The following is a 58292-nucleotide window of genomic DNA, read 5'->3' as shown; positions in this document are numbered from 1 at the left end:
TATAGCTTTGGTTCTCATCAAGTCTTACTACAGTAAGGAAGTGCATGTTTATTTCTTCTTTTAATAAGAAAGCACTTTCTAACACAATTCACCATTTTTTGTACCCCCAAAAGCATTTGTCAGTCATTACTACTGTATTGTATGTATATTTCATGTTTTTCATTTTGTAAGGTGACCTTGAGAGTAAGAGATGCCCACTTTATAATGCATGACCATAGCACACATACACAGGGTGAAATCAGGAATTTTAGAAGTGCATATTGGCACACATGCACAAGTGACAGCACTACAAGAAAGCAATTTTCAGTAAGTAAACACTCTTTTTTTAGGGTAACCACGGTGAATTCAGGGTGAAGGTCACAGTTTTCAAGATTTGAGGTTGGAGCAGCAAATGAAGAATTTCAATAGCACATTTTAAGAATGGATTCGTAGAGGAAGACACTGTTTGAAGGATGTAATTTCAAAGAAATGAAAATTCCTTCATCGTTTCTTAAAAGTCATGATTCCTCCATCACTGTTTTATTGGATTGTTTAAAAAGTTTACATACATGTACATATACATTGGCGAAGATACTAAATTTGCAAACCCTTTGTGAACAAAAAGTGCTACAAGGGTATGCTATAGGTTCAACTAGAATATTTCTTTTTTAAGTCGTATTCACAAATAGAGAATTTATGTTTTAGTTGAAGTACAAATAAGGTGTAAAATTGTGGATTTGAGGAACGTTTCACTTGCAGTTTGGAACCCAGCCAAGCATCACTAATGTGCAAGTCAAAGGACAGCAACATAGGGTGTGAGACCCTTTCTGTAAGAAGTCTTTATTTAGTCTCACCAATATGGAATGACAACATCTTTCCTAGTCCTAGGACTAACATGGAATATTAAAACTTAGCCATCAGGGCTTCTGTTTGTACAAATCATTAAAACGAAACAACTTTGGAAATGTAAAATAAATATAAATACCAAAAAATGTACAAATTATTTTTTTCTCTCAGTTGTATTCCCTTTTTGCTGTTATACAATGTGATGTTTTTCACTAGTGCTGATAAGAATGTTTGAATCCCCTGTACCCTCATGTCTTTATTAGCCCTTCTAAAAAGTCTTTCTCGACCATTTCCTCGATGTTTTGTCGAGCTCGGCTCCAAAACACCTTCTGGCTTTCCAGTTTGTGGCCGTCCTTTTGGCCAGGAAGGGAGCCAACGACATGGTTGTAGGCGTAAGCAGGGCCTGAGCGGCTGCTGGCCTTACTGGTAAATACCTGACTGAGCAGGTTGAAGAAAGGAAGTAGCTGTTCCATGCTCCGGATTACATAGAGGGTTAGCATCAGGTGGCCAGGCTCCCAGGAAAGGACCCGAGTCAAGCAATCATCGTCTTGATTTTTCTGTCAGAATCAGTTACATCGATTTTTGTAACAAACTATGTATATGGCTTTCATTTTTTTGGAGTTAAGGTAATATGATACAATAGAAATATATTTCTGCTTCAATTAAACTTTGGACATTTACTGGGAAACAATGAAACTCCCTTTGGTCATTTGCATAACACTCATTCAACAAGTTTTTGTAAAAATAGGAGGATGTAGTACCTTAGCTCGTTTCCTCAGCAGTTTAGCTAGTCGAACCACATACGGTTTAAACTCCCGCTGATGAGTTCCTTGTCGTCTCACCTCCATTCCAGAATCATCTGAAGCTTCAGGGATAAAGGCCCAACGGTACCTGGGAAAAATAAAGACAGCAACATAATGAAACTATAATATTAGAAGCAGGGGACTGATGTTTTAAAGCATTGGTTGTCAAAAATCGTTAACTTGGACATATTTTTTCTAATGGTCGCGCTATCATGTATGAATATGACAACAAGATGGAAAAAAATTGATTATCTTATGATTTGAGCTACTCTTTCGAGGAAACTGAAAATCAATAGTTTGTCGTCCTTAGTTACTTTTTCATCCCAGCTGACTTCTAGAAGAAGGCAGTGCTTTAGCTGTGATACAGGATTCATTAAACTGTGGTTAGATTTCAATGTGGTTGACAAAAAGCAAGACCCCCTTAGATGCCTTAACTACCTGCTTGAAACTGGACACCCAAAATCCCCAAAAATGGAAGCAATTTGTGATTGTTTTCCCCAAATTCTAAAGTCGGGAAAACCTATTATCGAAAAAGGCTGGGAAAGTACTGACATTTGGAACTGAGGCAAGCTTTCAGGTGGCAGGGACAAGGCCAAGTCCAGGAGCTTGCAAGCTGACAGATACAAGTTGAGCCAGCGTTGGCTATTGTAGGATGTTGAAAACCCATTCCCTCCAGAATACGTGGTTTCTAATCCAGCCACAGATGGCCCAGATGTCCTGAGGATGGTCAAAAAGTGTTAGTTATCAGCTGTTATGACATCACAGTGAAATCTCAGCTCAAACACATCATTTTAGGACAGAATGAAGATAAAAAATTCCATTTGCACTGACCATCTATACCAGCCAGATAGAATAGTGAGTTGATCCTGTGGATGAAGTAGTTTTACTGAAGCGGGACTAGATTTATTTTTCGAACAGTTGTCATTATTTTTATGCATGAGAATGGTCAAAAAGGCACTGCAAAATCGGTTCCATGGGAATTCGTTATGAAAAGGTTTGGTTTTGGAATTGGTCGCGCTGTGACACCAAACCTTATTAAGAAACTACCCACACTTTGTTATTCTTCCATGCCCACTAATAGGAGCGCTAAGCATTTTCAGCAGTGAGAAAACAAACCTGTCTGTAGGTTGTCACTTGGTTCTAATTTTTTTTCTGCATTAAGCATGTAGTTTAGAAAACATAAAGCATGATATAAATCTATACAACTGCTTATTCTGTGGTTTAGTACAATATTTTTGTGGCATGACCAGTTCATGTCTTTTCACATGTTTCCATGACCTCTAACATCCTGAAGCTGTTCGATGACCCACTGGACGAGAGGCACTTTACTAAGGGTTGCTAGATGGCAAAAGTTGGCCTGCTTGCCTGATCCTTGTTAAATTTGTCCTGTCTCTTTCTCATCTGTGTCGCCTCTGGACACAGGCAAGACCACAATCACCTTTATGATGTACTATGTGTGTGTGAAAGCTTTATTAGAGTAGAAAAAGCAATTTGTAATCCGCAATTGCTCACAAAAGCTTGCCTCCTAATTGAAACACACCACTTTGTGTACAGTTGTACGGAACCCCACTAAAGCAGGTGTGTCAAATAAGTGAATAAGCAAAGTTTAAATTTAAATATTGAATTTTGTGATTGGTTCTAAAAGCTGGATATTAATGAGAATTAAACTTTTGCAGAAACTCAAAAGCACCAACTATATAGCTTAAAAATGATATTCTGGGCAGCTCTAATGCAGATTGTTATTTATACAAATCTAATAAAATGGCATCCAAGCTTAAAAAAAAAATAAAAAGAAAAACAAAGGAAATCTGAATTCAGCGACACTAAGAAAAAAATCCTTTGATTATGAAGTCTCTCAAAAAGAATTAATTCAGGTCCGGATATATTCGGCCTTTAGAATACATACATTGACGGACAGTGACAAGTAGCAACTAAAGTACCGTGATATGTCCTCATCCGCTGTCAGCTCTTGCTCCATCAACAAAAACACCTGAACCTAAAATGAAAGGTATTTGGGTCATGAAAAGGACCAGCGACAAATATATTGATCAAAAATGTTTGGGGTAGTTATGAAAGCTCACCAGTTCAGTGATCATTGTGGGCCATAATGAAGTAAGGTGTTGAGGTGACATGCGCAACAACAGCACCCTGAAGAACAGGAACACCTGAGCATGGAGGATGGGCACCTGAGGCAGACGTAGGCTCTCCACTAGACGTTCTAAGTGACCACAGAAAGATATGCATACAAACAAAATAAAAAAATAACAGGCTGGCACAATTAATAGTTGCCTCACTAGAAATCTTCTTTACCTTGTATGTCCGGGAGATATTTTTGGTACTGGTCTACTTCGCTGCTGTAAATGGTAAAGGCCAGGCGTTTGAGTAACATGGCCCTCTGTTCCAGCTCAGCATCTCTGTTTGTGAACAGACTGAGGGAACTGCTCTGTGCGACAGCCACGCGGGCTGGAAAGGATGTAGATTGATACATGTCAATATATACAATTTTTATTATAACCTAAATTGGGAAATATCGTTGTAATTCATTTAACTAACACAAAAAATGCCTTGCTAATACCTGTTATTACTCTGTTAAGAATTTGTAAGAAACATACAACAAGTACATTTATTATGTAAATAAAGCTACGCTAAAAGGAAAAGTGGATACATACAAGCTGACATTTTACAAAGAGTGACTCTGAGACATAACCTAATGTACAAAACCAATCTGATCCTTGTGTGTGGTATTTAGGTAAAGGTTAAGTTTGTCACAGATGTGTTTTTGAAGTGTATACTGTCACATTATAAAAGAAAGCATACTCATAAGGTCTCTGAATGTGGTCTTGTCGTGTGTCATCAAATGGTCAATAATTGCCCTCCAACTGAAAAACACACAAAAACAAATGTTCACAAATATAAAATACACAAGCAATTCAGAATCGGACTACTTCACTTGTGTCTGTTGCAATTCTACTTAAGTGATAGCTTTCCGGGGAAAAAACAACAACAGAAAAGTGCCCATTTTAATTATTTCTTAATTACATAAAGACATTTAAGACATTTTTTAATTGATGTTTGTGATGATGAATAGTCTGAATCTAAACATGATGGAGCAAAAAAAGAAATGCTTTTACTCACTGGCTGACACAGGATGAGTCCATCTGAAAGAAGGTATGATCCATAAAGAGGTCAAAGGCCTCCTTCTTCCAAGCCCGACGTGTGTACTGGTACCCACTTAGACTGCTCAAAAGCTGGATGCATGCCCGGTAGCTTGGAGCATTGTGAGCGCTGACAAGGGTATCCCAAAAAAAAAAAAAAAACACTTAAATTCATTGGAAAGGGTCACATTATCAACATGTCTTATTCAGTAAAACATAGATTATTCATTATGTGCAAAACCCTCATATGTATATCTGGAATATACTGTATTGTATTGTAACATTATAGGTTATTTTTACTCATTGAATGAACCTAGTGGTTAATGTGGTAAGTAAAAACATCGAACAGACAAGTATCCTTCATTCAAAATATGAATGCACACACCAACATACTTAAACTCACCTGTGGTTGCGCAAGTAAGGAACTACGTAATGCATTATATTAACCAGCAATGGTATGACGCGCTCCTTTTCATCACTGTAGAACACCATGTCCAGCAAGTGAGCCAGGACCTGCAAAATTACCAATGCATTTCTATCAGTCTAAAACTGCACAATTACATCAGCCTAGTTGTGTTGTAAACTCTGCAGAACCGAGCCAGTCTACCTAAGGATGATTTGATCTACACATTCAGCTGATTTAAATCACGTTCTAAAAAGGTAACATTGCAGTGGCAGCCGCCAGTGTTAAAAAAATTGCACTGCAGCATTATCTTGACACAGTGGAGTATAGAGAGTGAGTTCATTTTTGCATAAACAGGAGCAGGAATAAAAACCTGTGATAAGAAACTGAACTTGATGCATTTGCTCTTTTCTATTGCTGGATGGATGGTTTGTCAGACTCACTTCAGAGCACCTAACAGGTTAGACTTATAGCCGTCTTAGCAACAATTACTGATGTGTCCCACATTTCCTGTGCCAACAGCGGAGGGCTTTTGTTTCTTAGAATAAATGGGTAATATAAATTGAGTGAAAGCTATTTATCAGCTTAGAGTAATTCAGTAGTTTAGTAAATCTAACTGACTTTTACAAGTGCAAATGTATTGTATTAAAATAGTCTACTTATGTTATGCTATTGATGGACTGATTGTAAACAAACCTTTATTCAGTTTGGGGTCATGTCCAGAAAGAGACTGCTACATTTCTCCTACAATTAATGTGCAATTATAGATTTATACCTAGATTTATGCACAGTGTAATGTGCAAACAGTTTGCCTAAAAATAATATTCAATATAAAAGTTTAAGGAAAACTAATCTTTTCATGAGGATTTATAGATTTTAATGTTGGTCTACAATAAGTTATTTTTTAAGGGTAACTTCGATAAGTTTTGAAAACCACTTGCGCAAACATACTACAAAATAATAAGTGATGCTGGGCAGATATTACTCTTATACAAACGAGATCAAATTAAATGAGGGGACCATTACAAAATATTGCTGGTAAACAGTAAATATACCAAATATGAATGATAAAACTAAAACCTTTCGTGATTAGCTATGAACCACCAGCCTAAAAATCAACAGTTGTGTAGGTGGGGGTGGGGCAGAATCACATACACACGGATGTTTTACCTCTGCCAGCAGTGTGAGGGCATGGACACTGTAGACAGATGGGGTGAAACTGGAGGCCTCCATAACTGTTAGCATTAAATCTACAAAAATAAAACAGCACACACACAAAGTCAAATATGAAAATAAATATGTGAGAGTTATCGTTATAATTAATGATAGACTTTTTATTTTTATCGTGATGGGGAGCATAAAAAGTGTTTTAAGTGTACCTTCTTGTAAGAAAAGTATAATATGTTGTATTTACTTGATACAATAATACTAATAGTTCACATTCATCTTTTTTAAACTATAGGTTGACATGTATATCGTTTCTGGTTGTGACTAATGACATCAAGCCTATTTTGTTGGAGCCTAAGTCCATTCTACTACTGAAATAAAATGCTCAAGACATACATTGATCATTCATTAGTGGTGTGCCTTAAAATCTGAAAAATAGGGCACATTTCAAAGTTGTTTTAACTGCGATGAGCAGTAAAGAAAACTAGAATTTTACAAGAAAAATGGCTGATCGCTTAGTGTGACACTCTCATAATTGCTAGAAACATACCTTCAACATCTGCTTCAGAGTTAGCTTCATCTACAACTATCTGAGGAGAGGCCTTCACCTCCAGGTTCCTACGCAGCCATGTAGTTTGCTCCAAAGAAGAGCCTGCTATTGTCCCAATGGCTTCCACCACTTTATGTGTTACATCCTGTGAACATCATTGAAAATAATTTAAATTAAATAAAAAAGTAAACAAAACAACAACAACAACAAAAGAACACCAACACGAAAAAATACTCATTGTTGGAGGAACCAAAACAATTACCTGGAGCTCTCGCTGGTCCTTTTTATTTTCCAGATTGGGATTCTTCAAAATGAATTCATTCAGAACACTAAAAAATAGAGGATTAATGGGAATATGTAAAACATAAAACAGTTAACCAAAGTAACAGCTAACATATCTGATAAAGTTTCTTATAAAATTAACAAATTTGTCATAACCAGACGGCTTGACAATAATAGAAAAATAGGATATTGTACAAGTACTGGGGTAAAAAAAAAAGTGTCCTATTTTTCTATTACTGTCAAGCCTTCCCAAAAGATGTAAATTTTCTCAAAATCAGATAGTGCACCCTACAATTTCATGCAGCTCATCTATGGATAAGTATTGGTCTTATATGTGGAAATAGTTTCAAAATAGGTGATCTATTGAAAGTGTGCCTTATTCCTATGCACGTTTTAGTGCAGAAAATACGATAATGATGATTAAAACTGGAGTGAAGAATGTGAAACCAACCCAAGTATTAAAAACTGTCCTGGTGCAGGCAAGCCTAACTGCACAGAGTCCTTTAGCAGAGCTAACAGAGAAGGCCAGCTATCCACTAAAGTAGATACAGGAATCCTGTGGGGAAAAGGAAAGAATGTAGTTAAGTTGTGCAGTTTTTATAGGCAGAAAATGTTGATGTTTTTATATAGATATATAGATATATATATATATACAAAGAACTCACCTCTGTACATATGCATAGAAGAACTGCAGCATGCAAACTTCCAAAGAAAGATGTTTCTACAAAGACGACAGAAACATATTGAATGGCAATGTATGAACTGAATAGTAAATGTGATAATTAACATGAAACATTTTATAAAAACGTTGCCTATAAATAACTGATTGATTAAAAGTACAGGGTGATAGAGAAGTGTCATTTTAAAATACTGATATTAAATTACTCATATTTAACATAGACATGCATATATAAGTACAATTTGTGTTATAATATTTCTCTAACTATTTTAGGTATGTTCCAACATGTATGGAAATGAAATCATGTTTTTTTCTTTTCAGATCATGAATAAAGCTCTAGCCCATATCAAATTTGTCATAAAACCCACTGGTATACTTCATTTGTTGTCAGAACTACACTTCAGAAGTAAATTAAAAATACTTAAAAATTAGGAGTTGCTTTTCAATCACCAAGCAGAATTCAATATAGTTGGGATGAAAAATGTATGAAGATATTAAAAACAAGTTCATAACAAAGTTGTACAAAATAAACCTTGTTCTTTGCAATGGCTGGTGGCTGCTTCAGAACTTCTTTGACTGTGTGCATGACGGTTTCAGTCCGCATGGCACTCACTGAACGAACCAGCTCAACCAGCAGCAGTTGTTCATCACTAGCTATAGGAATCACCTAAGAATCATTCACAAAAACAAAAAACAAAGGTCGTGTAACTGTCACATATATACAGAGTACTTTTCTTTTGTTAGATGTTAGAGATATTTTTTAAACATTTTATCATTCATGACTCAAAACTCAATTTGTAGGATGTGCAAAATGAAATGGGACTCAGTCTTGACTTCTGACTGGAGGCCAAAGACCTGAGACTTACTGGTGACTCATAAAATGAAGACTTCACCCACCCCTAAAAATGTGTGAAAAGGGAAAGGCAGGCATCACCCCACCTTATTTCTGACAGGAGTCTTGATCTGTTTTCTTTCATTCCAAACATAGGCAATGGCTGCCATGAAATGAGCACCATGGTTCATGGAAATTGGGCCAAGCAGCTCCAGAATTTGCTGACGAATTTTCTGAAGGTGATATAGAAGTGAGAAATTTCTGACAATCATATCAGAAATATTTGCACTAGGATACAGGATTTTATACACAAGATCAAATGTTGCCGTATCGTGTCATTGTAAATTTGGCAGTATATGCCAAGTAAGATACAAAAGGTTTGATTAACTTGACTAAAGTAGCAAGCAGAGATAATAATTTAAAAAATAAAAATAAGAATTTTTTTTTAAAGAGCATTTAATATCAGAATGGTTGCTTATAACAGCTTTAACTAATTATGTGTTTGATCACCTCTAACTTGTATTGTTGGAATACTGTAGGGCCGAAAATTGTATGTCGTTAGCTTACAAATACAGTAAGGCTATGCCAAAATACATTGTACTTTTATGTACCTTAGTGGAGCCCAGATTGATGTTGGAGGTGGAAGCGGCAGAAGCAGCAGCTGGCTTTTCAGAGCTGTCAGCATGGTGGAGGACACTCCACAATAGTGTGACGGAAGACATGATGGTGTGAAGAATGGACAGGATACCTGATCGAGCCTCAGCCAAGTGCTTCTGGTCAACACTGACTTGTAGCTGAAGGTGATTAGTAAGAGACTCAGCAATATTATTCATACTTAACAAAAAAAAATCTAAATCTAGCATACAGTATATTGATATTCATAAGATAGTGAAATTAGAAAGACACTAAAAATAATATTTTGCATAAATTTGGCAAAAACAATGTTGTTGGTGGGAGGGTCTGTGCTGTACTTTTAATATGTGGTCTACAGTACCCTCACCTGGTGATACTGGGAAGTAGGATCAAGCAGGCAGTAGTGTATAATTGCAGTAATCCCTTCTAGTACTGTCAGGAACAAGTCCGGAGGAATACAAAGAGCCATCCACTGGGGTCTGCAAAGGAGAACAATTACAATTGAAGCCATTGAAGTAAAAAATATAAATACCGCACTTTCCAGATTATAAACTGCACTTTTTCCATAGTTTGGCTGGGCCTGCGACAAATACACATGCAACTTATGTTTTTTTTATTTTTCATTATCACCGACAGCCAGTTATGTTTTTTAAGGCTATAGATATCTGAAAAGCTGTTATGTTACAGAAGCCCATTTAAACTGTTGGTCTCCATTTGACTATTGTTACTTTAACATGTCCTTGTTTTCTGAAAAAAAATTAAAGTTTAAAAAATGTCCTCCCAAAAATGCAACTTATACTCCGGTATGACATATATCTTTCCTCTTCATTATGTATACTTTGCCTTGTGCGATATATATACTCAAGTGCGATAAATAATGGTACAGAGTGCTACCTGGTGTTGAAAACTTAACTTCACATGTGAAAATCTAAGTCAATTTTGACTGCAAAATGTATGATTGTCAAAATAAATGCTTTATAACTAATGAACTATTTTTATATGCTGTGAAGATATTTGAGATTGTTTTGTGACTAAAATAATGTCAGAATTATAAATATCTGCAATATGCATTGAATAATTGTTTTTACCTGATGTCAGTAATCCCAGTCTCAAAGCGGTACTGGTGAAGAAGATTGTCCAAGTTCCTGCAAAGCTGCAGGGTGACTGAGGCAACCACCCTTCTTAGAATCCTCCTCATATATGGCAAGGTGGCTGTGATAAGTCCAATCCACTGAGGATGCATTTTACAAACGTGGTGTTGATGCAGAGCTCTGATCACGGCACACAAAAACATGCCCTGTGCAGTGATCGGCTGTCCATTAAGGTATTGTAGTGATGTCATTGGCTGCTGAGGGTTGACATGTTCCACCTCACCACCTAAGACCTCGAACCCAGTTCCTGCGCTGCTACCTGCTCCAATACTTCCTACAGGGACTGCATTAGGTTCTCCTCCTTCTTCCGGTGGCACCAAAACTCTGTGCTCGAGTACAACTAGGCTCTGAAGCAGTCTTAATAATTGGGACTGGACTGCACTACAACTGTCCATCTGATCTTCTGAAAAGTTGATAACACTGTCCTCTGACAGACCTTCCTCCACTGCGGACACGTTTATACCGGCTGATTGGTGGTCATGCCATTTCTGAGCACTGAATATAGAGGAAAGCAGGCAATGCAGAACTACCTTCTGAACCTTACACTTAGATAGGACATCATAGATGAAACTAGCAAATCCCTTTGCTGATCCCCCAGTGACTTTGACCAGTTCACTGAAAAGAAGAGTTAGGACCTCGATACTGGTCAGCTGCATGGCCCGGTTTCCAGCCAGGTCTTGAGGGGCTGCCTTTACATGAGCAGAGTAGAAGCTTCTTAAGAAATACAGACATAGTGATATAATAATTTCCAGGTACATGGCACTGCGGAAAGAGTGTGAGTGGGAGTCCTGCGGGATGGGGCAGTAAAAGTCTTTACCCATGACAGAAACCCTGTGACGAGCTAGGAGGTTTTGGAGCAAAGATAGCTGTGGGGTATAGGTGTTATTAATGCTAGTAGTTGATATAGCACTTACAAACCCTGAGGGCGAAGACCTTAGCATGGCAGCAATTGCTGAAAGTGCGTGCAGTGTTCTGGACGAGTCATACAATTGGAGATATAAAAGAACATGCTGATATAAAGGATGGATATTGAAGCGAGGTTGGGAGGAAGATGGCCTTCGTCCTGCGACACTAAGACTTCCAACATTCACATCTGAACATCCACTGGGTGAGCTAAAGTCACTTTCAATTTCTGAAACTTCACCTTCTCCACAGCTGTACCAGTTCTCAAGATCGAGGCTATCTCCAAAAAATATACTGGGGGGTGCCGTTCTTTCAGCCTGGCTTGCTGCCTTTCTCTGTCTTTCCTCCTCCTTCCTTTTGGACTTTTTAGTCTTGGGCTTAGCCCCCGTGGATTTGTCAGTCAGCTTCACCATGATTTTGCCTTTAAGAGTGAGCTGAGTGCTGCTATGACTACGCTTGCGTGCTTGAGTGTTATCCACCTGCAGGTGCTGATCTGAAATAGCCAAATCTAAGTTTTCAGGCAATGTGACAATGGAAGGTGAGGAACTATGACGAGTGATGCCTTCTTTGTGTTTCTCCTCGGCAACTACATCAGTTGAAGCGACGCCAAGGAACTCCAGTGTTCCTTCGGCCAACATCTCTGGCAGAGTCTGTTGGTTGGAGCAATGAAGAGGTCCACAGTCCAGTTGGGGGCCAGTAGACGTTTCTGAGGAAGTACTCTCCGTGTCTGAATGAGGCCAGTCATCGGACTGAGTTGGCGCGTCGAGAGACTCCTCGGCTACTAAACTCAGAACATTTTCTATAAGTTCATTCACAAGAGAGAGAACAGTCTCGTCTAACGAATCATCAGACATACTATCTGATGAAGCTTGCTGCTGTTCTGAACTGTTGAATGTGTTGTTAACAACCTCTGGCTCATCAAAGCTTTCATTTCCCACTGGAGATGAGTGAGGATCAGTTGATTGAGAAGAATGAGGATCTTCCTGCTGCTCATCAGACTGAAATCTACCAGTAAGTTGTAGATTCTCACTGCTCAGACTCAGTATAGACAGACTGTCACTAAGAGGGTTCACAGTAAGACAAAAAGGCTCCATGTCACCGACTTCAAGGGTTGTGAAATCTCCCTGTGTCATGTGGTCCCTTTGCATATGACTGATGTCTAATAACAGAAAGAAAAAATATGATAAAACATTAGACAAAACACGCAATTGAGGAAATAAATGGTTGATAATTGGTCTTACCGACATAATATTTCATATTCAAGATCTTGTCGAAAATCTAATAAACTTCAACAAATCTACTTACTTTCAGAGAAGCCAGAGTCTCTGGTGTCTATAGGTTCTGATGGTTCTTGCTCAACAAGGTCAGGAAAGGCATTGGTCCAGTGGCGCTGGGTTTTTACTTTTTGAATGGAAACTCTATGGGTCTTTGGGTGCAGTAGAAGAAGAAGGAGAGGCTCTAGTACCCGGGCAATGTCATGACGCTGAAGGACCTGATTAAGCCAAGCCCGGCCAACTGAACTAGTACACGGATCCCAATAACTTAGGCTGTCTAGCATGATAAAAAGAGACCTGTAGGGTTAAATAAATAAAGCCAAAAGACAAAGCTTAATAGAACATAAATAGCAAAGAATCTGCAAAGAAAAACTGCATTGTGACTAACCTGTCAAAGGTACGATTAAATGGAGACGATTTGGTCATGTTTAAGTCCTGTGTCAAATGCCACAGCACAGAAAATTTCACATGGGCTTCAAGCCGAACTCTCTGAAAGAAATTTAACTTCAGTATGGCTCTCATTGAGACACAGTGTTTAGTTGAGAATGACTTGCAGCACTCTGACCTTGTCACGGTGCATGAGCTGCTGACTGATCACATCTTCACATATGCTGGAAGAAGGTACAAGGTTGTGGAGCTGATAAAAGAGCTCTACACTACGTTGATGGTGTTGTGGCGTTCCTTCACTCAATTGATCCCACAGGATTAGAGCCACATTCTTGCCACAGGAAGAGTAAAGAGACATTACAACATTGTGGGGAAAGACAAATGGCAGCTCAAATTTGATTCCTACCTTGAAGAAATCTGTCTTGTTTGCGATGTACTTAAGAATTCCCTGAGTGAGTGGAGGCCTGATAACAACAGCCACTCGACCTTGGCTTGGACTCATGGGCTGGACGGCCTCCGAACCGCAACTGGATGCTACGCTTTCAGCTGTCACCATGGCCACAGACTGAGTGAGCCCCACAAGATCCATTAGCAAAGAAATGGCCACTCCTTGCAGACAAAAGTTGCTCGCCTGGCAGGAGGCATCCATTAGTGTCTGCAGCCACACTGGCAGACAGCCCTGCTCACCGTCTGGAAATATACAAAAAATATATACTATTTACTTAAGTTGTCATTACAAAATGACATTTCCTCACTAATCAAGTATATTTTTCTTTGTATGGCACACACACCAGCCCTATATTCCTGACTGTAAATCAAACTTTTTTTTTTACCTTGACAGATAACATAAGGTGAAACATGTTTTTTTCCCTACATTGACAGGTGCATTAGCGCAAAGGGATTTTTATTACTTCCAGAGTTGGCAGAGTTGTTCAAAACTGATAAACAAGATCAACCTTATACAGTCACACCTCTACTTAAGAATGCCTCTAAGTACGGCATTTTCAGGTTACGAATTTTTTATATACTAATGAGTGACTCAAGATGCGAAAAAGATCCAAGTTACGAAATCCTCCAAAAAGTAAATGTATTTCCTCCTCTGTTATTTTATTTTGAAAATATTGTCACGGCTATATTGACTCTTAACATTAGAAATCTCGCTAACCTCTACTGGACTCTCATTTCATAGCTCTCATTCTATCTCATCTAATGGCAGACAATAAAAGCATTCAATTAAATTCAATTGGCTGTCTCACAATAACCACTATCCATGTTTCAAGATTCTCTCTTACATATCGGTCCACCTCGGCTAAATGTTCCCCTTATTAATCTCTGCAATTCCCCGAATTAAGCAATTAAAAACTGTACAAATGCAATATGCCACATATCTTCACACACAGACACACACACACACGGGGCACACCTAAAAGTCTAAAATGTAATCCAAAGTGGATGGCTTTCGGCCGTGGTAGAACGGGCTGGTGCCGCCATCTGACGGATAAACATGGGTATTACGTCTCATAATGAAAGCTCCGGAGGAAACTATTTCAGCTGTGCAGGGCACATTATCATATGCTTCATTTATTTTATGATATTAATCAATGATTTCCTTATAATTTACTCTCATTTTTATGTTTCCTCTTATCTTTCATACAAAATTAGGACACTTTGTCTGTCCAATTTTAAAGGGTTTAGTTGGTAGGACCGTGGAACAAATTCAAAAACAGAATTTACATATGAACTACACCGTTACTTAAAACATTTTTGAGTCACAAAAAAGTTCTGAAAACAATTAATTTCCTAAGTAGATGTAGGACTGTATTGAATTTGGTTGTGGTTTGAAGTGATATCGAGAGTTCAGTGAACAAATCATGTGTTGTTAACACTTGCTGACGCTTACCATAGTTTTGCTCTTGTGCGGGTGATGCCTTCAGATTCCCCTCTGCAATGTATACTGGAAAACTTGAACACTCCAAGAACAGTTGGCAGGCAGCAGTAAAAGCAGCAACACACTCTTTCTGCAAAATCACAGAATCTGGGCATGATTCAGGCTGGTTCTCATGCCCATGTTGGGGGACCTCTAATACAAGACTGGATGATTGTACCAACAGGCCTCTGTCCATCTTGTTCTTTTCTACTTGATTTGAGATTATATACAAGGTAATAAGTCGAGAAAGGAATTGCTGAAAGTGTTCCAAGCAGCACTGCATGACTGGTTTGTCCACAGGTTTAGGTTGAGAAGGGCCAGAGGAACGAATGCCCGTTTTTTGTAGGTGATTGTGAAGTTGTCGTTCTGTTTCCGGACCATTCTCATTATATTGTACAAAGTCTGTGAAGCCACTTTCAGGTGAGCAGTTGGGTTGATTTTCTAAATTTTTGAACACCTGCCCACTTGCATGTGTTTCCAGAGGTGCAGAAAGTATCTAAGAAAAAACAAGAGAAGAGAAAACTTTTAATTTCTTTCTACCTTTCACACTGTTGCAATGTAGATAACAGTAATTGTAACACATTTCTATATAGTATGTATAAACCACAAATTGAAGATTTTTTTGCGTTAAACAACAAATCCATCCTATTGACGAAAACTTCATATACAGTAATCCCTCAAACATCGTGGTTAATGTACACTAGACATGGCCGCGATAATCGAAAAATCGCAAAGTAGCCTCACCTCTATTATAACTATCTCAAGAAGTTCAAGTTTAAAAGAAAATATATATATTTTTTTACTTCAGTGCTGAGTCCTAGTTGCAAGAGTGGCTTCCGCTTACGAGTTTCAGCGTGGATTCAGCGGTAGACACTCTTGCTACTAGGACTCAGCACTGAAGCAAAATAATAAATAAAACTTTTTTTAATAGTGAAGTAGTGAAGTCGCAATAAGTGAAGTCGCGATAATTGAGGGATTACTGAATAAAAATTTTCAAAGACATCAGTCCTCAGTGCTGCTGTGGGTCCAATTTTTTGCTACCACCTATTCAGCAAAAACAGTTTAACCAATGAGGATTCTGTGGGGAATGCTGCTGGTATGCAAAGCTTCCATTATGAGTCTTGCTCCAGACAGTCGAAATACTGACCCTTCAATTAATGGATGATTTATTCCAGTAACTGTGTTTCAGCTGCACAATGAAGGAATGTCTATTGCTGGATTGTTGGAGAATATGTATGTGTTTATGAAGAACTTTCGTCCACAGCAATTGATCTAACAAGAGGAATTCAGGTAGATGTAGACATACACCAGGAACAGTGGAACAAATTAGAAAATGTTTTTTAAATTTTTGGTCAATGAGTGGATTCAATCTGTAACTGGCTGGTGACCAGTTTAGGATGTACCATGCCTCTTGCCCCAAGTCAGTTGGGATAGGCTCCAGCACACCCACGGCACGAGTGAGGAAGAGAAAAACAGAGAATAGATGGATTGGTCCATGAAACTGTCGGGGGATTTTTCTCAATCTATTCAGTGGGGATATTTTGGAACCTGGACTCAGATGGTAAGGTACAGTATCCTATCATCCATATGCTCCTCTGGGTGGGGGAGGGATCAGTTATTTGTTCGATGTACTATGTAGCATGCTTTCCACTCTGTTGGAGATAACTACATGCTATCTTTTTTCTTTTCTACCTCCAAAGAGAGTAGAGGAGAGCTGGACGCAGCTGTTTTTTAACCATAATCTTTATTCCAAACCCTTTTGGGCCCAGCTCAGTCGGTGAAACCCAAACCATTGACTGTATCTTTACATCATGCCACAATGCACTCATTAGAACAAGAATTGTTAGGCATGAACCGGTAGTCAAACATGTGGTCATATATTTTACCTCATGGATGTAGTAGGTCGGGTGATTATATCAAAGCCCAAAACCAACTGATCTGAGGTTTAGTTTTTTTGGCATGGAACTAATTTCGGAGAAATCAGTGAAGAGTCTCAAACCAGACACAAAAAAATGAGATGGAAAATGCGCAATCATCGGTAAAACCAATGATTTATAAAATATAGAAAATTGAGAATGAGGGGTGCCCAAGTGTTTTTATACCAGTGCATATGGCATTATTTCCCATTTACTTATATTTCATGTGTTTAATATACTATACTGAACATAAAGATATCATTTAATAATTTAAAGTCAACTGTGTATTTGTGAGGACTGGATCTTAAAATAATTTATTATACATTAAACATACATATAAACTTGACCAAGTTTGGAATGAACTCAGTTATGTTGAAAATGGTTAAGCACTGGGACTATACTCACGTTATCATCTCTGTTGATATTTTTTGCCGAGTCTGAAGAATTTCCATGGGAGCTAGATATAATTTGAACTTGGGGACTTGTAGACAGAGCCAAAGGGGACACTAAAGGTGGCTGTACTTTGCTAAGGATCTTGGAACAGAGACGCAGGCAGTGAGTGAGCTCTCCAAGCATCAGTGTCGGCAGGTGAGTTGTGAGTGCGGCCACCATGCGCAGCAGGAGTTGAGGAAGATGCTCTGTTTGGATCTCGATGTACGTCTCCTAGAACAAAAGGTGACAGATGTGACAACGATGTATTTGCTATACAATCATACACAATATCTTATTATTTGAATATTAGTCATGTTTTAACTAGAACATATATCCCTTAAAAAGATCTATTTTCAAACAAGTTACTTTTTGCTTACACTACAAAATCTGCCAGTGGAACAAAAAACAACAGGCTGAAAGAACAAAAGAAAAACTTAAGTCACACTTTAGTATTAGCCACACATACAATATGACTTTACTTCTTTACGCCTAACTGATTGCCTTTTGTGCATGGAATTTAATGTTTTCATCAAACTGATTCATCCAACGAGAATCAACAGAAAAATATATTATTAATATGACTGTTATTGGCAGCCTAAAATACTTCAATATTTGTTATATGGCATTAAATTGAAATATAATGGACAAAAGGGAAAAATATAAATGTTGGAATATATAAAATTACTGTTTGTATCCATGTGTCATTTAAAAAAAAAATGTCAGCAAGACAAGAGCTTGAAATTGCATGCAATTATGATCGCTCTGACACACATTTTCACAAGATCCACACCAGGTTTTAGGAATACATTTGTGTTCTATAAAGCCGATATGAGTATTTATGATTCTTTTTTTTAACATTAATTTGGTCGGGTTAGAGTGGTCAGTCCATTACTGATAAAAGATCACGTAAAGCGTTTCAGAAACAAAGGCCTAATGGATGTTGGTGGGATGTTGCAGAAATGCTATCGTAGCCTCAGTGAAGCAATGTGAGGTGAAAAAGCAGGAAAGAGCAGTACTTTACCTGGCAGATTACCCTCATGCTTCTAGTGGGCTTCAGGGAGAAAGAGCAAATAGTTTGAACAGACAGGAGCAAGCGGAACACAGGCCATAGCACACAAATCACACATCTCTCTTGCCAGAGTCCAAAACATATGTACACACTCTTAAGAAAGGGTAAAAGAAACAAGGATTTCCAACAGTTGGTATTGGAAATATAGTACTTTCAAGGAGATTTTGTAAACTGAGCATTAGTTTACAAATATGCTATATAAAAGTGAGCATTAGTTTACAAATAGGCCATGTACAATGTAGGTTGGTTGGGGAGTAATCACACAAGTATGTTTGCACTTGTGTGTGTGTGTGTGTGTGTGTGTGGGGGGGGGGGGGGGGGGTTGAACACCTAAAAAATAAAAGTGGAGGCATAGACATTAAAACTGGCAGTAATATCCTGTGACAAAAAATATATTTATAATACCAAGCTAGGCAAACTGTATAAATGATGAGAATGAGCTAAATGGGTGAAAGAGAAAGTGAGGAATCGATCAAGAGCTTAAGGAGAGCAAGGAAAGAAAGGAATGTCAATGCACAAAAACGAGCAGGGCCATAAAAGAGTCAATACACAAAATTTCTCCTTTAAGGGAAATTTAACTTGAGTTAAAAATACAGAGAATGTAAATAATCAAATTTTAAAAGAGTAAAAATCTTCATAATTAAGTGTTGTAATAAAGGGCATAAACAAGGAAAGAAGAATTTAGAACAGATTATGTTATGATTTGCAAATATGGCAAGAATAAAATGAGAAAAATGAGTACTGTTGGAAAGATAAAGTAAACTTACCAAGGAAACAACATCCAGCAGGAAATCAACTAGCTGACAAAACTCCACCAACGAGAGGTCTGGGGTGTATGAACTCCCAGCATGTTTTGGATTATTTGTTGGCACATTCAGTGTTCTCCTACAAAAGAAGCCATGTTGATATCTCTCGATGGATTACTGTTAATGCGATTTTACAATTTCGATATATCTTAATATGGCACAAAACCTTGATTATTACGCCTTTTTTGCATTGGCCTGAATTATTTTTCAAAAGCCCGTCTATATTTCAAACAAATTTCAAATTTAAGCAAACTGATTAATTAAAAAAAATCAATTTAACATTTGAATACATTCAAACATTCATTTATTATATTAAAACAAAAATCTGCAGGTTGACCTCCTTTAACATGAAAATTACCGGTAATCATGCAATCCTCTACAAGTCTGTGAGACATGGATAAAAGATCTGGTAAATAATTTCTAGCAAAAATTTGATACCCTCACAGAAATATCATCATGCATGCATGATAAACCTACAAACCTGCAGCACTCTTCAAACCAACGAGCAATGTAGTCCCACATGTAGAATGGCTCAAAAGAGTTGAACAGGAGATTGGCCGTTTTAATCAGTTCTGCTGTCTTCTTGTTCTCCCGAAGTTTGCTAAAAAGGAATTAAGAAGGGCAACATTTAGATTATTTCATACCTGTCAACCTTGGCCAATTACCCATATTAAGTGGTTGACAAAAATATATATATACAAACAACACGGCACATATTTACTCACAAAGGCCACACTTAAAACTCTAATTGTTTGTATGCACAAAATTCAAGATGTCGCCATATATCGATTATTTCATGCTTAATATCGATTGTAATCATATGCATTTTCTTTGCACTACCCTTCTTTGCAGCTGCTTGCATTGGACCCCTTTCCCCCTTAATTCTGCACTGAATAACACAACAACAACAAAAACGGAAAAGTGCAATACTTCGCCCAATGCTCATAGATATCTTTACACGAAGGAGATGCGGCGAGAAAGACGCGTCTCGGCCACCTGGCTGTCTTGTATGCTCAAATCCCAAAATTTGTCTCGTATCTCGAGGCAGATATTTGCTCGGAATTTTACATGTATCTCAAATGTATTATATGTTGGGACACTCGTATGTAAGGTATTACTGTATACTGAAAAGGCAGACATGACTGATGTGCGTGCACACGTCATGATTGTGGCATGACAATATTAGCAATCGACAATGCTGTTTTCCTCTGCTACCAGTGACCAAGGCAATCTGGATTGGAGCTGAAATGGGTAAAACGAGATCAATTTTTTAAAAAACTAATTAAAAAAAAGTTTTTTTGCTGTACAAAAGTTGCTATATGGTGTACTCAATTTGAATTGATAAAAAAACATAAAACACGGGAAAAACGTATACGTTGACAGAGATGCAATTTAAATATGAGAAAGCAGGTCAAAATGTCAATTGCCTGATTTGACTAACCTGCTAAGGTGTGTTTGGTCCTTGCTGAAGGAACACTGGTTTTGGAGGTCCAACTCAGTTTTGCACTGTGTGTGAAGCGTTCGAAACACTTCGATGAGAATGTCCTCTAAGATTGCTGGCCCTTAGAACAGAACCAAACGAGACACTAAGAAAGCAGAATATTTTCACCACTAACTTTCTGATAGGGCATTAACGTATTACTACCAAGTTCTGGTTTATCAAGTAGACTGATAAGGATGCGAAATGGCTTGAGGTCATGCATTAGAATGCTTTCCTCCTCTCCGCCTCGCGCTTTGCCTTGCAATATTCCCACCATTGCCTGAAAACACAACGTAGCAAAAAGGAGACATATGACAAGTTTGACAGAAACCCCCGAGCTTTGTTTTCAAATTTGGCAGAACAAATTTCACATTCGTTCCACCCCTTCTTTCATTTTGTTTTTCTCCTGTATTTCACGCTCTGTCTGTCACATAAACTGAAGCCTGCAACAACAACAAAAAAGTCCCTGTAGTGCCACCATCGTCCCTGATGGATAAAGTTCTAATAGCTACCTCTGAACAGATGGCACAAATAAATGATTAAAAAAAATCACTTCTAAAACTACATTTGCCTTCAGGTTTCGATGTGCTCTCTGCGTTTTAACCCCGAGAGTGCTAAAAAAAGAGCACATGGCGGGACCGGGTTTAAGGACAGAGATTGAACTTCAAAGAATTGGCTGCCACTAAAGAAGCAAGATGAAGCATAACATACAAAATCCCCAAGAGGATGTGGAATGCTGGAGATGAGCTCTTTAAAGAGATGGAAGAATGTACCAAAAATAACTGATAAAAAAATAAACAACAAAAACAGATCATAAAGACAAATCTGGCAAAATGAATGGCATCCCTTATGACACACACAAAAAAACTCTTCAATTACACATTTTAATCAACACTCAAAATGCAAAAGTCCCACCTGAACAAGCATGTCTTTTGAGAAGGTGTTGAAATAGTGGCTAGCGTGCTCTTCTGGGTTGCTCTGTGTAGCGCTGCGGGGACCTGTTTTCACCCCATTATTGTCCAAACCTACAAAAAAGGACAAAAAGCCCATATGAAGTGAACACACATTTGTGTATGAGTGTGTTTCCAAAATGATCATCAAGGTCATTATGATGGTGAAAACTCCGGTCCAATCCAGATGTCAAGATGCGGGCTGCGGGCCAAAACTGACCCACATAGGGCAGATTTGATCACTTTTTTTTCTGTACACCCATAATAAAGTCAGAAAAGAACCCAACTTCATGAATGTTTTTTGGGACAAAGAAGTATATGTTCCAATCACTCTATCAGAGAAATATCAGTGTTGTAGAAATAACTGGAAACTCAAGAGACCACCACCAGTGTATGTAAACTTTTGACCAAAACTGTATATGGATGTGGTTGTCATTTTGGATTGGGTATAACTTGAAAATAAATTAAAAACTTTTTTTTTAAGTTCATAGTATGTACACTTACCCGCATTTGTATCCGAAGTGAGTTGCAAATGAAAAAAAACAAAAATATTACTTCACAACGACATTTATATCTCTTAAAATGGAAAAAATGAATGTATGTATGAATATAAGAAATTGCTTTTCCTGACACATGCCTGTAAAAACACTGTGTAAGTCAGTTTTATATACAAAAATGGTTTGTCTTATGTTAACAATGGTGTAATGGCTAATATCTTTGTGACTTGCGTACCAAGTAGCCATGCGTAGAGTCTACGGTTCAAAGACATGTCTCTCCTCAAAACCACATGCAAAGCAGCAGACAGGATCCGTATCATGTCAGGGCGAGTAGCCTGGGCAGAACAGGTCAAAGATTTGTGACAAAACATGTTGAGATAACAAATTTTAGTGGGGGAAATATTGTCTCATAAATCATTGCCAATATGGGGTATTACTGTCATAGAAAAAAAAAACATTTAATCTATAATGAAGTACCAATATAACCTCTATAATGAAGTACCAATATAACCTAATATACCACCAACTTTCCCTCATCTAACATGTGTTAGCGTTTATAGCTTTGCAAAAATGCATGGACAAAACCATGTTGAGAAATCCTATATTTTGTACAAGTGTTTATAAGAATAACATTTCTGTGAATATGCACGGTTCATAAATGTGTTTCCCAAGTTTCCATCCAGATGACATTGACTGCTCCACTTACCTGGCTCATGTGGAAAGGGAAGCAGAAAAGGATTAAATCCAAAGTGCTTCTCTGCACTAGCACACTTGAGTCCTGAACTGACGTACTGACAGCTTCCACCTGAGGCATGGGCATATTAAGGAGAGGCAAGATTTATTACTTATTATTGATTGACACAAATTTTCTCACTAACGCTGATATAAGTCAAACTGTTTTTTTTTCTACAAAAGGTTGTGTGGCACATCACTATATTGTTACAGTAATTAAAAAACGAACATTCTAGTACACAGAATGACGACATTCATGTCTATAATCAGTTAAAACTGATCACATGTTGACAACATGAGGACAAACAGAATGTTTACTACCACTCATTCGAACTGCTTCAAAATAAACATTAAACAGACAAACATTATTTTAAAAAATATTGTTACAAATAAGTGTCATGAGATGTTCCACAGAACTGAGTCCACACCATGAGTTCGATGTCACTGCCCATAACGTAGAGCTGATCCTCCATGGAGAGCTTGCGGTTGAGGTGCAGCAGAACAAAGGAGACCCCAGGAAGACGCACAGCGGGGCTAGTCAAAATACTACCCCATAAGGCACTGTAGAATGCCGACTGCTCCACTGCTGCTGCTACCTTTTCCAAAAGGTTGTTGGTTCTGTAGCAAAACATCAAGTGGTAATTACACAAGAAACTGTCATATGAACTATACCACCAAAAGGTAAAACTGTAATTCCTATGTAAATTAACACATTTATTAGGCATTAGCTGTGTCCCAATTTTTGCAAAGCACCCCCAACCGTGACCCCATATCTAAACAACTATCCTAAACCATATGTCTTTTCCAGGAAGATAGCTTTGGAAGTAGAAATGCTGAAAACCATGCTAATTCCCCTCAAAATTAGCAGTAAAATGTCTATAGTGGAGTAAAACATATTGCAAATGGATTCATTCTTTAGTATTCAGTTTAGTATAAATAATAACATTAAAATCAAAGGAAATTAAAATGTGATTTCAAAAGTTATTGCAATATTCATTCATGCACCCATTGCTTTCGCACCTGTCATAGAACTCTGATCCTTCCTCAAGGCCAGGAAGAACTCCAGTGAGGAGTCCCTGTAATCCAGGCTTTAGTGTCTTCCCCAGAGGCAAGTAGTAAGTCTCATAAAGGCCCAGCAACACAGGCTTTACGGACATGGCAGCATTAGAGAGTAAAGGGAAAAGCCCAGAACTGCCGTGTAGAAGAGGATGTTAGTCAGTATGCGTGTCCAGTGTAATTTCAACAAAAAATGTCAAACCTACAATTACCTATAAAGAAACAGGTCTTTGGCGAGCCTCTTGGGTCCAATGATCTTAAATATAATCTCGTAGGTCTCCAAGGCCTTACGATGGACTCCACTGGGCAGGGCAGGATGGAGGCATTGAGCCAGCCGTTTGCCTATTGTCAACTTCTTGGGAACCACTTGATATTTTGCATTGTTTTGCAATACCTGACAGGACAAGTAAATGTTTGTCAAGAAAAGACAACACAAGATTAAAGCCTTATTATCCTACCAGTCACTTTAAAAGTACTGTATTTTCCATACTATAAGACACACCTTAAATGAATGGCCTATCTTAAAATGTGTTTCAAATATAAGTTTTTAAAATAAGACACAATAGTTGTGAGTAGTAGTAGTAGAAGCATTGGGTTGTGTTATACATCTATTGGATGTAGTTGTGCTAAAAGGAATTGCATCAAATGATTAACCAATATTGATCATTTTATAAGGTACATCAGATTATAAAGGGCACTGCCTGCTTTTGAGAAAATTGTATTTTGGTTTTGCCTTATAGTGTAGATAATATTGTAACTGTAAGTCAATTTAAAGAAATATGTGACTATTGATGGCTTTTTGTTCTTCATGAAAGATCCTATACAGTGTTACCTCGACATACGAGCACCTCGAGATATGAGCAATTCGAGATACGAGTAAAATTTCGAGCAAATGATTATCTGGAGATACGAGACACATTTCGAGATACAAGAAAGCCAGGTGGCCAAGACATGAGAGGCTGTTTATGATTTTAGTGTTTCTTTGTTTTGATGTATCTCTTTCGTGTATAACAGATATCTACAAGCATTGGGCAGAGCGTTGCATTTTTTTCAGTGTTTATTTCAACGTTTGTTGGAGTTACGAGAATATCGACATTAGAACTCAGTCCCAGAACAAATTAAGCTCATATCTCAAGGTACCACTGTAGATGTTTGTGTTTTAAGCATCAGGCAAATATTGCAAAGTTAGAGCATTACCTTGTTGAGCTTGCCCAAAGCAGAGATGAGGTCTGCCCACTCACTTGAGTACTCAAAGTTCTTAAGGGCTTTATCCACCGCTGCCACATAGTTCCTGTACTTGGAGTCACTTAGCAGCTCCACTTCCTCTGTATTCATTCTCCTAGGTGGCTATTGTGCTAGTGTCAAACACTTGGCAGACCTATCCATCACACCTGCGCCCAAGCCATATAAGGAACAATAACACATCACATTATATTAAAGGGAGACCTGGGCGTTAAAACAACATTGCGAATATGAGATATAGAACAACACCGATACTACCCACTAAAAGACTCAAGTGAAGTCTCCCTTCCGTGTACTTGATCCGTATTTGTGAACGCACGTGTGGTTTATTATAACTGAATAAGGGGAATTACAATCATCAATAAGGGGAGCAATTGGCCAAGGTTGACAGGTATGGATTAGGCTGAAGGCAGGTCTAAACAAAATCAGAAGTGGAAGAGCTCATCTGCCGGGAAACATGAAAATAAATAACAGGTGAAACAACGAGTGACCACTAAATTAAACCAAATACTTGAAAAGGGGGTGGGGCGAGTGGCTAGCGCATCGGCCTCACAGCTCTGGGTTCCTGGGTTCAAATCTAGGTCATGTCCATCTGTGTGGTGTTTGCATGTTCTCCCCGGGCCTGCGTGGGTTTCCTCCCACATTCCAAAAACATGCACAATAGCCTGATTGAACTCTCTAAATTACTCCTACGTATGGGTGTGAGTGTGCATGATTGTCCGTCTCCTTGTGCCTCTGGCCGAAGTCAGCTGGGATTGGCTCCAGCACCCCCCGCGGCCCTACTGGGGATAAAGCGGTTCAGAAAATGAATGAATGGCCACCTTCCACTGTTGCAGTACTAAGTACTGCAACAGTGGAAGGTGTACTGAGTACTAAGTACTGAGTACTTAGTTAAAAATATTCCAAGAGCGACCTCTGCTGGCAAAAATGGGAAATACCACCGAGTTCAATTTCTAAGTACACATGACCATAGTAAATATGCCATAGTTCGTTTACCGGGAACACGTTCCATCATGTGCAGTCAAATAAGTGTAACATGTGTACTGAACAGTACACAGTATTTTAAGTAGGTATATATGTTCATGGGTGAACAAATGACAATTTCTGATCTTGACTACTATTGATAATATAATTGATAGCATATAAATAACCCATAATTCATGACATTGTTGTCATTAAAGCACATGTCAACGACAACCCAACAAGGATCAGGCAACTGTACAGCCGACACGCAGTTTGCAATGTGAAAAGGTTATAAAGGAAAACATGTATCGATTGTAGTAGTGCAGCATATCAGCGCCATCTGTTTTGACTCACTTCGTTTTATGAATGCACACAAAAAAACTAACACGTTCAAATTATGACATATTGCTTACCGTCATTGCTTTGTGGGCGAGAAGTGTCATTCAAACATGAACCCGGTTCGATGGGTAAAATGGGCTTACAACAAGCAATGTTTGCTAACAGGTTGCTAAAAGGATGGAGAGGAAGGGCCCGACACCTACTTCACAACATTTAGCTCTCTTGACAAGCAGACAATGGCTGAGATTCTACATATTTCGGCAGTGGCATATGCAAATCCTTAACAATGAGATCCTCATCATCTGATACCCAAAGGCGGAGGAATGACGGATCCCATGCGACACTGCTGGTTAGCAACACATCCAACCGGAGCATTCACATTCAGCCCCCTTTTCCGCATGTATACTTCTTTTCCGCCTAGGGTTGCCAAATTGTAAAGACAGTTTCCAGCCTAATCACAGTGTAAAATCGTCCAGTACAATTTAAACTTAAAGCATCCCAAAAAGACAATTTCCCGTTAAAGATAATACTTTTCTCGCATACATCTCAATCTAAATTTTGATATTATTACCATAAAATAAATGAATGCACATTGTTAAGAAATAATTGCTGTTTTGATGATACACATCATGGGAGATGGTAGTAGGTATATGAAATGGTTGACACCGTAGTGTCATTTTCCACTTTAATGAACAATATATTTTCTTAAATGATTTTTATTAAATATCTATGCTATAGGAGTGAGAAATTGTATAATATTTTGCGTCAAATCCAAATATTACTATCAAGTTTTAAGTAAATAAAAATCATTCCAAAAGCCCCGAAATCTGTTTTAGTGTTCAGTGTTAAAATAGCTCACTTGCGCGGGAACCCGCTCAATTTGGCAACATTGTCTCCGTCTCCTTGTGCAGTAAAGTGCATCATGTTTGGCTGAAACAATACGGAATAACAATAATCACTTGACAAAATAAAAGTTACCACTACCGTGAGTTTTTACATTTATTGAAATTAACGGTACTTTATCCCAATATATGGATAATTACCAAGATTAAATGTCTTAAAATTTAGAATTTATATATTTTTTGTTTAGATTTTAATTGTCGCCACAGCTCTCATTGCCTGACTTTGAAATTCATAAAGGGATGTTCTTGTTCAATACGGTAATGTATAACAGTGCTATGTCCGGTTACCATACAATTCTCTTATAGATGTTACCGTGGCAAATACTTTACAGAATATTTATTTGTCTCCAAGAGCTTTGTTTAAAAAAATCAAATAATAAAATTGCAACGTTTTTTAGCAAGTTGCACATAATATTTGTATCGTATCTGTAGTTTGAATGGAAGATTTGGAGATGCCAGCCAAGACACGCGGTGTTGGAGTGTTTCTCGAATTAAGGAAAAGGCTTCAAAGTGGACTTCTAATTGTCGGGTGAATATTGAGTTTGTAAACATCCATTCCCGTTGCTCTATTGTGTTGTTGTGGTATGTTAGAACAACCCTAGGGTAAATAAAATTAGACCGGTAAATGTTAACTTGAGATCGAGAATCAATTGACGTTTGTAGATACTCATGCTTGATTTGCAGAATTTAAGTTCAATTCAATTCAACTATTCTGTTCTTGAACCTTGATATTCATTCATTTATTTTCCGTTTGGATTTTGAAAATGACATAATATTGATTCTATACACAATGGTTTTGGATACTAGTTAAATAACTAATTTCAGATCATCTTAAATACAATTCTTACCATCCATACCGTTATAAAAGATGGATTTCTATGATTTGATATTCTGTTATGTCAAGTAGAAGCAAAATAGGGGGCGGGGTCCTTAGACCCCTCTGTAAAAAATATTATTATTTTAATACCTTAAAGTGGATAAAATTACATTCATAATATTCCAGACTTTTCTTCAAACACATTTACCTGCTTAAAATTACTGAAGGAATTATTTATGTGGGGTTGATTAGTTAAGAAATTTATAACCAAATGAATGAGATAATTAAGTGCATGTTTCTGGCTAAGCATTAATAACAAGGCTGGGGCGGGGAGGGGGGGTGTCACGGACAACATTCTGACTTTGACCATGGGGAGAACATGCAGTCTTCATATGAAAAACTGGCTCATCGACACGGACTTTCACCAACCAACAGTTGATTAAAGAAAACGCTGATGTGACATTTGTGATGTTACTTGCTTTTTCAAATCTATCAACGTCTTTTCTCTCTGTTATCTAGAAAAGATGTATCTGCAAATCCTACTGGGATTGTTGTGAATGGTAGAGATGCATCCCTTCACATCCAGACCCCTACAGGCAACGTGACCTTCGTTTTGCCTCCTGGAGTTTCCTATGTGGAGGAATCCTACGTTTTGGTACATGGAGGAGAATCCTGTGAAGAAGAGCTCCATTTTAGGTTGCGGCTGAATGTTAAACATATAGAAACTGAAGGTACACGAAACGGGAAAGCATCTAGGCTGTGATTTTATTTACTATCCACATTCACATGGTACATAGAACGATGCAGAAATGAGTATTTTCTATTGAATAGGACTTATAGATATGAAGAATGGAAGAATGGATTACCTGATTGATCGCTTTAAACAAATTATTTATGCAACACAATAATCGTTCGCGAGGAAGCAACCGTTCGACAAAAACGATCTTCGACTTAATATCCATTCGACATAACGTTCAGCGATATGTCTGTTCGACAAACTGTCTGGAATTTTCAAATTGTCCGGCGACGAATTGTCCGTTGACGAAATGTCCTGTCGACGAACTGTCTGGCGACGAATTGCCCGGCAACAAATTGTCCGTTGACGAAATGTCCGGTCGACGAAATGTCCGGTCGACGAACTGTCTGGCGACAAACTGTCTGGCGACGAATTGTCTGGCAACAAATTGTCCATTGACGAAATGTTCGGGTACCTTAAAAACTACTGTCAATTAACTTAAAGGACGTGTCAAAGAGGCGGCCCGGGGGCCAAATCTGGGCCGCCGCATCATTTTGTGTGGCCCGGGAAAGTAAATCATGTGTTGACTTTCTGTTTTAGGATCAAATTCAAATGAAGAGTATATATGTAAACTTTAAATTTTCTTCTTTTTTTCCCCCTTTTAAATCAAAAATTGTAATTTTTTTATCCATTTTTTTCTGTTTTTAGTTAAAAAATTATTTTGTAAAATCTAAAAATATATTTAAAAAAACTAAAATAAACATTGTTTTAGATCTATAAAAAATAAATATTCACGGCCTTTAATCCAGTTCATTTAATCCATTTATAAAAATAAATTAAAAAATATTATATTTAAAATGGTCCAGCCCACATGAAATCGAGTTGATGCTAAGGCGGCCCGCGAACCAACCCGAGTCTGACACCCTTGACTTAAAGGATTATTTCAAGTGCCGGGAAGTAAATTGGATTGTGGGCCCGGTCAAGGGGTGTGGTGGAGGAGTCATAGTTTGGTGACCCCTGATCTGCCATATTGTATACCAAAGTTCACATGTTGTGTAATCTAATTGAGAAACGGGACCAAATTTTCGGTTCCTAAGAAAACTGGCCCACCATGAAGAAACTGAAGTTTAGATTGTTATTCTGACAATAGTTTCTGTTGCTCGGTCATCACCTCTAGATCTTTGTAAACTCTCATACATAAGGCTCCCGTCAGGACCTCTTCTATTTGTCCCAATATATGCTCACTGTAGAAATTAAATTGATTTTGAGCTGCCTTTTTCTATTTATACAGTATTTTACTGGTTTCTTCCCTTTTCAGAAGGTTTCCCTAATTTCATATTCATTTGTCCCCCTTAGAGTCCCCAGACATCATAAGGACACTGCGGGCTCAGGAAACTTATTGCTTCTACTGTCAGAGCTGTATGACCAGGCTGCTCGAGGATAGGTAAGGAAAAGACACACAAGGAGCAGCTGGACTAGAAATTATTTTTGTTTTTCTCTATTGCTTCTCCTCCAGAAGCAGAGTAAGGTTTTATTGATGGTGGGATGCAGCTAAGGCTATTATAGCTGGCCATAGAAAAAGGAGATTGGTGGAGAATGGAGCTAAAGTTGTCAGTTGTTGTAAAGTCCCTCTGGTATAAAGCTCCCCCTTACCTATTTACAAAAAATGGTGCTCTGTCCTGAGGTGGTTGAGTGTTATTGCTATTATTGCTTTCAGCCTGTGGCAATTTTTTGGTCAGCAGTTTGATATGCTTAAATTGCAGTGCCTGCATTATGGAGACCTTCAGCCTCTGGGTATGTTTCTTAGCAGTGACCTATTAAAAGTTGCCTAGCACTCATATTTTCACTCTCAACAAGGGCCAATAGATTTTGAGTACAATGTACAGGAATCCTGGTAAGTTCTAACATGTAAGAATGAAATACTTTGTCTACATTAATTAATATATGGTCACTGCGCTTCAACTGTGCACAGTGTATTTAAATGCTCTATTATGTTGCTGGGTAAAATTAGCTTTTTTAATGCAGTTTCTACATGCAGCTGCTACGCTGCATCAATCAAGATCAAGCAGATTTTGAGTTTTTGGGTCTAATCCGGCTCTAAGATGAAATCTGGATGAATGTAAACCAAGGCGGCATAGTGGCTAGCGCGTCGGCTTCACAGTTCTGGCACCGGGGGTTTGATCTCAGTTAGATCCTCAATGTGTGGAGTGTGCATGTTTTCCCCGGGCTTGCGTAGGTTTTCTCTGGGCATTCCGTTTCCTCCCACATTCCAAAAACTTGCCGGTTGAACACTCTAAATTTCCCCTAGGGATGAGTGTGAGCGTGAATAATTGTCCTGCGATTGGCTGGCTACTAATTCAGGGTGTCACCTGCCGGTTGTCCGAAGTCAGCTAGGATAGCCTGCAGCAGCCCCCACGACCCTTGAGGATAAGCGGTTCGAAAAATGAATGAATGTAATATACGGACTAAAATGAGTTTGACACTCCTAATCAAAACATGAAACAGAATGTTCCCCCATCTTCCAAAAATAACATTGGGATTTACTTTAATTTATTGTTCTTCACCGCCAGGTCCTTCACACGGGTGCTTCCCCTCCCAAATTGCAACTGGAATGCCATTGTGGACGATTGGTGCTGCCATCCAGATCCCTTTGCCAACAAAAAGATGCTGCCCCGACCTAGGGATTGTTTACTGGGCGACACGTTCTTTCTCCTTACCAGGGATGGTAGCTGTGAGCAGACTCTTCTTCAAGAAGTGATTTCTGCTGATTCAGAAGATAGTAAAGATTCCAAAGTGAGTGAGAATCAGCTCAAAATATAACTGAGGTAGCAAGCATGCAAACTTGTTATACCAGCATAAATATAGGCGGCGTTATCAAAACATAATGCATGCTTAAGTTTTCGATTAAAAAATACCTGAATGGTTATGAAAACATCTCATGCTTGAAAGGGGGGGAAAGTAGATTTCTCTTAATTAGCACTAAAAACTTGGTGTAATTGGAAAATAATTTTGAATTCTGTCAGCATTGACTTTGAATTTAATTTTGTCTCACAAGCCAAATCATTGAGTGTGCACATTGCAGAATGTCTGCATCAATGCTGCCATATCTTTGTGCATATTGTCAATACAAAAGCTGTAGCCCAAAAAAATGACAGTGATTATTACAGTGTTTAAGCACTTTTAAGTTCGTCTAGTTTTAAATTAAATAAGTTTAAAAACACCATTAGTGCACCCCCGTCCTCACTCCAAAACGAAAGAGGCGAAAGGACAGAAAGATGCAATGAAACTGCACTGAAATTTTGTACCTTTTCATGTACAGAAAACCTGCCGCCGACTTCAACTAGTGTCTTGCTTGAGTTGCTCCTCGGTTCTGGGGGAGGCATTGACACCGGGTATGCTTCTTCTAACTAACCGCTCTTTAAAAAATCACAAGTAACTTGTTATTATTAGCTGTTATTTTTGTGTCTTTCAGAGACCCTGAGATTGTACATCACACAGGTGTTGGTGGAGCCTACCGTGGGGGACAGAATTCCAGAATCTTCAGCGACTAGGTAAGAGTTTTATCCATCTTGACTGTGAAATGCTTGGTAAAAGGTCCGTACAATATACAGTGGTACCTCTACATACGATCTTAATTCGTTCCGGGACTGAGCTCGTATGTCGAGCTTCTCGTAACTCCAGCGAATGTTTCACATTTGAAATGAACTAATAACAAATTAATTCGTTCCAACCCTCTGAAAACAGGATTTAAAAAAAAACAAGATATTGCACTTAAAACGCATTGCGCCATATAGTCGTGAAAATACAGTAATAGTATTTTTTAATGTTTACATATTTGAACTTTGGAAAACATATCTCAGTCAGCAAATCCCCAAACTTTAGTCGGCAGAGTGTTAGCAAGAGCCTTCACATTGAATTTTTTACATCACCATCCAATGAACATGGTTGTGGGCCATTTTTACACTTTCAATTATGTTAGCTTTGCTGCACACTCAATCAAGCACTTTTTCTTATCAGTTTTAGCAACCCAGTAGGTGGTGAGTGCAGTGTTAATTGTCATTGTGACAAAAATCATTATACCTATATAGGAATAAGTCACCAAAAGTGCTTAACAGACAAGAAGTTAACAATAAAATTAATTAATAAATAACCTTAATTCATTTACTCCAGGGAATATTCTTGTCCGAGATCCAAAAATTACACAAATTTTAATATAATTTGTTTTATTTTGAACAGATCCTTATTCCTGGAGAGGACTATAACTGCAAGGCTTGCAGCTCTTTCCAGCTCCATGAGTTCGTTCCACTTTTCTGTCCAAACACCAAGTGGAAAACCTTTCCTACTGGTAAGAAGAGATGAAATATTGCACTCAAATAAAAGTACAGTTGCTTGAGTACTATAACTTCATACATGAAAAATTTGACCTTAGGTAATTATTTTTTTGTTTATTTTTTTTTACCTCGTCCAATTTAAAAGTATTCATTAGAACTGTAGGTGGCAGTGTTTTCCTTGCAGGCAGAGCCTGTCTATTTTTTTCCTTTGTCTCATGCTGAGACAATTGGTTACCACCTTTAGTGAAACACTCACACCAATATAGCAGAGCAGGTTATGTTATTAAGCTCTGTGTGTCAACCAAGAATGAGGCAATTACTGTAACAATTTAAGAATAGTGTATGACATACTCACTCAAATAATTCTTGAGAATTTACCCATATCATGTATAAAAATCATGCGTTTGTTGTCTGTGGTGAGACAGCAGGCTTTCTTTTTCCCAGCATAATTTGCTTTTTCTACATTTTTGGTTCCTCTCAATCATCATAAAAACATGCTTGATTTGCACATTCAGGGCCAATTTCTTTCATTCACAATCATGAATTGTTTTTACATGCCTGGACTAGTCTCTTTTTATCTTACATATTCTCTCGTGAGGACTATCGAAATAAATGCAGAAACACCAAAGAGGTGTGATTCACTGACAGCTAAGGCTGGCTTCAAATCCTTTTCCCTGAAACGTGTGTCATTGAAAACCGTAGCATGCTAAAGCACACTAAATTTAAAATGCCTTACACCAGCAGATGTAGCGTCTACACATATACTAGTTTAGGTGTGAATTCTTTTAAAAATTAATAATAATTCATAAAAATTAAAAGTTGTAATTCTTGTGTTTGAAATAAAGCACATGGAAGCAATAAATCATGATTCTGTTTTTACGGGTATGTCGGCGCCTACTTTGCTAAGATAGGTCATCCCCAATTCTTTTACAGCACAGACCAACTGGTTTTGTTGTTAGTTTTAAATATTTTTAAACTATCATATAAGCAAATGATTAGTACCCTTTTGGCTGCTATAACATTTTTAAAGCACACTATGAAAATTCTTTGACATAAATCCAATAAAAATGAAGTATTTTATCAGAACACTTGACTCATGACAGTTTATGTTTGGAAGCCCATCATTAAAAAGGGATTTGTACACCTAAACTGCTGCAATAGCCAACTCCCAGTAAACCTAATTGAAGTCTTCTGTTTAGTCCATTGAGTTATATTTGATAGCTTTCTGTAAGCCGCTTCTGTGTGGCCATGCGGTTTGTAATTGAATCCAAATTTTTAGGATAATTGATTCGTACATGAATTTATTCATTTTAATTCAACTAGGTAAGGACATTGAATTCACCAGACAATGTGCTTCAGGCCATCTTTTAATGTTGTTCCATCTACAGTATGTGTATGTGGCATGAACATTACATGGCGAGTTTGTGGGTGTCAGTGTGTGTGTTTGTGTGTGTATGTGTGTCAACGTACAATTTCACGTCATCGAAAACATTTTTACTCATCTGCTCGCAATCTTGCTTTGTGACAGAGTGGCTAAAATGTGATTCATAATTTTCTTCATGAGTTTCACTTTCAAAATGTAAAGTTAATGTCAGACCTTTTTCTTTTGCAGCTCTGGCTGCTGAACAGGGATTCAATCATGGCTTCCGTCCCAGAGTGGTCTGATAGCACTGTCACCCCTCAGAGTCACTCAGTGAGGGCGGAAAAAGCCATGAAACTACTTTACATAAATTGTTCTCATATGGGCATCCAGCAGCAAGAGTAAGTAAAAACAACTTGGACATTTTTCCATCAGTTTTCACCCCTTCTTGCCTTTATCTTTCATCTTTTTTCTGCATCGCTTAATCAACGCTTCCACAACGCAAACTAAAAGATGAAAGACTTCTTTGACAGATTTTTTTACAGCATTAATGCGCAGCAAAATAAAAATGGGTTTTTGCAACAGAAAGAATTAAAAAAAATTGTGAACCAATGACAGAGTTGTTTTAAATCCCAGTTATCAATTGTGCCAGAAGCACTTTAGTATCCACTTCTCCCATACTTCATAAAGACAGTCCCAGTAGTCTATCATTAATACATAATTATTGTTATTGTGATTTACACTGACATGGTCACACTATGTAGTGTATCTTTCAATATTCTACCACATTTAACATGATTATAAAAATATAAAACGCTAGAATCTTGGCTTAGTGTCGGCATAAGGTGGAATACACCCTGGAAATTTTACTATGGAATCAGGGGATGCGTATATATGCACAAAACCATTTACAAAAACATCCACGTTCATGGTTTTCATTTACATGCACCAATTATTTTTGAATTTAGGAGAAAACTGTTGTTAGAAGTAGAATCAAGTATCAAATAAACTAAGCAAACACATGATGAAGGTTTGATCCTGAAAAAACATTTTGCATGTTGATGCAATTCAATTTTCTACGTCAGAAAGAACCCCATTAAGCACAAACCCTAAGATTTTTTAAATGGCAGAGAAGTGGCTCATACATGGCACCTTTTCTACAATACAGAGTGGCACATGTTTCTCTAAGGAGTGCATAAAGGAATTAGTAACATATTACTTTGTGCAGTGTTTGCATGTCTAGACATAATGTATTTTCCGTATGAGATGACCATCAAATATCGTGACTTTTCCCTAAGGTTACATATGCTCACTTTGTGGACCCTTGTTTTACAAAGGTGAAGGTGGATGCTCTGCATGTGGTTTTCTGTGTTCTTTATCTCTGCACCCCAATCGAAAACTCCTCAACCCTCATTATTTTCAAGGGACTAAGCACTCATTTTTTCCCTGGCATTTGAATGTAGTCAAGACAAAATGGAGATGTTATGTTGTATCCGAAGATTTAGCAAGCATAATCTAAGTCTTCCCTAGATTATTGCAAATTCACGTCTTCACGATTTTTTCTGCTATTAATTATTACTTTTTAAAAAAAAATATATCTTTCTAAATTCATACAAATGTAAAAATCCACGCTGAAACTCGCAAGTGGAAGCCACTCCCGTTATTTTAAGGGTAGGGCTTAGGGTAGTTTTTAACCGTGAGGCGTGACACACAAGCTGCTCATCAATCTCATTTTATATCTTCATATATTTTTGTCTGTCTAATACACATTTTGTAATTAAAATTAACAATAAAAACCCCACTGAAAATAATTCAAGAGCTATTTTGGCTCTCTATTTCTGCTGAACATGGCTCTACCAGTCACAATTAATCACTTTCACATTCTACATTCTTAGAGTCGCCAACAGTTGGGAGGTCAATGCCACAGGACACACTGTGGTGTTTCCAGTGAAGGTGTGTCAGGAGCTGTTACAAGTCATAGAAGAAAGCAGTGCTACTCTTCCAGCATCAATGCGTCACATGAAAGCCTATAAGGTGAGACATTACAGATGAGACTTTCTGAGCCCCTTCATCACAACAGCATATTCTTCATCTCTTCAAAAATATATCACAGAGACTGGCTAAGAAGTAAATGTTGAAAATCTCTCCTCTTGTGAAAGCTAACATGGAATTAACAGTATTAAGTAAAAACCAATTGCCTTAACTTCCACCAAAAGCTGCATGTGCCCATGTCTTAATATGGGATATTAGATTGAGGGAGGTTATCTAAAAACGTATGATTTATCAAAATTGTATTTGCGATGCAAATTAACATTACACACTGAGTGCCTCCTCTCTAGGCAGCTGTTGGAGCCACACCCAACAATTCCATTGATATTCACTCTCTAAGGCAGTCAGAACATAAAACATTGAATTTTAAAAATTGTAAATGACAAAGTGCTCTTAAAAATCCCAACTGTCTTTTTTTATGTTTAAGTCAGGAATTACAGCTAGCAGCACTAGTATCCACTTTGGATAGAGCTTTCATCGGCAACCGTACTAAACACGAAAAATCGGATGGGGGGCACTATTCCCCTAAAATCCCCAATATTTTTGAAGTCTAATCAAGCGGCTGACAGGTTTCGTCAGCACTAATAACAGCCGGGATGCCTAACAATACATGGTTTGACTTTAATGGTTCTTCTGTAGTGACATGAAAAGGTTTCTCTTCATATTGAAGAAGCTTGCCTCCTCACAAACTAAGCAAGTTGTTCGAAACTATAAATGCATCTTAAATGGCTAAATCAGTACACGGCAGGCCTCAAAGCGAAATGAAATGAAAATAAAACTGCATTGTTTTATTTTTTATAAGAAAAGATTAAGCTTGTTTGTCCAACCAAGTCCAAAAGTAAGCTGCTTTGTTATTTAAAAAAAATGAATAAAAAACACAAGGTTCAATTGGTGTCTTGTAGTGCAAAAATGACACGTTTTTTCCCCCACTAACACAATATTATCCCCCTTACAAACTTAACTTGTCTAAAGCCTCTGTTCAATTGAACCCTTTTTTTTTTACAATTTAATGCATCACAAGTCAAATGTCTTTTTTTTTCCCGTGGCTAAAATATATGATTTCTCTTCTAGCCAATGCCAAGCTACCTTTTCTGTGTGATTCTAAAAATATCCTCACTTGGCCTCTGTTGCATTGGGGAGGCAAAAAAATGGTTTTAACTTAGTTGACAACCATGCTCTTTGCTCATTTTCAGCATAATGAGAGGAGTAATTATCACTATCTTCTAGTTCTTGCGCAGGAAATTGAAGCTGTCACGTTGCGCTTCAATCTGTTGAATTATATGACGGCATACTACTACTGTTCCCCAGCAATAAAATTGTCATGTTTTTATCAAAATCAAAAAAAAATTGAGGAGAACAGAATTTTATGTTTAGCACAGGTACCCCTTCTCCCTTTCACATACTGTTAGAATATCATTTAAGCTTCTGAACGGCAGTTTTAATGCCTATGGTCGAATTTTAACTAAATTGGGTGAGACTGGTGAAATTGAGAACGTTACAAAGTAACACAAGGCAGACATCGGGCTGTCTGGTTCCTGGAAATGGTTGCAGCAGTACTCAGAAGTGTGATGAAATGATACACCCAAACACTTCCTGATTGTGGAAGTCTGTTGGGAAGTCGTTGGCTGAGGACAGGAAGGTAATGTGATCACACAGACATCTATTGTTACTAGAATTGGTTTAAGAGTACCTGAAATCTTGTTTGAAAGAGAAAGGAAAACAAAATAGCTCCCATAGTGTCATAGAGACCAGCATACAGTCATAAGATTTTTGAGAGAAATCCAAAGTTTGATCTATAATATGATACAACAAGAGGCCTTTGGGCTATTGTTATTTGGCCGCACTGTATATCCTTATATAAGTGAAGGGTAACGCCAAACTGTAGATTTAAAACTACAGCCCATGGACCAATTGTTTTCAGGTATACTTGTATTGACTTGCAGCAAATTATGAAAATACAATTGATTCTGGCTCCCAGAAAAAACTTAGATTCAGCTTGAAATCTATTGCACTTCTGTGTTTGTTCTTCTAACAGTGGCTCTCCAGATGCACATATGGAAATTAATATATAGTAATCCCTCGAATATTGAGGTTGGATTGGATAACTTTATTTTATTCTAACTTGTTTTTCTTCTTCCGTGCTGAGTCTTGGCAAGAGTAGCTTCATTTTAGGAGTTTCAGCGTAGATTTTCACATTTTTATGAACTTTAAAAATAAGTGTTTTGAATAATTAATAGCGGAAATAATCGGAAAGTAGGGATTCGTGATAAGTGAAGACGCTATAATCGAGGGATTACCGTGTGTGGAATTTCGGTATTTTTTTATGTTTGTAGCGTTGCATATAAAAATAATCCAATGTGATGAATCGAGCCTGATTATGAATTTTTTACCTTTGTTCTGTCGCTGTAACATTTTCTCTTTGGTCTGCACTGCAGTTTGTGTTGCAGTAGTCTCAATCTAGATATAATGCAATATCCACATATTTCTGGTTTATGTTGTTGCTTATAGCCCTAAACCCACTGCCAATGCCTGTTAAAGGCATCCATTTCAAATGGTAAAGTTGGCATTGAGTGCTTATGTTTCACTGTCATTGACTCTGATAGAAGTCCAAGCCAACTGGACTTGGGAGGGTGTGGCAGCATTCGTTTGATCGCTGCCATCACACCCAGTCAAAATGGATTGGACATGTATCGCTCTCAATGGGAGCTACCTTGGGAGCTACCTTGGGAGAACTTACACCTAAAAGCATATGCATTTTTAAATTCTTTTTTATTTTCAAAAGTTATATGGCGTTCACAATTTGAACTGATCAAAAACATATTAATTACAGCAATAGTGTGTAATTTGACAGGTGTGCAAATGAAAGTAAGTGGAAGATTTTCACATTGGCCCTTTGCACCATTTGATTTTTTCATTAGTTTGTTTTTTTCAAAAGGCCTTGGGAGGAAAACTTTTGGACACACCTGGACTAGAGTGTCAATGTCTTTTTCCAGATTGTCAAAGTTTGACTCATGTACGAACCATTTTCCTCTCGGTAAGAAGATCAAAGACAGCACCATTACTAACCTCATAAGAGAATGCATATTAAGGACGTCTATTGTTTTCTGTGCTCTGCACCCTCCAGTCATGACCCTTCAGTGTAATGGGCTATAAAGTACTATGACATGGTGTCACTTTTGCCCTTCCTCATCAATCTTCCATTTTACCCACCCACAGTAGTGTTGCGTGCGTTAGCAGGAGGGAATCAGAAATTGATACGTGGCAAAATAAATTGGTTAGCAGATGAGTAGTTTGGCCCACTTGTTTAATGACGTTTGTCATTTTTCAATTTGAATTAAAGTTAATGATTTTATTGTCATTATACAAGTATGAGATTTAAAGCTTTCACTATGTAGTGCACAAATAACAACAGACAAATAAATAATCCATAAATGAGAAATCGATTTATAAATAGTCCAAGTGAGATCAGCAGAGCGTAACGGCCTTGTTCTGTCTGAAGTCCAGGATAAGTTCCATGGTTTTGGAGACGTTAGGTGCCAAGGTGGTGCAGCGCCATCATAATGGATATACAAGGTAAACAACCAAGATGTGTCTGTAAATGGTTAATACCGTATATGAATGCCACATTGGGTCATGATTGGGAAAGGGTTATTATAAAAGAAAAATACAAGACCTTCTTTTCAGCTGCATTAATAATACTAAATTAGACCGTCAGATGTTGACAAACTGCAGTCTCTACAGAGGTTATAGAAAATAAAAGCTTATTTGCTTTTATTGTAATGATATTAAACATTTTAACTAATCGGCTGCTATATAAAATGGGAGCCACCCAATCTATCATGACTGGAATGGGCGTGTGTAATGATTCACATAATTATTAATTACCGGTCATGTTTTCCCCCCAGACATTAGGTATTATTAATTTTAACTCGGTATGGAAACGTTTATTGCACCAAATAGTTTATTATTTATTTATTCATTCATCTTCTGTGCCACTTATCCACGCAAAGGTCGTGGGGGTCTCCTCGAGCCTTTCTCCTATCTGTGGGCAGTAGGTAAACCCTGTGTTGGTTGCAAGCCAGCAGACTGGATGCAAATGAAGTTCGGGACCCTAAATAGCACTGCACCACAAAGAGGAATGATACTGCAAAGGAAATCCCAGAATGGGCTCAGCAATACTTCCAGAATACATTGTCGGTGAACACAATCGACCATGCCATATGTCGTTGCCAGCTGAAAGTCAACAGTGCAAAGAAGCCATTTGAAAGCCCCAGTTAAATAGCATCCGTCACAGATAAGATGAGACTGTTATCCGTCAAACACGTGTTTGCTGCTGCATCGGGCTGCTTAGCGCTTGGGAAATTATCGACAGTTCAAGCGAGATCACCGTGAGCCATTGAAGAAGATTGGTGGTTTATAGAAACACTCACATGGTATACAAACCAGTCGCGGTGTATTACATTGGATGCAAACCATTCTAAGCCAAAAGCCCTCTCTTATGATAAAAATACAGTTCCTCTGCAATGCTCTCGGATTTCCTTTATTGAACGTGTGGCAATCAAACACTCCTTTATCACTGGTTTCTGCCACCAGCTCGTGTGCTCTGTTCCAGTTTGTCCCTCTCCTCCTTTGTCTCCCTCTCGCTCTATGTATTTGTCTTGAATGTGTGCATCAATATTTACAGGCTTGTAGTCAGACAACATAATTTAAGAAGATTTGTTATTGTCATTAAATAATGAACAATTACATTAATCGATTATACAATCCACTAGCAGTTCTTCAGTTACAGCAGTTCTCATTTCTTTTTTTTCTTATACTTTAGATTATTTCTTTTAATTTATATAAAAGATGAAAGTAGTCTTGTGGCGTTTTGCTTGCGACAACCGGCAGAAATCTTATGTATCTTTTCCAATCGGCAATGCAGCAACGCAACAGACGCATTGCAAACATGGCCAGTGTAACTAAACGCATTGTTTAGAATGGATAGGAATTCGGTCTGCCAGAGAACGTCTTGCTGATCTGTTTTGTTCCATACCTGGTATAACTAAAGGGAAAACTAAAGCACAGTTGTTTTATTTGGACCAGGATTCTTTTCGTGTGGCATAGCAGAAAACTGCTCTGTTGTCTGACAAATCCGAATTTGAAGTTCTTTTTTGAAAAATGGGACACCATGTCATCTGCACTAAATAAGACCTGGACAACCCAAATTATCAGTAGTCATTTCAGAAGTGTACATCTGTGATGGATTGGAATCACAGTTTTGATAATGGTCTTGTCCCAACTTTATTGTGATTTGATGTATAATTTAAGACCAAAATCTTTTTGCCCTTTTAAATAATGCATTTCCTCAGTTTCTGGTTTTGATTTGTCATTTACTATTCTGGATAAAATTTTGAAATTTGGCTTTTAGTTTATATTCAAAGTGTGTAAATCAAACTTATTTAGAATCTGCTTTGTATTTGTTTGGACTGTGTAGACATGAAAATTCATGAAAGCAAAGGCCATTCCTCATTCATATTCATGTTTCATATTGTTTGTTATATTTCAACCATTCATGAATGGGTGGTTGTTGAGTACAATGAGATCACACTAGAGGAGTCCCTTGGGGTCTGGGTTTTATATGTCATGTTCCATAGTGGGATGTCAGCATCTCTTTCCTGCCTCAGCCTAACAAGGTGCTATTACAAGTCCGCTTCTCTCTGTTTACTCCAGTTTCCTTTCTCAGTTTGTTCTGTCCTCTGAACCTCCCCATTGCATTAGTGGTAACTCACCTCAATTTACTGTTTATCATTTGTATGAATTAACATTGATGCGCCTGAGTGGCGAGCAAGCATTGGCATGAGGACAGAGAAGACACGGCCTTGAGTAAGGAAAATGCTCTCATCCATCATCGCAGTGTGGAGCCCTCGCTGGAACTCGATGATTGTCTGCAGCAGGCAAATACCCAGGAATAGCAGATGGAGGAAGTGAGGCAGGAACTGCTTTAGTTGATTTGCTTGGTGCTTTTTTTCTGGCTATGCATGTTCTTTTTAACTTTTGAAATCCCTGCCACCTGTGGGCGTTTATTTGAAGGCCAAAATTGCTGATAAAGTATTGCCACGCTGATTGGCAGTCTATAGCACAGTCGTGCATCTGTGCTTTTGGAAAACAATTTCAAAGAGTTTTCTGAAATGCTAAAAATACAAATGTTCACGTGTTTAACTACCTGCTCACTTTCTTTTATACCTAGGTGGCCTACCTAAGACTGTGACTCCACTGAAGAGCTGCTGTCAGGTTGGTCAAGATATGTATATTGTAACGGGTGAATGTGACTTTTTTCAAGTGATTTTTCTGTACTTGGAAAGTACTGTCCTCATCTTAGCCTTTTTCCAGAAAACTGCATTAATTGTCTTCAAAGATTTAAAACGCTCTTCTTTTTTTTTATTTGGCACCGATAATACACAGAAATATGATAGTTTTAATTTAATGGTAGAACATGTTTAATTAGTTGGATTTGGATGATTTTTTTTGTTTATTTTGGGGTCTAATATGGTAATGCAATAGGTTATAGTCTAATAAAAGCAGTTCATAGAGATCATGTGCTGTAAAAAAAAAACATCAAGCAAGATACCCAGGACATGTTAAACATTTCTACATGGTGTGTACAGACAAAATGTTATTTTTCAAACGATATAAAAGGAGAGCCTAACAAGAAAATACTCGGGACCTCAAGGCTTAACCATAAAATGTTTTATTTCGATTGATAGAATGTTTATATATAGAAGACAATAATGGTTTGTGTTTGTACCATATTTCAAGCGTCTTTGTCAGAAGTTTTTTGCTGACATTTTCTGCTCTACAACTCCAATGTTCTCATGGTAAATGTAGCTTAGAGACCCTTCAGCCACAGTGCACAGCAACCAATTGTCTACTTGAGGGTATTTGTGTTCTGTGGGATAAATGTGGAGTTTTGTTGAAAATGTATTGTATGCATACATTGTTTAACGGTACCCTTTAACTAATGATAAGCCTGCATTTGAATTATTTTTTTAGAACCTCCAAAATAATATAAATCATCCAAATATAATAATAGACATACATTCTCAAAGATGTTCTTTTGTTTTTACCAATACGAAACAAATAATTTGGTGTATTGTTGACCCGTTCAAATTCTAAATAAAGGTGTAAAAAAAAGAGATAATAATGGAGTATATAGAATTCTTAAATATTGTTTATAAATATTTAATGCTCTTTTAAGGCATCCCTTAATGCAAATGTGCCATTTGAAGTCCCTAATCTTCATATATATGGACATTAGTGGGCTGCCCATTGCCATAACTAGAGTGGATTAAGAAAAGAAAATATAAAAAAAATTGCATTGAGTCCATCCTAATATCACATACAATGCACAAGCTGGTCTGTCACCCAATTTATCATATTAAAGGCACCAGGTTGAGCTTCAATGTGTGAAAATAATATTTCATCTACATACATTATTTCTGACCATCAAGCACATTCCTTTGCATAATTATTTTTAACTCCCTTAGTTGGGGGGGTATTTTTTTCCTGCCTCAGTGTGCATGTGTGCATACCGAGATTAGCTGAATGCTGATGCGGCAGGTGACAATTACTCTTAAAAGCACCAAGAACTACAGTACGGGGCCTGCTGAGATGGCAAAGCAGAGCGTGAATAGGGTAATTAAATACATTTTCCAAACTGTCAAGGGCTTCCTATTTCCTTTTTGCCCTTTCCACGTGAGTGCAAATGAAGTAGGCTTTGAATAATCAATTTGTTTTAAACCTAATGAGCAGAGGAAACTACTAAACCATCACATGGTTTAAGTCAGTTCCAGGTATTGCTTTGTTTTTCTCCAGTTATTGATAGAAAGGAAAGTGTCAGGGTAGGGAAGCACATTGTGGACATAAAGCTCACTCGACTTTATAGACAATTGTTTTGTGAAAATACGCATGAATAACAGTTGTATATGTATTGTTTTGTTTTGTTTCCAGTACTTGCGACATATTCCTAATGTGCTGTGATAAAATATTTGGAATTTTAAAGCAATCTAAGTTTGTCCCATTCCCTGTGTGAGTGATAATTATCACATTTATTTTCTTTAATGAGTGATAATTATCACATTCATTTTCTTTAATGTAAAGCTTGCTTAAAATCCCTAAATGTTCCTTAAAATTGACAGTGCGCATTATAATCAATTTCAATAATCCTTTTGAATTCATTCAAATTGTGATTAATGACCTGAAACTGATTTTGTTGGAGCATGCATTTTTGTACTGCTGCACATTCATTCATTTTCTGAAATCGTCGGGGATGCTGGAGCCTATCCCAGCTAACTATGAGCAGCAGGCACGGGAGAGCCTGCATTGGTAGCCAGCCAATCGCAGGGTACATGGAGACAGACACACTCATACCTAGGAGTAATTTAGTTTTAGCGTTGAACCAGCCTATCCTGCATGTTTTTGGGATGTGGGCGGAAACTGGAATAACCAGACAAAACCCACAAAGTGAGGACCCACCTGAAATTAAACCCTTGACCCCAGCACTGTGAGACTGACACACTAACCACTCATCCGCCGGGCTTCCGAGACACATTCACCCAAAAATTAAACAAATGACTAACATACAACCATTATTACAATGTTAAATTATGAAGAACAAATAACAATTGCTGTACATTGTAACACTATTGCACCTTATAATGAGGTACAACTTATGTATGAATATTAACTCGATCATTGAAGGTGTGCCCTATCTCATCTAATTTTCTGAAACGCTTTATCCTCGTTAGGGTCGCGGGGGGTGAAGTCAATGCAATGGGGAGAGCAAGTAATACATGGAATTCCGCAAAAAATTGAGTATCGAATCACAGCATACATTTCTTATTGAGATCATAATCTGAGCATTATTCTATTCAGTTTGGAGTCTATCACACTGTCAATTTAAGTACTAATCAATGTCCAAAATGCTGACATTATGTAATTAATTGAAAAACTATATTAAAGTGGGGCAACCCGGCGACTGAGTGTTTAGTGGGTCCGGCCTCACAGTGGGGCCTGGGTTCAAATCCAAATCGATGTTTGGAGTTTGCATGTTCTCCCCGGGCCTGTGTGGGTTTTCTCTGGGTACTCCAGTTTCCTCCAACATTACAAAGATATGCATGGTAGGCTGATTGGACAATTTAAATTGCCCCTAGGTATGAGTGGGAGCGTCAATGGTTGTTTGTATCCTTGTGCCCTGCAAATGACCTATTAAGGGTCTCTGGCCCAACATCAGCTTTTACTTGGTAGTATGCCATATTTTCCTGGGTGTCTTCAGGACCTTTGGAAAGTAGGCCTTCCACTACAAAATATTCTTGAAGTAACACTTCTGATCTGACAAGGGAAAGTCTGACATACATAATAGACTGCTGAGGCATTAACTGCAGCACATTTATGGGTCAGTACTGTATAAAATGAAAGTGACAGCTTGGACATTCCACAGAATGACTGTATTACTGTACCAAAGATAGCACGGGCAGTCAGTCCTTATGAACAGTGTTTCTATTACTTACTGGAAAGTATTTTGAATGTTGAAGTGTAAGATTAGTGAGAGAAATAACCACATGTAGGAAACTGTCCATAAGGCTTCTAAATTAAAAAGAGGAATGGAAGTTTAGAAATTAATATCATCAGAAAAGGTCCAAGGTAAAGATATGGAATATATTACAGTACTTCTATATTTTGTATATCATTTTGGTTTTGAATGTTATCTCAACTTTAGTTATTAGAAAACCATCATCAGCTGTGACATCAAAGGACCTAAACAAAATGTATTATGTGTACAACATTAGCTTTAGACACATGGTAGGGTTGTGTTGTCAATGGTATAATTATTAGTATAGTAAAGTGACAAAAAACACAATAGAAAACCTAATTAAAATGTTATTGATCTCTTATATTCTATATTAGTAATTCAGTACAGCTTGATGCATCTTGTTTTACCCACATCCCTCATTAACCTGAATCTTCTATGACTACTGTACATCAGTAAAGAATGTCTATCAAAGTCAAACATAAAATATGATGGGATGAAGTCTATAATAGCCACAGTATGAATTTAAAATTGGATTTTCTGGACTTTTGCGTCTGCTAATGTAGTTTGGTTGTTTATATTTATTAATTTTCTTTTTGCAGAGACAATGATCTGTGACATTTGTCCACTGTAGAATGGGATCTGTTTGAGAGAGGTCAAGCCATAAAGCTTGTTTCATCTCTGAGAGGAAATGAGGCATTAGATTGAGTTCCTCTTTTAGTCACCCAATCCTAATAGGTCATCTCTCCAAAGTGTTCTCGGTCATTCAATGAAAGAAGGATCACAGAATTGTTGCACTTCCCCAGAGCCACTCTGGTGTTGAATGATGACACTCCCATTAAGATATTTATGCCGCTACCTCAGTTTGCACAGGTTATTGCGGCTTCTATTATTGAACTTTTGACCACATTATTGAGTATCCGTTTTGAACATTAAACATGACAGGTTTAGACGGTTGTAAGGATCTAAAGAAAATAGAAATCTATCATTATCTATATCCTTCCGATCTTATCAGCTTTTATTATCACTTCAAATTACCAAAAGGTTTCAGGGCTGGGGTGAGGGAATAATGGTCAAAAGTAGCCACCTGAGAAATGAAACCGTCGTCCGGTCCTGCACAAGCTAAACTCCATTCCATTTTTATTATAAATTATATACTGCGGTTTGTGTAGATTACTATTTCTTTTCATCAGCCTTATCCACATGAGGATTGCAGTAATAGAGGTGACTTTGCTTACTAAACAATCACAGGTATACACTCACTGACCACTGGTAGAAAGGCAACACTAATTTGTTGTTGGTTGCAATGTCATTTCTCTCTTAAATATTGTTTCTGACCATGTCCATCCTTCTCTTTATGACCACAATGTATTGATGGCTATTCCAGCAGGATCATGTGTTATGTCGTGAAGCTATGCCATGACCTTCACATTCCCCAAATCTCAATTCAATAGAGCACCTTTGTACAGTGGTGCAATGAGAGATTCACATCAAGGATATATAGCCGACAAATCTGCAGCAACTATGTGATGCTATTTTGGAAATATGGACTGAACCCTCTGATGAATGTTTCTTCTACCTTGTTAAAAGTATAGCACAATTGATTAAGGCAGTTCTGAGGGCAAAAAAGGAGACTCAAAGTTTTTCTCGGCATCTTTTTTCAAATTAACATTTTCTTGTATGTTGATAATGAGGCCAAATGTTGCTCAAAGAAAAACTGATTAATTCTACCTTCTTATAATTAACCTTAGCGTGTTCAATAGTCACTATGTTTGGCAGTACATAATGAAATACAGATACCAAGATACCAGACCAATATGGAAATTAAAAAGCTGATGTGTCTATCAGAAGTAAATCGTTCTACAATTGTGAAGCCTCAGATTAGCATTAAGGCAGTGCTTCTTATTTATTTCATGTTTGTTCATAATAATCGGACATAGGCTTTGTCATCATCATTGACTCGACAAAAGCCTAATGGTCATCATACCCAGAGACTGCATATGACGAAATTGGTAAAAAAAAAAATAGCAAAAAATCTCATACCGAAATAACAGTAAAGCCAAGTGCACTTTGTCATATTTCCTCCTCTTGGCTTTCAGGTCACTTATGTTTGACTCTATCTGTGTTGCTCTCAACCTTTCTCTCTATCCCTGTCAATTTTTTCATGGTGCTTTAGTGTAGTGACCCCTGAAGGGTAAAAACCAAAGGTCAATCAGTGGGTAATACTGACTCACTGGATAATTCTGTGGGCGGCCCGGCAGCTGAGTAGTTAGCGCGTCTCCCTCACAGTGGGGGACTTGGGTTCAAATCCAGGTCGGTCCATCTGTGTAGAGTTTACATGTTCTCCCGGGCCTGCATGGGTTTTCTCCGAGTACTTAGGTTTCCTCCCACAAACCAAAGACATACATATATGGTAGGCTGATTGGACACACTAAATCTCCCCTAGGAATGAGTGTGGGTGTGAATGGTTGTTTGTCTCCTTGTGGCCTGCGATTGGCTGGCCACCACTTCAGGGTTTCCCCCATCTCTGGCCCAATCTTAGCTGGGATAGGCTCCAGTACCCCCTGTGATCCAAGTGAGGACAAAGCGTTTCAGAAAATGAGATGCTATGTATAATTCTGTACTGTTTGTTCTTCTTTGATGTTGTACTCCCTGCGTGAACTCTGACAGTGAGCACTCCACTGCCATCCACTGAGTGACTGTGCAATTACACTTTATTCTCGTTAAAAGCTAGGTTTTTCAAAGTCAGACGCTCCCAGGCATTCCCTCCCTCTCCAATTTTCCTCTATGGGTCAGTCTATAATTGTTCCTCATTAGTATATGGTATACTTACTGACTCAGTTCCAGGATAACCAAAACGGAATTGATACCAGAATTAAATAATTCATGTCCAACCAAACTCTATTACTGAAATATCTATTGTAGCATTTAAAGTACAGCGGCTGTATTTTATGGATATTTCTCAGGCTTAATTACAATGTCTTGTTTTATATTTTTCACAATTGCCATACAGTATAGTGAACAAACATTTCTAGCCCCACACTCCTAAATAACTCTCCAACAATCCCATTCCCTTCATCCATGGTTTTGAACTAAACCACAGATCATATCTTTGGAGTGTTATGGAGCTCATTAATTTGTGCATTGGTATTAAAAAAAATCCTGCTAAACACATCAAGCCTTCAAGGAGGCCCTGGCTGACGAGTCAATTTGCTCTTGGGGAAGAATCTGATGCAGAGGCTGCAGTAAAATGATGCAATGACAACTCAGAACAGACAACTAGAATCAGTTCTACAATATATAATGAGGTTGACAGCGCAATGACACAGTAAAAATTGGTTCCAGTTGTTAGTGGCATAGAATGTCAATGACATTTTCACACACTACTATGTATAGCTTGATGGTTTGAATGTAATTACAGATCTCTTTGGTAAAATGATGGATGGCATTTAATGGAATATTTTTCCAAATACCATACCTTCACGCCAATTCAGAGGCTGAAGTTAAATGTTATCATAATCTGAAGGCTAAGCCATCAAAGGTGAAAACAAACAATCAAGTATAAATTTTATCTGCCTATTTTACTGTGTGGTGTATGTCCATGCATGTATTTTTGTTTGTGTCTGTTTGAACAAACCATTTCACATTAGACTCCATTATTTTTATATAGTCCCCCTCATGAATCAAATAATCTACTCATCAGGAAGCTTTCCAGAAGCCTACCCCTGATCCTGATTATGTGATTCAAGTGTCTTGGAGAAGGAAGAGATGGAAAACAGACTGGATAGGTGCCTCAAGTGCCGCAGTTGGTGAGCCCTGCTCTTCGCCATCATCTCTCCGTCTCCCTAATTCAACTTTGCTGCCACCGTGGAGCAGTGAATTTTTTTGTCAGCCTTTCAGCCTCTCTTAGAGCTCTTCATATAAGGAGCTAGGAACTACAGCAGGGGTGGCCAACTCCAGTCCTCGAGAGACGTTATCCGGTCTGTTTTCCATTTGTCCCTTCTATACCACACCTGAATCAAATGGTCAACTCATCGGCAAGCTGTACAGAAGTTTGATACCGAACCCGAGTATTTGATTCAGGGTTTTTGGTGGAGAGAAATATGGAAAACACAATTGCGCCTCTCGAGGACCGGTCTTGGCCACCCATGAACTATAGCCTCCCCTGCATGTTTATATACTGCACTGCCTTTGACACAGTGATGTGGATCCACTATTAGTATGTAGGGCAGAGGCGGGCACAAGTAACAATAATAATAATAATCGGACATAGGCTTTGTCATCATCATTGACTCGACAAAAGCCTAAAATCAACTGATAAACTTACTCAAAGTGTTGGAGATTTTGGAGCTACTACACATAACTTTGCTACCAACTGTAGAAAGAAATTGCAATGGTTCTTCCTCAGTAAGAAATAGACAGTGGGAAGCTGATTTGACAGAGTGGAGACATTTTGAGCTGACAGCCAACAGACAAGATGGATAACTTGTTGGATATTGGATACTGTAGGGAAGGGTGATGTTTCTACAAATGCTGCTTGATAGCCACTTTCCACTTTGCAGAGACTTTGCATCAACTGCTGACTTGAAATCTGGAGAGTTTCTATCACTATTTACAGGCCATAGCGATTAAAGTTCTCATGGATTTGGGAAAATACAGTTTAAAAAAGTTCAGCTTACAAAGCTCTTACAAGCTGTTCGGTTACAGTATTTGACATATTGTTATGTCAGACAACTGAAATGGGAGGTATGCAGAATGGTGATTTTGAGGACATATGTGAATAAGAGTGTGATCTAATCAGGAACACTCAGGAAGTGATGGAAGGAGCGTGGCGGAGGCAAGCCAATCTGCCACCATTCAACAGCTAAGAATAAGACAAATGGTCCAATCATCCAGATTCATGTTTCTGCTTCATCCACCTTGATAGTTTTCACTGCACTTTCCTTTCAGTTAATCCATGACTGATTATATTTTCCAATGGATAGTGAGTGCGTGTGTATACAGTTTTATATATTTAATTTACTGTATAAAGACAGAGTTCAATTGGTGAACATTTCAAGAATGTAGTCATTTGCATGGAAAAGGTGAGTAATTTTGTTCTGTGACAGTACAGTGGTTTGAGCGCAATTTCAGACTCCATCCTTTCTGTGTAGAGTTTGCATGTTCTCCGTGTGCCTGGGTGGGTTTTATTAGGTACTTCTGTTTCCTCCCGTATCCCCAAAACATGCGTGATAGGCTGGCTGACCATTCTAAATTGTCCCTAGGTATGGGTGTCAGCACAAATGGTTGCTTCTCTCATTGTGCTCTGCAATTACCTGGCAACCAACTTAGGGTGTCCACGCCTATTGCCCATTGTTTCTTGGAATAGGCTCCAGCACCTCCACAGCAATTGTGAGGATAAGTGTAACGGAATTGAATAAAGTGAATTCATTTTTTGTATCATGTTCAATAGCAGAGCTCTAGGTAAAATGTTTAAGTACTAGATTTAGAAGTGTTTTTACAAAAGAAGATCTGGGCTTGTGAAGAGCCAGGCCGCAAATTTGAATTGGCATAATTTTTGATTTTTTTTTATCTCTTGAATAAAATGTGACCAGTCTTAGAATAGCACCCCAAATGTACTCTGGAATAGGCAGAGACATTCTCTGCACAGGCCAGACAAAACTTACAGTCTGCATTTGTGCCTGTTCCTGAGTTGCCCTTTGTTTCTTGCCAAAGGAAGGTCTTTTGTCATTTTCTATCTTCCAAGGGATTCGTCATATTGGGAGGAAAGGGGGTGAGGGCGCTCCTCTCAGAATGTTTCCTGGATTCTGCACATTATGAGTCTCTGAGGTATAAATGCTTTGAGGTGGAAGCGTCTCATTTTCCAGAAATGCTCCTAAATTATAGCTCTCTGTGCACCAAGGTCTCATAGGCAGCTCATTGTGGGAGACGGGGGCTTTGTTCAGCATGAGGATTTTGAGAACAAAGACTCACATTGTCCCATAGAACCGACAGGTGCAGGGGAGGATATTATGACATGTTAAGAAAATCATTAATCAAATTAGTCAAAATTGTTCTTACATCTATTTTTATCCCAAAACATCTCATATCAAGTTTCAAATTTAGAGTTTCTTAAAGGGGACATTACATCGGCCGGTCATTTCCACAACACCAGAAAGGAGGAAACATTTTGTTTTCAAATCAAATCAAAAGCATTTATTGTCATCATACACAGATGCGTAAAAATGAAATTGGTGGTGCTACTCCAAAAAGTGCGTTTTCCCAAGGAAAAAAAAAAATAAATAGTATTATAGTATAAATAATATATATAGTATAAACATCAGATTTCAAATTAATAATAATGATAATCACTTTTTAAAACACATTTTATCTTTATTCAACATTTACCAGGGTTATTACAAAAAATAATCTGCGCTACCTTCAAGACATTTATATTTGACTATTCTTACTTTGAATGACCATTGAAATAATTCATAAATATGATTTTATTATGATCAAATGTGGATAAACCAACTTTATTCATGGTTTGTGAATGAATTGATTGGTCTGCAGTAAAAAAATCCCTTTCTCTCATAAACACCCACTCTGACCTATTTCTTCATTCCTTTGCTCTTTGTAGTAGTTGTTATCTTTAATGGACCCCAATGTCATGTTGCCTCTGGCAATGTGTTGTCCTGAAAGCAATTACTTCATTTGTATTTGGAAAAAAATCATTCATTGCATTGAACAGGAGAAAACATGTATAGAGTGGTATTGTATGCGGTTAATAAATCATGACCAGAGCATGCAATTTAAAACATAACTCACAATATGGGAGTTAGTGAGTGAATGAATAAATGAGAACTATAGCAAACTATTGTCAATATTTCCTACATAGGCAGATGCAGAAATAATTTATTAAGCTCACTGGTTCATCCCCTGAATCGTGTAATACATTTTAAGTGGGTCGAATGTTCATTTTTAACAAGGAAGTTTCAGCAGCAAAACAACAACAAAACATCTATGCTGCTTTAGGTCATTTGGGCCTTTGGCGTGCCTTTAACGGCATGAAACATTCGGTTGACACAGCTCACATCAAGCGTAATTTGTTGCTTTTGTCTGTCCGCCTAAATAGCTCTGGTGTTTTCGTGATGCCTCCTAAGACCGTCAGTGTCTGACGCTCAGGATAGAATTACAGTTTCTCTTTTATCCTCCTCTGCTTGTTATCCAGTATCACTTTTATCATTTGGAAAGCTCCATCATCACAGCAGAGTGCTGCCAGAGAGTGGAGTAGAGAGAAGTTGGTATTCGCGCTCATGCTGCTGTTTATCAAGATCCCCTGGCACATATAGAATGCATTTAAACTTTATTAGTGCCTCAGCTCCAACCAAAGCATGGACTGGCCAGCAGCAATAGTTGTAGTAGAGCGCATGAACGGCTGATATGTTCTCGTTAACATTTTACATTTCTGTTCATAACGTTAGCACTTTATTGCTTGTGGCTCAAACCATGCTTGCAATCTGGATTGAGAAAAGACACCAGTGTGCGTCATAAATTATTCACATCCAAGTTTTATTAAGTGAGTGAAAATAAATGTTTTGAGATTTCCTGTATTGGTTTTTAACCACTTAATTTATCAGGTATTTTATCTCCCTAGCAAATGACTGCAGCATTGCATTTGAATATACAACCTCCATAATTTACACAGCACATTACATACTCAAATCGCAGAAAATTAGTTTTACCTTTTATTAGTGTTTATACTAAGAAAGTTCTAAACTCCTATATATATATATATATATATATATATATATATATATATATATATATATATATATATATATATATATATATATATATATATATATACACACATATATACACATATATACACACATATATACACATATATACACACATATATACACATATATACACACATATATACACATATATACACACATATATACACATATATACACACATATATACACATATATACACACATATATACACATATATACACACATATATACACATATATACACACATATATACACATATACACATTTACACGTACACATACACACATACACGCATACATATTTGTGGGGACCTGATGTTTGATGTTGAATATCTGATGTTATAATGACTGTTTATATTGCCAAATTCATTAATTGGGGCAATGACAGATTTTAACTCTTCTTTGTGGCTTGTAGTTTGTAATAGACATATCATCCAGTGTCATTTGATCTCTGTACATGAATCCCATATTACACAATGCTTTATGAACATTACATTTTCAACTGCCAGGTATCTGTCTTGAGCTGGATGGGCGCAAGTCGTTCTCCCCTACTCCACCGCCAGAGTGTTTTGTTGCTGAAATCACTCTTCTTATGTCATACCAAGAGAAAAAGACGAGTTGGCTAAGAAAAAGAAGGTGCTGTACAACTGTAACTACCATTTTGTGACTCAAAACAATTCTAATCTTTAGTGAAGCCTATATGGGAGGAAACTGCTAAATTGGACATGTGCATCCTCACTAGCAAAACAAAACATTAAGTACACTTCCAAAATTTAAGTGAGATGGAAAGACATGTAGTATGATGAATACAGATAATGATGCCCCCTCAGAGTCCGGGATGATGAGGCCTGATTGACTTGCACACTTTGAAACACAGAAACTACAGTTAAAGATTGTGAGCTGTTGAGATTTCACAAGTGTGTACATCAAAAGCAACAAAAAAAAAATCTGAGCTCCAAGAAAAGATAACGGTTCAACACATTTGTACTAACTATCAAAATTAAAATACAATTAAATCAAAGTAAAGATCACTACCAATTTAGGGTGCCCCCCGCCTGGTGCCCATAGTTGACTGGTAGAGGCTCCAGCACCCCCCGCAACCCCTGTGAGGATAAGCGGTACGGAAATTGAATGAATGAATGGCAAATTTAAATGTGTGGGAACCGTTGGCAGGAAAATTTTGCCTTTAACTTTTAGCAATACTCTAACATTATTGAATGCAATAATGACATGGTAAGTACAAGTTTACCTCTACTGATAATAAGATGTCAAGATTTTGTACATTGTGCACCGGCCAATTATCTCTGATGATGCATAACTCAACTAGAGGATAAGTGTCACACTTGCACACAGTTCACATTGTGTTCTATTCCCACAGTTATTATTATTCCCTTTTTGTTGATCTAGCCATATTATACTCAGCAGCCTGGACAAATATTTAAGTACATAACCACTAATTGGCTCATTTGCAAGTCAGCCAACTCAGCAATGTGTTTTTGAACAGTCAGGATAATTTACATGTTAATGGGAGGCGGCATCAGGTAAAGAACATCACAAGGCCGAATAAAGAAAAAAAAAGAAGGAGATAAAAATGTCATTTCATTCTTGAGATGCCTATTAAGTGGAGTGTCAGGTGATACATGCTTTCTCTCGTAATTGGCTTAACCCTCTCAGGGACAATTTTCAAGACTGTGGAAATCTGTTTAAAATTCATCATTTATTTAACTCATTCACTGAGAGACAGCTCATGTCAGAGATTTCCACTGATGGCTGTGGACCACTGTGCCGTGAGCTATGGTCAGTTGAGCAGTGAAAAATTATTTACAAATGCCAAGAAGACATGCATTGTAATATCCCAAAAGAAATTACAAGATTAAAATTTAAATAGGACAAACAAGTCCATATTGTATTATTATAGGATTGAATTCATAATATAAAACAAGGTTAAAGTTGTTTTGTTGCTTATTTTTAAGTAACATGTACCAGAATTTCACGGCCATCAACTTTTGGCAACATTAAGTCTATTCGACCACAAAACTTCTTTTCACGGAGTATTAAAAGACTGAAGTAATTTTGGGATAAAATTTTGGGATAAAAAAAAATCTACAAATTACCAGAATAAAATAGATACTTAACTCATTTTACATGATGTGAATCATCACGTAATTTTCTTTCGTTTTCTCACATCTTTCATACAAAAGTGGTACATTTTGATCAAGGGCTTAGTTGTTGTTATTTTATTTTTTAGGACCATGCAACAAATTACAGAATCTAGTACTGTTCTACTTACGAAACATCCCAGTTAAGAAAAAAGTTATGGAACAAATTAATTTCATAAGTAAAGGTGCGACTGTCCTCCGGCAATCAAATCAATCATCAAATCAAGAGCCTTTATTTTTATTATACAACAGCTGCGTATCACAAAATTAGTGGTGCCACTCCACAAAGTGTATCTTTCTCAGTAAAAACACACATAAAAAGTCACGACAGGGCAAGGTAAATTCTAAAATGTTGCACAATCTAAGATATTGCACATTGTTATTGCCCAAAAGGCGTTGAACTCCCCTAACCTAAAAGATTCATGACAGTAAGAGAACTGTCATATTTGGTTTGGACCCTGTTTTCTTCAATGACAGCTGAGAATTTTTTTATAGAGTGTACATTTAAAATAGAGTCTTTTACCATGTGACCTTGTAGAAGTCTCACTGGGTGGTAGAGTCAAGTTTCTTCAAGCTGTCGCTTCCCCCGCTGTTTGTCGTTGTGCCACCGAGGTGGTTAATAACTGGCAACCTCTACTGCGCTACATGTTTTAGCAAGCATTTTCTAGTTCAACCAAAGAAGATTGTGGATTGCATGTTAAATATTCCTCATTAAGTTAATTAATGTACCTCCCTTTATGTGAATATTGCACTATGATACCTAGGTATAATCACTTCAAGACACAGTATTATCTTTTTATTCCAAATTTTGACATCACTGCAATTTTAGCATCTCATCTCATTTTCTGAACAGATTTATCATCACTAAGATCGCGGGGGGTGCTGGAGCCCTATATATATATATATATATATATATATATATATATATATATATATATATATATATATATATATATATATATATATATATATATATATATATATATATATATATATATATATATATATATATATATATATATATATATATATATATATATATATATATATATATATATATATATATATATATATATATATATATATATATATATATATATATATATATATATATATTTATACGCATAACTTAGATTAAATGTACATAGCGCATTGGTAATAACGTTATAAAATGGAGTTGCACAGAATAGATGAAGGGTTAGATATATGGTGGCCACGGTCGCACCAAAGGCTGCATCACTGCCCTGTGGTTCTGATCTAAATATAGCTCACCAGTATTGGAACATGGCGGCTTCCCAAGAATGTTGTAGAAATGATGAGACATTAAAACAGTTGCATGGTTTCATAGAAATAAAGTGTTGCACGTTGATATTTTCCGTATGTCTTAACGCTGTTAAATAATTGTTGATGATGATGATTATTATTATTGGAAATTAGAAAGCCTCTGGTCTCTGGGCGGCCCGGTGGAGTGAGTGGTTAGTGCGTCGCCCTCACAACTCTGGGGTCCTGGGTACAAATCCAGATCATGTCCATCTCTGTGGAGTTTGCATGTTCTCCCAGGTCCTGTGTGGGTTTTCTCCGGGTACTCCGATTTCTTCCCACATTCCAAAAACATGCACAATAGGCTGAGCTGATTGGACACACTAAAATTGCCCCTTGGTATGGGTGTGAGTGTGCGTGGTTGTCCGTCTCCTTGTGGCCTACGATCGGCTGGCCACCGATTCAGGGTGCCCCCCCCCCCCTCCAATTAGGATAAAGCGGTTCAGAAACTAAAATGAGATGAGGTTCAGTCTGAACTGCAGAAGTTGCCCGAGACTGTGGAACGTTGATCTGATAGTACTATCAAGCATGTCTCATCGGTTGTTGCCAGTGACACTGCTTGCTAACACTTTTGCAATTACACACTAGACTGTTTGCCAGAAAGTTATAGGGCATACAGAGGGAGTCTGCATGCAACAATGATATATAAACTATATAGCTCTGATAGATAAATTGTGGAGGATATCAATGGTTGCTGTCAATCTGATTGACAGACAACCATTCGTACTAACAATCATACCACCACCGAGTGGGAATCGATCCCGCTCTTGTCCACTGAAGTCAGGTGAGTAAACTACTGTGTTGGGATTCATTC

At 37.7% G+C, this 58292-nt stretch overlaps 2 protein-coding genes across 6 annotated transcripts; one reads left to right on the top strand and one right to left on the bottom strand.

Annotated features, from left to right (window-relative positions):
- Positions 1 to 486: 486 nt before the first annotated feature.
- On the bottom strand, positions 487 to 26858 carry dop1a (DOP1 leucine zipper like protein A). Of its 3 annotated transcripts, none has more exons than XM_077720639.1 (38): positions 26528 to 26858; positions 25107 to 25300; positions 24122 to 24303; positions 23874 to 24044; positions 23282 to 23471; positions 22828 to 22926; positions 22357 to 22456; positions 21590 to 21699; positions 20840 to 20954; positions 20636 to 20756; positions 19676 to 19795; positions 19156 to 19273; positions 18341 to 18370; positions 17293 to 17550; positions 14945 to 15467; positions 13451 to 13734; positions 13223 to 13375; positions 13046 to 13146; positions 12689 to 12954; positions 10418 to 12542; positions 9697 to 9808; positions 9308 to 9490; positions 8804 to 8929; positions 8397 to 8531; positions 7851 to 7906; positions 7637 to 7741; positions 7166 to 7232; positions 6904 to 7048; positions 6357 to 6436; positions 5187 to 5296; positions 4764 to 4913; positions 4446 to 4507; positions 3939 to 4091; positions 3710 to 3846; positions 3569 to 3624; positions 2181 to 2345; positions 1587 to 1716; positions 487 to 1382 (listed from the first exon to the last, which is right to left on the bottom strand). In XM_077720639.1, the coding sequence occupies exons 2-38, from the start codon at positions 25242 to 25244 to the stop codon at positions 1074 to 1076; spliced, it is 7485 nt and encodes a 2494-aa protein (XP_077576765.1). In that variant the 5' UTR covers positions 25245 to 25300; positions 26528 to 26858; the 3' UTR covers positions 487 to 1073. The 3 variants fall into 3 exon arrangements, with proteins under 3 accessions (XP_077576765.1, XP_077576767.1, XP_077576768.1); XM_077720641.1 differs by having other exon boundaries at positions 21590 to 21672; XM_077720642.1 differs by lacking the exon at positions 18341 to 18370.
- Positions 26859 to 27609: 751 nt separating this feature from the next.
- Positions 27610 to 50494, top strand: ube3d (ubiquitin protein ligase E3D). Of its 3 annotated transcripts, none has more exons than XM_077721755.1 (11): positions 27610 to 27884; positions 28692 to 28903; positions 30265 to 30352; positions 31479 to 31701; positions 32228 to 32300; positions 32381 to 32459; positions 33145 to 33253; positions 34852 to 35000; positions 36495 to 36633; positions 42878 to 42921; positions 49920 to 50494. In XM_077721755.1, the coding sequence occupies exons 1-10, from the start codon at positions 27793 to 27795 to the stop codon at positions 42896 to 42898; spliced, it is 1185 nt and encodes a 394-aa protein (XP_077577881.1). In that variant the 5' UTR covers positions 27610 to 27792; the 3' UTR covers positions 42899 to 42921; positions 49920 to 50494. The 3 variants fall into 3 exon arrangements, with proteins under 3 accessions (XP_077577881.1, XP_077577882.1, XP_077577880.1); XM_077721756.1 differs by lacking the exon at positions 49920 to 50494 and adding an exon at positions 49887 to 49902; XM_077721754.1 differs by lacking the exon at positions 49920 to 50494 and having other exon boundaries at positions 42878 to 44713.
- The last annotated feature ends 7798 nt before the right edge of the window (positions 50495 to 58292 follow it).

Source organism: Stigmatopora nigra, chromosome 7 (assembly GCF_051989575.1).
Source record: "Stigmatopora nigra isolate UIUO_SnigA chromosome 7, RoL_Snig_1.1, whole genome shotgun sequence".
Taxonomy (NCBI): Eukaryota; Metazoa; Chordata; class Actinopteri; order Syngnathiformes; family Syngnathidae; genus Stigmatopora; species Stigmatopora nigra.
The sequence above is the reverse complement of the archived record's forward strand: the minus strand, read 5'-3'. Positions and strand labels throughout refer to the sequence as shown.

Coding starts and splice junctions, on each gene's coding strand:
- ube3d (XM_077721755.1), top strand. CDS start 27,793: ATGGAAGATTTGGAGATGCCAGCCAAGACACGCGGTGTTGGAGTGTTT. Junction 28,904..30,264: donor TAAACATATAGAAACTGAAG/GTACACGAAACG, acceptor TGTCCCCCTTAG/AGTCCCCAGACATCATAAGG. Junction 30,353..31,478: donor ACCAGGCTGCTCGAGGATAG/GTAAGGAAAAGA, acceptor CTTCACCGCCAG/GTCCTTCACACGGGTGCTTC.
- dop1a (XM_077720639.1), bottom strand. CDS start 25,244: ATGAATACAGAGGAAGTGGAGCTGCTAAGTGACTCCAAGTACAGGAAC. Junction 13,735..14,944: donor CGCACAAGAGCAAAACTATG/GTAAGCGTCAGC, acceptor GTATATTTCCAG/ACGGTGAGCAGGGCTGTCTG. Junction 1,383..1,586: donor TGCTGAGGAAACGAGCTAAG/GTACTACATCCT, acceptor TGATTCTGACAG/AAAAATCAAGACGATGATTG.